At 41.5% G+C, this 63,280-nt stretch overlaps 9 protein-coding genes across 10 annotated transcripts in view; 1 reads left to right on the top strand and 8 right to left on the bottom strand.

Annotated features, from left to right (window-relative positions):
* The window catches only part of LOC137872598 (elongation factor 1-alpha-like), a 6,437-nt gene extending 2,122 nt beyond the window's left edge, over nucleotides 1–4,315 (bottom strand). The window contains exons 1-6 of the mRNA XM_068710903.1: nucleotides 4,211–4,315; nucleotides 3,635–3,784; nucleotides 2,631–2,810; nucleotides 747–1,043; nucleotides 509–659; nucleotides 97–353 (exon numbers count right to left, since the gene is read on the bottom strand). Coding sequence (XP_068567004.1) covers nucleotides 97–353; nucleotides 509–659; nucleotides 747–1,043; nucleotides 2,631–2,810; nucleotides 3,635–3,778 — 1,029 coding nt within the window. The 5' untranslated portion in view covers nucleotides 3,779–3,784; nucleotides 4,211–4,315. The remainder of the gene's footprint in view (nucleotides 1–96; nucleotides 354–508; nucleotides 660–746; nucleotides 1,044–2,630; nucleotides 2,811–3,634; nucleotides 3,785–4,210) is intronic.
* A 476-nt stretch (nucleotides 4,316–4,791) lies between these two features.
* LOC137872599 (elongation factor 1-alpha) lies at nucleotides 4,792–12,215 on the bottom strand. Its single transcript, XM_068710904.1, has 8 exons — nucleotides 12,110–12,215; nucleotides 11,134–11,286; nucleotides 9,911–10,090; nucleotides 9,516–9,812; nucleotides 9,196–9,346; nucleotides 7,649–7,905; nucleotides 6,449–6,683; nucleotides 4,792–5,006 (listed from the first exon to the last, which is right to left on the bottom strand). The coding sequence occupies exons 2-8, from the start codon at nucleotides 11,275–11,277 to the stop codon at nucleotides 4,882–4,884; spliced, it is 1,389 nt and encodes a 462-aa protein (XP_068567005.1). The 5' UTR covers nucleotides 11,278–11,286; nucleotides 12,110–12,215; the 3' UTR covers nucleotides 4,792–4,881.
* Nucleotides 12,216–12,407: 192 nt separating this feature from the next.
* Nucleotides 12,408–16,078, bottom strand: LOC137872600 (elongation factor 1-alpha). Its single transcript, XM_068710905.1, has 8 exons — nucleotides 15,971–16,078; nucleotides 14,954–15,108; nucleotides 14,252–14,431; nucleotides 13,862–14,158; nucleotides 13,624–13,774; nucleotides 13,271–13,527; nucleotides 12,951–13,185; nucleotides 12,408–12,846 (listed from the first exon to the last, which is right to left on the bottom strand). The coding sequence occupies exons 2-8, from the start codon at nucleotides 15,095–15,097 to the stop codon at nucleotides 12,725–12,727; spliced, it is 1,386 nt and encodes a 461-aa protein (XP_068567006.1). The 5' UTR covers nucleotides 15,098–15,108; nucleotides 15,971–16,078; the 3' UTR covers nucleotides 12,408–12,724.
* Nucleotides 16,079–22,412: 6,334 nt separating this feature from the next.
* On the bottom strand, nucleotides 22,413–35,073 carry si:ch1073-513e17.1 (sialin). 2 transcript variants are annotated; one of them, XM_068710907.1, is made up of 12 exons: nucleotides 34,969–35,073; nucleotides 32,685–32,792; nucleotides 32,317–32,469; nucleotides 30,292–30,509; nucleotides 29,733–29,966; nucleotides 29,081–29,255; nucleotides 27,811–27,929; nucleotides 26,742–26,903; nucleotides 26,335–26,467; nucleotides 24,921–25,068; nucleotides 24,644–24,734; nucleotides 22,413–23,842 (listed from the first exon to the last, which is right to left on the bottom strand). In XM_068710907.1, the coding sequence occupies exons 3-12, from the start codon at nucleotides 32,399–32,401 to the stop codon at nucleotides 23,675–23,677; spliced, it is 1,533 nt and encodes a 510-aa protein (XP_068567008.1). In that variant the 5' UTR covers nucleotides 32,402–32,469; nucleotides 32,685–32,792; nucleotides 34,969–35,073; the 3' UTR covers nucleotides 22,413–23,674. The 2 variants fall into 2 exon arrangements, with proteins under 2 accessions (XP_068567008.1, XP_068567007.1); XM_068710906.1 differs by having other exon boundaries at nucleotides 32,317–32,472.
* Nucleotides 35,074–35,236: 163 nt separating this feature from the next.
* Nucleotides 35,237–37,016, top strand: mycbp (MYC binding protein). Its single transcript, XM_068710909.1, has 5 exons — nucleotides 35,237–35,541; nucleotides 35,791–35,863; nucleotides 36,016–36,064; nucleotides 36,578–36,707; nucleotides 36,813–37,016. The coding sequence occupies exons 1-5, from the start codon at nucleotides 35,527–35,529 to the stop codon at nucleotides 36,855–36,857; spliced, it is 312 nt and encodes a 103-aa protein (XP_068567010.1). The 5' UTR covers nucleotides 35,237–35,526; the 3' UTR covers nucleotides 36,858–37,016.
* Nucleotides 37,017–37,719: 703 nt separating this feature from the next.
* Nucleotides 37,720–39,584, bottom strand: LOC137872603 (gap junction alpha-9 protein-like). The gene has a single exon (XM_068710908.1). It carries the CDS (start codon nucleotides 39,267–39,269, stop codon nucleotides 37,761–37,763), a length of 1,509 nt encoding a protein of 502 aa, XP_068567009.1. The 5' UTR covers nucleotides 39,270–39,584; the 3' UTR covers nucleotides 37,720–37,760.
* Nucleotides 39,585–42,984: 3,400 nt separating this feature from the next.
* LOC137872605 (serine/arginine-rich splicing factor 10-like) lies at nucleotides 42,985–48,212 on the bottom strand. Its single transcript, XM_068710910.1, has 6 exons — nucleotides 48,054–48,212; nucleotides 46,733–46,839; nucleotides 45,724–45,825; nucleotides 45,040–45,211; nucleotides 44,893–44,943; nucleotides 42,985–44,331 (listed from the first exon to the last, which is right to left on the bottom strand). The coding sequence occupies exons 1-6, from the start codon at nucleotides 48,188–48,190 to the stop codon at nucleotides 44,115–44,117; spliced, it is 786 nt and encodes a 261-aa protein (XP_068567011.1). The 5' UTR covers nucleotides 48,191–48,212; the 3' UTR covers nucleotides 42,985–44,114.
* Nucleotides 48,213–48,747: 535 nt separating this feature from the next.
* On the bottom strand, nucleotides 48,748–49,901 carry LOC137872358 (fatty acid-binding protein, liver-like). The gene is made up of 4 exons (XM_068710556.1): nucleotides 49,711–49,901; nucleotides 49,429–49,601; nucleotides 48,990–49,079; nucleotides 48,748–48,842 (listed from the first exon to the last, which is right to left on the bottom strand). The coding sequence occupies exons 1-4, from the start codon at nucleotides 49,775–49,777 to the stop codon at nucleotides 48,792–48,794; spliced, it is 381 nt and encodes a 126-aa protein (XP_068566657.1). The 5' UTR covers nucleotides 49,778–49,901; the 3' UTR covers nucleotides 48,748–48,791.
* Nucleotides 49,902–50,049: 148 nt separating this feature from the next.
* LOC137872606 (Na(+)/H(+) exchanger beta-like) lies at nucleotides 50,050–60,530 on the bottom strand. The gene is made up of 12 exons (XM_068710912.1): nucleotides 60,156–60,530; nucleotides 56,733–57,193; nucleotides 56,220–56,470; nucleotides 55,160–55,377; nucleotides 54,763–54,959; nucleotides 53,891–53,980; nucleotides 53,668–53,738; nucleotides 53,252–53,425; nucleotides 52,835–52,949; nucleotides 52,620–52,718; nucleotides 52,213–52,285; nucleotides 50,050–51,285 (listed from the first exon to the last, which is right to left on the bottom strand). Exons 1-12 carry the CDS (start codon nucleotides 60,439–60,441, stop codon nucleotides 51,080–51,082), a joined length of 2,241 nt encoding a protein of 746 aa, XP_068567013.1. The 5' UTR covers nucleotides 60,442–60,530; the 3' UTR covers nucleotides 50,050–51,079.
* Nucleotides 60,531–63,280: the final 2,750 nt, after the last annotated feature.

Below are 63,280 nucleotides of genomic sequence, written 5' to 3' on the forward strand. Positions count from 1 at the left end.
TGCCAATCTAAAAATGCAAGCCTGGATGCTCGTCCATCATCCACTTATTCCTTTATTAATCTTTATGTACTTTTTTTTCTTTTTTTTCAGACTCACCTGGGCGGTGAAGTCTATGGCCGCCATGGGTGGGTCGTTCTTGCTGTCGCCGGCCACGTTCCCGCGGCGGATCTCCTTGACGGACACGTTCTTGATGTTGAAGCCGACGTTGTCGCCGGGCATGGCTTCGGTCAGAGACTCGTGGTGCATCTCCACGGACTTCACCTCAGTGGTCAGGTTGGGGGGAGCAAAGGTGACGAGAATGCCGGGCTTTATAATGCCAGTCTCAACGCGGCCGACGGGGACAGTTCCGATACCTGAGAGAGCAGGAGGCAACAAGTTTCTATTATAGAGTGTGTGAGCTGTGATTGTCGGCTTGTGGGAGCTGTGAAGTACAGGCTGCGGAAGCGGTTAACATCCCAGCCTGTACGGGGAATAAGGCTGTGGTAAATCTGTGACACTTCTTAATTACCTCCGATTTTGTAGACATCCTGCAGGGGCAGACGCAGGGGCTTGTCGGTGGGACGAGCTGGGGGCAGGATGGCATCCAGAGCCTCCAGCAGTGTGGTTCCACTGGCATTGCCATCCTTGCGCTCGACCTTCCATCCCTTGAACCAGCCCATCTAGAAACAGATTCAAAATAAGAATGAAGTCCAGGTCTAATCCATCAAGTCAACAACTTGAGCACCACAAAGGTTTAAGTCCCTTACCTTTTCACTGGTCTCCAGCATGTTGTCTCCGTGCCACCCAGAGATGGGGACAAAGGCGACAGCGGCGGGGTTGTAGCCGATCTTCTTGATGTAGGTGCTCACTTCCTTGGTGATTTCCTCGAAACGGGACAGGCTGTAAGGGGGCTCGGTGGAGTCCATCTTGTTGATTCCAACGATGAGCTGCTTCACGCCAAGGGTGAAGGCCAGCAGGGCGTGCTCGCGGGTCTGCCCGTTCTTGGAGATACCGGCCTCGAACTCACCAACACCGGCAGCAACAATCAGCACGGCGCAGTCAGCCTGAAACAGGGAAGACGTTTTTTCTAGATTTCTACAGAAAAATGTCCCAAGACATCGTAATGAGAGCAGTGTACATTCTGTCTGTACATTCATGTAAAATATGAGTGTGTGTTGACTACCGGAACACACATGCACAGAAATAATTTAAAAGTTTGAAATATGCACTGTTTCTGGAAACTCGGCACAGGACTTGCGGAGCAAAGTGAATGAGCTGACAGAATAAAAGTGAGGCTTCACGCTAACGGCATACTTTGTAAGCATGTTAGCTGGTAGCGTTAGCTTGTAGCTACATAAATATAATTATGTGTTAGTTAATGTTGGAGACTGTCTTTATGGGCTGTCGCTGTAGCCCGACGTTATAAAATTGAGCTTTTAGGACATTTCACATGTAAAATACACGACGGACAGCGAGTGGGGCTGTACACAGCTTGAATGTAGGGAAGTAAGTAAAACAAAGTGATGTACAAATAAGAAGACTGTCTAAACATTGTTGTTTGGCTTACAGCAATATACAAACAATATAAAGTATTATACTCTGTAATATCCAAGTGAGCATCTTTCCGTTGAAAAGATTTTTAAAAACGACTATGGTCACCAGTGATAAGACGTTCAAAACTGGTCCAAAACTGAATCATTTTTTGTAATACTTGTTTTATTTACAGACGTCCACCTTGAAAATATGGCAGACCTTCTGAAACCGGCTCCTGTGTGGCTTTGACAACGACATTTAAAGAAGGAAAGGGAGATTGTGGTTGTATATAAAGAATTGTTTATGTTATATTTATATTGTTGCTTAATAAATACAGATTTATTGTTGCCTGTGTCACATGGTCGTCTTTGTCCTGTAAGTGGAAACTGTTGATGTGTTAATATGTAGTATTTAGTTGCTACATTTTGAACTGTGAGCATTTCGACTTGAAAATTGGTTCAAAAGTGGACGTTCTTTCACCGACTATTTGAAGACTTTGATTAAACGTTCACGTTTAGATCAGTAGTTTATTTCCTATACATCTGCCATCCTCACACATGCTCGATCATAATATCCTTGCTATCATTGTTCGGGGCTGTCAATCATGATATCAGCTGTTCCGATCAGCTGGTCTTTTCTATCAAATAGCACAATGACACAATTACATTGCTTATAATCTCTACCTTCAGTACGTTAATGCTGCTGTTATGCAACCATCCACCTCCGCCAGTCTTCAGATTCATCAGCTTCATCAACTCATCATTCTATCAGCCACCACCACCACCACCACCACCAGTGTCTGGACTCTGTCAAGATTTTATCATCACATATCATCTGTTAATAATAAACAATGACCTTTCCTTCATCTGACTTATCTCTCCTGATTGAAATAAATAGATGTTGGAGTTGATTTCACATGCCGTAGCCAGTGGAGTGTCTGAGACTTTTATTTCAACTTGACTTTAAAAAAAATGTGATGGAGTGATTTCTTCTACAACCCCATAACACTGGCTGCCCCTTAGAACTCAAGCTCAAAACTTAACTGCAACTTGTTGTGTAATATACAAATCTGAAAGTGAGAAGACAAGTAAAGAGCAGGTTGAAAGGTGCGCCTGTACCTGAGAGGTGCCGGTGATCATGTTCTTGATGAAGTCTCTGTGTCCGGGGGCATCAATGATGGTCACGTAATATTTGGCGGTCTCAAACTTCCACAGAGCGATGTCGATGGTGATACCACGCTCACGCTCGGCCTTCAGTTTGTCCAGCACCCAGGCGTACTTGAAGGAGCCCTTGCCCATCTGTTGTGATTAAAACAACGCACATAGAGCGGGAAAACAGGGAGGGTGAAAGACTGTGATTAAAGTTTTTTAAATAAAAACAGTTACGTCTTGCAGATCCCCTTTTTAGATTTTTATTTTTTATGAATACAATCAGTTTAAAGCGGGTAATTAATTTACTATTTTTTACAGTGTGCTTAAGCATTCTGTTTTCATGTTAGATTGCCTTTTGTGTCTTCTAAATGTATTTATTTTAGTACTTACTATAATTGTAACTTTCCAGGTTTCATGCTATTTATGGTCAGGTGCACAACAAATACAGAGAAGCAGATGTTGGTAATGAAAATCCTCCAAAAAGGAAAAAAGTAAGAAAATCACACAAATATAAGCAAAATAAGAATCAATCAAAGACATACAATAGTTAATAAAGTTAAGATAAAGGGCTTTTTTTTCGTCTTTATGTGTGACTAGAATAACTTCCTTGTGATTCTCCAATCATTACTAATAATAACAACTAAAAATTGCTTATGCTTCTGTCTTTAAAGCAATTATTTCCTAATGTATTGAGGCAAAATTGTTCATGCTATAGGCTAGTAGCCCTTGTCACATGACACTTTTATATTTACGTTAAAACTGCAACTTCTCTAAACAGAAGTACTTTCTGAACGACTGCCTTGTCAAAGTCAGTACAAGTATTTCAACAGTAGGAGGCAGTCGCAGCCAAGCCAAATCAGGGAACAGTCACATCCGCCACACCTGTGATGAGTCATCGATGTGACTTGTCTCATTGTGTTTTATAAAGTGTGAATATTTCTCAAAAACCTCAATGAATTAATTAAACCAACCTCAGCGGCTTCCTTCTCGAACTTCTCGATGGTTCTCTTGTCGATTCCTCCGCACTTGTAGATCAAGTGGCCGGTAGAGGTGGACTTGCCGGAGTCGACATGGCCAATGACCACGATGTTGATGTGGATCTTTTCCTTTCCCATTTTGTCCTGTGTTAAGCATTTAAAGAGTGAATGGTAGTATAAAAGTATCAAACATAGTATCCGTTGGAGTGGCCCCTGTCAGTGTGGCATGATAGGCCTCGTGTTCGAGGTGGCCTATTTTTTTGGGGGGGGGCTATTTCCATACTTCTGGGTGGTTAAATCTATAACTAAACACCAAGTTTAACAAACTAATTATATGTTTTGTATACAATCTTAATCTGAAAAGTAATTAGTAGCTGGAAACCATCAGAAACTACCAGATATGATTAGAAAGTAAAGCAGTCACTGATGTTCACCCTCTGGAGACCAAACCATTATATCAGCATTCAAAACTCCACCCCTAGTCTTATTTCATTTATCTAAAGGCTTTTGGTGATATTTGCTGAGTTTTGAGTTCTTAGTGTCTAAAGCTATTACAGCGTTTGAACTCACCTGGTTGTTGCCTGTCTCCTGCTTTATCTATCCACACCTTCCCTCGCTGCTATCTCTGTAAAAAAAGGACTCTGTAAAAAGTGATCAGCAAATTATACTTTCCTCCAACTTGCTCCTCCTCTTGTATCAGGAATAATTATACTTCTGCTCATGCCATGTGCATGCACACACACTTTCTCGGGCAACAAGTTTTGCCAGTCTGTTCTTGTTCGTTATACCTTACATAACACACCTCATGACACCTGCCTCACCGTCTGTAACTGGAGTCTCTCTCTAATATTTATAAGAAATGACAAAAGGCCTAAAATGTATAAAAAATGTGTGTTTTGACTTCATGTTTGAAGCTCCCGGAGAAGTGCTCCTGCAGTTTTTGTGATGACTTCATTCTTGTAATGTAATAAAGCACAAAAGAAACATCTTCATTTGGCAATGTTTAAGATTTTTATTGTTTTGGTTTCAACTTAATTATGATCATAGCTTCCCCTAAGAGGAACAGGCCTTCCTTTCCTGCGGAAACTTTTCCGATGAGTTTTGATCAGCATAAGCCAGTCCTTGAGTAGAGAGCTCTGCCTCAGAGGAGACGGCGCAGGGTGGCGGGGGAGGAGGAGGAGGGACGTGGCGGGCCGCTGCTGCTGGGACGTGGCTCTTTGTTGGACGTCCTGCATGAGAATTCATTTCTTCTTCTCGGCCTTCTGTGCGGACTTGGTGACCTTGCCGCCGGAGGCGAGCTTCTTGTCGACGGACTTGATGACGCCGACGGCCACGGTCTGCCTCATGTCACGCACAGCGAAGCGGCCTAGGAGGAGGAGATGGACGAGAAGAGAGAGAAAGGGAGGAGTCAATGAGAGGCTGACAAGAGTCTTCTCTGTGCTTAAGGTGTAGCTGGTGGGAGTGGTGAATACACAGTGCACATTATACTAAAGACCAATACTTTCATCTGAGTGATGAAGCACCAAAATACCTGCAGAAAAGCAAGTTTACAGTAAGAATAGCAAAATATTTCAAATCTTTGGTCATGTTAATGATGAATAATTGATTCATCATTCAAAGCCTAAAGAATGTTTAAATGAATGATTTTCCTCTGTGATGAAGATGAGCTATTTTCACTGCATAACCCAAGTTGATATTAGTCATGAATTAAATAAACACCAGGAATTAATAAGAGTGCTTTAGCTCCAGACCCATCTGCCTTTTTTAATCATAACCGTCTAAACATAATTCTCTGTAACTGACTGTCAGTTTGATCTTTTACATACATTATACGGCTCCATTAGGCCACTTGGGAACAACTTCGTAAAACATGCTTTGGTGAAAATATTAGCAAATAACTGCCTGAGTACACATCCAGCAGACCAGAAACAACAGTATAATTCATTTGGAGTCGTGTTTCTGGCCGACTGATGAATATAAGATCAAATTTGACTCTCTTTGTAGATCTGTTTTTGGTCCCCACCGACCCCTGGAGGAATTATCTGGCTCTCTAGCTGCCAATCTCGAACGCATCGGATAATCGGTCTGACCGCGGCTAAGCCACTTGGGGTAAGAAGCTATATCTCTTCAATTCAGGGCGAAGATTGCTTCATAAGTAGCCAGTTTGCAAGAAAATTTTAAACCTATTACAACATAAATCACTGTCAGACGACAGCTGGTGGGTTCCCAGAATGCATTTTGGCCAATGCGTTCATTCTCTTTTGCTCTCCACACGGACTGTTTAACTGCAAACAGAAACCAGAACGCTTCCGATGCAAATATCTTGTCTCGTTGACTCCAGATTATTTTTATTGATACCATCTAGCTAATCCAGCTAATCGCCCCACTTTGATCACCAGCTGGAGTCTAACGGCGTCTGTCTGCTGATTGGTGCGAGGCAGGAAGCATAGAGTGGTCTTAACAGAGCGTTATTACTGATAACAGCTGCCGAGAGTTGATTTGGGGGCCGTACAACCGAAACAATTAGCTGAAAGACGCTAAAACACAGAGTATGAGGAGACAGAAAGTTGGGTGATAAACTTTCTGTTGGTTATTTAATATATTATTCATATAAAAAATACGGATTATTGCAGCTTTTAGCGACACTTTGACTTTGATATATACTTTTGTATACCAAAATAAAGTGCAACCATCATTAATGTAAACAGTGACACCTGTGCTGGTGCTGCCATGACATGTCAAAATATCTGCAGTAAAAAAGGTCTATAGCTAATTATAAAACCAACAAGAAAACAGTGTTTCACTCACCCAGTGGGGGATACTGGGAGAAGCTCTCCACACACATGGGTTTTCCAGGCACCATGGTGATGATGGCGGCGTCTCCGGACTTGAGCGCCTTGGGGTTGTCCTCAAGCTTCTTGCCGGAACGCCGGTCGATCTTCTCCTTGAGCTCGCTGAACTTGCAGGCGATGTGAGCGGTGTGGCAATCCAGCACGGGGGCGTAACCCTGGGAGATCTGACCGGGGTGGTTCAGGATGATGACCTGCAGACAGACAGACGTGGGGGGAGGTCAAAAGAGCAACATCTAAGGATGTGGACTGGTTGGTGCTGGATACCACTATACTTTAGAGGAGTAGATGGAGGTAGACTGATGGCTGTGTGGTCTAACAGGGACACCAAATACTACATTCTGATGTGTAATAGCAGCCTAAATTAAAGTAAACGTACCCTTAAAAATGTGATCAGGACACAAAAAAAGGAATAGTAATATTTCGGGTTCAGTCGACTGAGGTTTATTAGCTAAACACCTTTTCAGTCACAATAAAATAGCATTCAGAGAGCGTTTCTCTTCCTTAATTTAAAGGGACATTCCATAAAAAAATAAACTTAAACGCCTCTTAATCCTTAAGGAAACTTACGACGGCAAAGCCCAACATCCACAGCCTGTTCACCCTGCTGCCATCCGGCAAGCATTACAAAAGTAACAGCTTCTTTCCTCATGGTGCGAGACTCCTTAATTCATCCTCCACCGTCCAAATGTGATCTTTTTTTGTGTTTTGTTATGTAGCAAAATGGGGCTACAATCTGCAATTTGTTGTGCAACCCTTTTGTACGACGACAATAAAAGAACCTTGTAAAGAACCTCAATAAATTTGGGGGACTCACAAGAGACAGATTAAAAGAAGGAAGGATCAGAATTGAAACAGCAGTGGCTGAAATATCTGAACTTTTAATTCTGTATGGGTCCAAAAACACTGGAGTCGGCATTACCCATAATGCAACGTGACAGTGACTTTCACATAGAAATAGAATGAGAGTAGAACAGACATCAAACTGTTTGCTGTGGTCATTTGACTAGTTTGCTGTTACTATGGTGACAACACACTACAGTGGGGGCTGTCCTTTGCTTTCTGTAGCTACTCCATGCTAAATCACTGGGGGATAAAAAAATGAGTTTTTTATTACATATATTCAAGCAATCCTTTTTCCCCTCTTACTGAGACTCACCTGGGCGGTGAAGTTGTCGGCCGCCATGGGTGGGTCGTTCTTGCTGTCGCCGGCCACGTTCCCGCGGCGGATCTCCTTGACGGACACGTTCTTGATGTTGAAGCCGACGTTGTCGCCGGGCATGGCTTCGGTCAGAGTCTCGTGGTGCATCTCCACGGACTTCACCTCGGTGGTCAGGTTGGGGGGAGCAAAGGTGACGACCATGCCGGGCTTCAGGACGCCAGTCTCAACGCGGCCGACGGGGACAGTTCCGATACCTGAGAGAGCAGGAATATAGTGCGCTTTTCAGTTACCTTCAAAATAAAAAAAACTTGTAAATTAGCAGACGTTTTGATGAAAAACATCTTATAAATGTTCCTATGCAGCCATCTTTTGATCACTTTTTATTTCTCTCACAGTGTTTGAAACGTTAGAGACATGGTCTTGCTACGAAGAGTAACATAATGGCATGAATACATGTCAGGTGAAACTTGGGCGCAGTTCAACTGTACACTTACACAATCCGGTATATCAAGTTCCCCCATCTATGATAAAGCTGTCTGAACAAGTTGGCAAGCCGTCTGCATCCACTCCCAAAACGTGTTGCTGTTCGCACTGCGAAATGCTGCCTTCGCTGTTGCAACTGTTTCAAGATTTCAGGTAAGTGACTTGACTCTTATTTTGTTCGGCTGTGTTTCGGTCCGGGTTTAGCTTTATTTTGTTAGTTAGTGTAGACATTGTTGCCGGCAGCCAACAACACTTTTTGTCAACACTTAAATTAAACCCTTTTCAGACACGGAATACTGTTAAAGTAATGGCTTTTTGCCATTTTGGTGAAAACAGTCACGGAGCCTCGCCTGATATTTGGTAACTCTGGTGGGAGTGGCGGCACTGCCGGAGAACTGCTGAGAGCCGTAAAAGACATGAGGGAGAGAGGAGTGCTTTTTGTTCAGTCACAGGCTGCATCAGCAATGTTTTAAAGAGCTCTTTTTACCCTGGAAGGCTTGATTCATGATCACCGTGGTCAAAAGAGAGACACTCGTTCTGCATCTTACAGTAAGACTACTGGATACATTTCTCATCAATTTCATTAATTACACAGAGAATTCTGCTGCATAGTTTATAACGTCCGACAACACCGTAAATCGGGATTTAAGTCCTGTTTGCTCGAATGCTCTGTATAAAGTGTTCGACTGGATATTCATAGTGCTGGTTGGTTTATTTTGGTGACTGTACGATTCTTTCTTCTTGCACCGTGAGGAGAAAAAAAACGCTATTTGCATAGACGTGAAGCTATGCACTGCTGGTTCTCAGTGTTAAACTGATGTTCTTTTCTTTTTGTGTGGGAGATTATACGTACGGCATTTTATTCGGGCTTAGATTAAGATTACAACTGTGACTTCTGTGTTTAAAAAGTGACTTTGGTGTTCAGACTGAAATGTTGAATCACATTTATGCAACGGGTAGGTAGACTCTAAAAAAAGTTTGTAGAAAGTTGTGCCCGTTTCCACACTATGTGGCATCATTTCCCTTGAGGGGATGCGCTACGAGGTGCAGGCGCTCTTTACCGCCAATCTTGTAGACGTCCTGCAGGGGCAGGCGCAGGGCCTTGTCTGTGGGGCGGGAGGGGGGCAGGATGGAGTCCAGAGCCTCCAGCAGGGTGACGCCGGTGGCGCCGCCCTCCTTGCGCTCGACCTTCCAACCCTTGAACCAGCTCATCTGAAAATAATGGAGAGTGCAGACACAAGCGATGAGGGAAAGAGAAAGAACGATGGTTAGTTTAAGAGGATCACTTGACTGCATATTACGCTGACGTGACATAGATCTGAGTCAATGTCACAATTTGATGTGAGGTAGACTTGAGCTTTGCGTGTAATAAGTCCCTTACCTTTTCACTGGCCTCCAGCATGTTGTCTCCGTGCCACCCAGAGATGGGGACAAAGCCGACGGTGGCGGGGTTGTAGCCGATCTTCTTGATGTAGGTGCTCACTTCCTTGGTGATTTCCTCGAAGCGCTTCTGGCTGTAAGGGGGCTCGGTGGAGTCCATCTTGTTGACTCCAACAATGAGCTGCTTCACGCCAAGGGTGTAGGCCAGCAGGGCGTGCTCGCGGGTCTGCCCGTTCTTGGAGATACCGGCCTCGAACTCACCAACACCGGCAGCAACAATCAGCACGGCGCAGTCGGCCTGAAACAGGGGAGACGTTTTTTCTAGAACATGTACATTTATACATAAAATATAAAGCGATGAGTCGGTGAACAGCAGGTTGAAAGGTGCGCCTGTACCTGAGAGGTACCGGTGATCATGTTCTTGATGAAGTCTCTGTGTCCGGGGGCGTCGATGATGGTCACGTAATATTTGGCGGTCTCAAACTTCCACAGAGCGATGTCGATGGTGATACCACGCTCACGCTCGGCCTTCAGTTTGTCCAGCACCCAGGCGTACTTGAAGGAGCCCTTGCCCATCTGTTGTGGAAATAAAATAGGTGTATAAATAAAAGTGTGAATCAGTCAGAAAAGTTCAATTTAAGAGTCATGCCTCTAGATGATGTAAAAACAGCAAACTTTATATTGCTCTATCATCCAAACACAGTTTCTGTCAATCCTTTAAGCAGACTCTTGGTACCGATACCATTTCAATATTCGTATTTTCGTAATTTTTGGGGAACATAAACATCTTTTAGACCCCTTTTTCATTTAACAAAATATGCCAAATGTCAAATAAAGGTCTCTGCCTTAAAATATCATGTAAAGTTAGGAATGTTTCCTGATTTGGATCAAATCGATATAATCAAAGAATTTGACCAAGCATTAAATGTCAATTTTGACACATTTCATTCAATATACACCAAAAATATTGAAGTTTGTTTCCCTGGTCCCAGTTTCCATTCAGATCCCATACTTTAGAAGCACATAGTTTTATGCTATTATCATTTGTTTGAAGCTGCAAATCAATTCACTCAACTACATTGTATATTGATATATTTAATTATGTAGTTACTTAAAAGTATCAGGCTTTTTCCCCCTTTCAGTTTAAAGCATATTTTTAACAATCCAGTTTTTAAATATAAAATTGGTGTGTGTGACCTGTTTAAGTTCAGTGTGTCTAAACATTGTCTAATAGTATATAGATTTCTACTTTACCATTTACTGAATTAAGTTCCCATTAGGAAATACTGGTTATAGTAATGTGGAAATAATTATTCCATTGAGTAATTGAGGCTGATATAAAATGTTGTACTATTAACCTACGACACATATTAGATTTGAACAGGTACATTTGAAGTACAAGTTAAAGCATGGACAGTACATGTCTTTAAACAGTAGGTGGCAGTTTTAAACAAGTGATAGTGAGCAGCTTCATCCACCACACCCACATATTTAAAGATGACATACAGTCTGACTTCATAGTCCCATACATACGTGTAGTTAGGTGGCATTTTTAATACATTCGTAGCAGGCTGGTGTCTCCAAAAAAACTAACCAACCACAAATATACAACTGCTCACCTCAGCGGCTTCCTTTTCGAACTTCTCGATGGTTCTCTTGTCGATTCCTCCGCACTTGTAGATCAGGTGGCCGGTGGTGGTGGACTTGCCGGAGTCGACATGGCCAATGACCACGATGTTGATGTGGATCTTCTCCTTTCCCATTTTGAATTACTGGATGTAAACATGGGAGCAGTAATGTTAACTTTATAGAGACATTGTAGGTTTAATGTAGTCTCCAAGTTTGGGTGAGTCCACCTGGCGGTCATTTTGAGTCAGTGTCGGAGGGGTTTATAATGTCGTAATTTATCTCGTATTTAATAACTGCGGCATACGCACTTTACTCTTAGCTAGTCGGCCCGTTAGTAATACAACCGTGTATTGAACATAAAACCAGCTCTTGTGTAACTACATATTTAATGTCGCGTTACCGACTTCACACAATCTTTTCTGAAACTGTCAGTCGGTGCTCGTGCCCGCCACTGGAAAGGCGACACTGGTGAGTCACGCGCCATGTGCTCGATGCCGGCTACTCTGCTGCCTCCATGTTGCGCCGGGACTGCAGAGCCGCCATGTTACCGACTGATGCAAGCGCGCGGCCAGACAACATGCAGCCACAGCACTGGGTGCGCGTTCACGACGGTACATAGAAAGGAGTACCATGACTGGCAGAAACTAAAGCTCAAGGTTCCCAATTAGCGTTTTTTAACAATCAGTGCATTAAAGCCCCGTTAGGACAAAGCCGAATAGACCACCACATGCTATACAACGTTTGGATAAGAAATGTTTGAGGTGAGCTGGCATGTTTACCTTTTTTATGTTCAATAATTAAAATTCTCAAAGCAGTCCTGCAGGATGCGATTTAGTCTCGATTCAGTTCTTTCCCCACGCTCAGGATGACAGCCTGATTCTTATATTCCCTGCCCTGAATATTACCCCAGCGCCTCTATTCAGGCATGCATTTTTGGATCGTAATAAAATATGACATTTTACCAACCTGAGCCCAGCAGAAAAAGTCGTCCCCTGATTTAGAGCGGATGGGAAAAAAAGGACTGAATGTGATCAGTCCAGAGTTTTTATACCGAACCAGAGGAGAGGGGGGGCTTTGCATGCTCTTGGTGCTGTCAGACTAGAATAAGGGGGTGCCATTGGCTGGGGCGGCATAATTCCTATCGAGACGATTGGACGACAAGTGCATCACCGGACACAGATAGCATGGTCAAAAACAGCTGCAGCACAGAAAGCCTGGCTTGCCTGTGACTACCATTTCCAACAGTGAAGGACAGACAAGCCAATTTCAATTTTTTCAAAGACATTTATTTTATTAGTTACCAGCAGCTTTCTTTCCAATTAAATGTGGCTTTTTAACAACATTTCCAACTTAAACATAACTGAGAAGAGGCACCGTCATGTGATTCAGGTAAGTGACAATGCCATGTAGTTCTTTTTTCCTGCGGAAACTTTTGCGATGGGTTTTAATCAGCATAAGCCAGTCCTTGAGTAGAGAGCTGTGCCATAAAGAAGATGATCCAGGGTAAGGGCAGGACAGAGAGGAATGAGTGGCCCGCTGCTGCCGGCACACATCTTGTTGCTGGATGTCCTGCACGACCATTCATTTCTTCTTCTGGGCCTTCTCTGCAGCCTTGGTTGTCTTTCCGGATACGTCCTTGGGAACGACAGACTTGATGACACCGACGGCCACTGTCTGCCTCATGTCACGCACGGCGAAACGACCTGGAATAGAAGAGGGGTGAGCGGTTAGTTAATGTGTTTTTGCACTCATTTTGCCACAGTAATTTCTAAAAATTGTGTACATAGTAAGTTTTTCCAGTATGTACCGAGGGGAGGGTAGTTGGAGAAGGGCTCAACAACCATGGGCTTCTGTGGGATCAGTTTGACGATGGCAGCATCTCCAGACTTGACAAACTTGGGCGCATCCTCGAGCTTCTTGCCGGAACGACGGTCAATCTTCTCGATGAGCTCGCTGAACTTGCAGGCGATGTGAGCCGTGTGGCAATCCAACACGGGGGCGTAACCTGCGTTGATCTGGCCGGGGTGGTTCAGGATGATGACCTGTGGACACATTTTGAATTAGAACTACCAAATTGCAACTCGACCAAAAACTAAAGCAATTCTATTAAAGTTCACAATTCCCGACCTGGGCGTTGAAGTTGTCAGCTCCTCTGGGTGGGTCGTTCTTGCTGTCGCCAGCCACGTATCCACGACGGATTTCCTTGACGGACACGTTCTTGATGTTGAAGCCGACGTTGTCGCCGGGCATGGCTTCAGTCAGAGACTCGTGGTGCATCTCCACAGACTTCACCTCAGTGGTCAGGTTGCAGGGAGCAAAGGTGACGACCATGGCGGGCTTCAGGAGACCAGTCTCAACACGGCCGACAGGGACAGTTCCAATACCTGAGAAATATCAATTTGTTTGAGTACTCGATATGCCCCAACGGGTTTCAAATTGTAATTTATACCATTGTCTTTTTGTAATATTCAAGTTTTTACCTCCGATTTTGTAGACATCCTGCAGGGGCAGACGCAGGGGCTTGTCGGTGGGACGAGCTGGGGGCAGGATGGCATCCAGAGCCTCCAGCAGTGTGGTTCCACTGGCATTGCCATCCTTGCGCTCGACCTTCCATCCCTTGAACCAGCCCATCTAGAAACAGATTCAAAATAAGAATTAAGTCCAGGTCTAATCCATCAAGTCAACAACTTGAGCACCACAAAGGTTTAAGTCCCTTACCTTTTCACTGGCCTCCAGCATGTTGTCTCCGTGCCACCCAGAGATGGGGACAAAGGCGACAGCGGCGGGGTTGTAGCCGATCTTCTTGATGTAGGTGCTCACTTCCTTGGTGATTTCCTCGAAACGGGACTGGCTGTAAGGGGGCTCGGTGGAGTCCATCTTGTTGACTCCAACGATGAGCTGCTTCACGCCAAGGGTGAAGGCCAGCAGGGCGTGCTCGCGGGTCTGCCCGTTCTTGGAGATACCGGCCTCGAACTCACCAACACCGGCAGCAACAATCAGCACGGCGCAGTCAGCCTAATATCAAAAATCCAGAATTAAGTAATGCAAAACAAGATACAAACATAATTCAAACTTTGAGCGTGCTAGTGTATCAACATGATAACTAACCTGAGAGGTACCGGTGATCATGTTCTTGATGAAGTCTCTGTGTCCGGGGGCGTCGATGATGGTCACGTAATATTTGGCGGTCTCAAACTTCCACAGAGCGATGTCGATGGTGATACCACGCTCACGCTCGGCCTTCAGTTTGTCCAGCACCCAGGCGTACTTGAAGGAGCCCTTGCCCATCTGCAGAGGGAAGAGTTGAGGAAATACTAAGATTGTTTGATATTAAACCAAATTTATACCGTAGAGAGATTACTACATGATAGTTCATCATGTATTCTGTATAGGTTTAGGAAATATGAATTACAAAGTTCATAATATATTTGAAATACCCAACACACCCACCAAGTCAACTTCCTGGCTATTACATCATTTTAATTACTTTGTACATTGATTATATAAAACAAAACAAACAGTCATTTAATCTTTGCATTTGGTGACATTTCATCTGCAGGCTATAGCTTAGTAGTATAACAAATATGTATTCTTTGTACAACAGCCTGGGGCCTCTACGGAATGAAGTGCACAGTCACCATCAATGCTGCTTGCGTTAAGCCCCACCCCTGCGTGCGCGCACACGGGTTGATCGCTACATTCGCGTGCTGGGCAGTAGCGCTCAGAGTGGGCACGCTGACGCCGCCATCTTGCCTTTGGACCCTAGCCTGTAACGGTTATAAAGATAGTGAAAAATATACAACTGCTCACCTCAGCTGCTTCCTTCTCGAACTTCTCGATGGTTCTCTTGTCGATTCCTCCGCACTTGTAGATCAAGTGGCCGGTAGAGGTGGACTTGCCGGAGTCGACATGGCCAATGACCACGATGTTGATGTGGATCTTTTCCTTTCCCATTGTTGTAGTTTCTGTCACAAAAGAAAAAGAAAAGACCATAAGCTCTGTTTTTAAGCGCATCGCCGTTTATTGGCGTATCGTTAATTAGCATCCAGCCACGAATAACGGTAATGTGACGATAATTAAACCATGACATCTCAGGCACAGCTCAATACGAACACCGTTCTGACAGTAGCTCATGGAAATTGATCAAAGACAAAGCTCACATTATCACACATATCAGTAGAAACCGCTTCCCGTGTTAATTAAAACAGTTAATTGATCGGTAACGGTACGGGATTTTAGCCGCTAACAGGCGGCGGCTGCTAGGCCTCACTCGGCCACAAGCCAGCCCAGACACGTGTTACTCCAAAGGCCACGTCGTGTTAAGTTGCAAAGACTTCCAAATACCCAGCAGCTATTTCGTCCAGCCTCCCAGCACCGGTCACTTGAGAATATGTGCAGTTGTTTCATGGAGGCGGAATAAGAAGAAACGCTATCCCAGCATCCTCGACTCTGCTTTCCAGTCCCTTCTTTGTTCCCCTCCACATTCTCTCCTCCCTCCTAACCCGCTTGTTAAAAAAAAAAAATCCGTAGAAGGTAATACTCACTAACGTTAGCATACCATAGAAACGGGGATAGCCTTTAGGTTAGCTAAGGATAATAGCTCGCATTTAACGCCAAATGTATCGTTAACTCCTTCGGAAAAAAACCTACAGGTTTGTGTTGAAGTTACATAACCGAAAAGGCAAAGTTTAGGATCCAACACTCAAACGCTCGACGAAAAAAAAAACTCGAAGCCGAATCGTATTAACGATACACATCAAAAACAGTTACCGCTAAAGGTCCGAGTTGTGCTCTCTGACTCTCGTATAACTCAAAAGTTGAGCTTACCGGTGTTTTGGGGTTTTCACGGCCGACGCTGCTGCCCCTAGCCAGGTAACAGAAAGAGGAAGACAAGGGTTGGACTGTAGGTTTTATACGGAATGGGAGGCGGCCTGACTTCCTGTCGCCCTCCCCGGCGGAGACCCCGCAAATCACACACATTCCTGCAAAAAACGTCAGCACGCAACCGGATGAACCGCCTGAAACATGTATGATGTCTCACACGGGCGCTGTGCATTTTATCTTATCACTGAAACCAACGACAACAGAGACGGTATACTTGTTATAACGATGACAGCAATAGTTCAGAAACAGATAGTAAAAGCACACAATTGATCGTGTTGCTAAGCATTTGGGTTATTTGACACCCTTCATCGATGGGAACTAAGATTTAAAAAACAAAACATCCACTGAATAATATTACCATTAAGTGTTGGACACAAAGTTTTAAAAATGTAATAGGAATACTGATATTTTTCAATCATAACCAGATACAGCTTCACCCACTTATTATTACACAAATGATTACAATGACAAATAATGGATTTCTATCATTGATATTTGAAATAAAATGCAAATAAAAAACATTTTCAGACCATAACAACACAGAGCCCTCCCCCTGAATTCCCTCCCACCCACCCACTGGTTATACTGGGCCGCCTCTTCAGCCTGAAAAGATTATCCAAATCCGAAATTTGCATTCAAACAGACCCCAGACCCCGAAAAGATGAACTCATGCTGTCTTCAAAACACCTTAATTCGCCGGTCCTTTACATTTACAACAGACACACACACACAAGTGTTTGATTGAATTAAACGCTGATGTTCTCGGGGGGAAGTGTATCTTCAGGGTCAGCTGGTGTACTTAACAACCACCACAAGAACTGATGCCTTGATATCCTTATAACTGCTCTCCTTTGTTCACTTTGCAGTGATTTTCATCAAGTTATTCTCCTTTGAACCACTTGCCATCTTTAAAGTAGTTAAAGTGTTTGCTTAATTTGAAATAGTTGACTTATCTGGGAGAAGTGTACTCAATTACAAGTTATTAACCGAAGAAAAATGGCCTGCTTTGTCACTTGGATGCTACTGGGGGGGTCAGGAGGTCAGATTCTGCCTCTTCCTCCATCACTGTGGCTGGCATATTTCCCAGTACAGAGGCAGCTGGTATCCCCTGGCACACACACTCGCTCGGCCTTCCCTCCAGTTCAGGTAACAGCCACTCCGGCTTGACGGCTGCTGCTTTCACTCAGCGGAAAGCAGAGCGACCACAAGGGGAGGCTGAGAGGTGGAGGAGAAGAGGCAAACAGTGCGTTGACTGAGAGGCAGAATAAGAGTTGAGACTAATAGAGTCATAAAAGAGTGAGTGTTAAATGACCAGAAGTGGGGTTTCCTCTGAGAAGGAACGTTCAAGTTCTTAAAAAGCACAAAATGGGCAGATGTCTTGTAAAAAGTAATTATCTATTATAAAATGATTGGAAATAAATCCCTGTTAAATGTCAAACAAACGTTTTAATTCACATTATATAATCCATCTGACCACACCTACAGTTCTCAATGTAAAGCACAAAGCACAATGTGCTCAGCAACTGCCCTCCCCAACCAGAGGCTTACAAAATGTGGTCTGAGTCTGTTTAAATCATCATATGAAGTAAAAAAAAGTGCAAGTTTTCAATCATGACTTAAAAAGCATGGCAGCTTTCCTGGTGTTTGATTTCATTTTGGAACACCCATTTTCTCCAGTGCTGGAGCTGTTGACTATATCCCAGACAGTCTAGCTGATGGAAACACCCTGTTTAAAGAATATACGTGAAGGATAAATACAGTCTGACCTCTATAATTGATGAGATCAATTGGTTTGATACAAACACTGCAAAGAGACAGAGGGGAAGACTGAGTCAGCGAGAAGTTTTCGGGAGATACTTGACAGAAATCTTGAGGCGAACTCAGTGTTCAAAAGTACTTGACTTGTTTTACTATCATGTAGCGGTGGAAGAGGTACTCAGATTCTGTATTTCACTCATGAACATGTGGGCCAGTTTTCAAGGCAATCCATCCCAAATGTGAGCCTCATGGTGGCGCTAGACGAAAAGTCAGGTGATCCCCAAAGTTTTCCTCTGGACACCATGAGTGTAACTCAAAACATGGTTGTTGAGATATTTCAGTCTGGACCAAGTGACCGACACTGCCGTCCCTAGAGCTACACCGCTAGCAATGCTAAAAACACACCGCTCGACTCATGAGGCCTGTAATGATCTGATCAACTGAACTGAGTGGAGTACAACAGCTGTGTGCAACAGGGTGTGTGTGAGAGAGAGAGAGGGAGAATGTGACTCAACAGGCTGAGTGGCAGCACGTCAGTGATGAGTCATCTGGTGTGAGGGGTGGTTATAGCAACGAGAGATGTGAACATTTTAGCATGACTGAAAAAAAACCCTGTTGTTTGTTAGTACAGATGGATGGGTGGATGGGTAGATAAATACCAGGTGCTACATTTCTTTTATGTGAAAACTGTACATGGCAATAAATCTGATTCTCTTCCAAACACTAAATATGTTCAAATTTTCTCCCTTTCAGCCTCATCAGCACCGACAAGGGGCCACTAAGTTGGAGCGATAAGGCCTGACTCGCAGTTCATCCCAAAAGGTGTGGTTGATTTTGGGGGGCCCAAGTTTGTCTTCATCAAACTGGGGAGAAGGCCTTTCTTCATGGACCCCGCTTTCTGCACAGCGGCGTCGTCGGGTTCAAGCTGAAAAGGGAGAAACAAACTGCTGCCACAGCAGGAGCTGCAGGATGATTTACAGGAGAACAAAAAGAGACAAACCCTTGTGTTAGGGGCTCACAAACCAAAAAGTTTGGCAACCACTGCTATAAATAACACGTAATCAAAATACTATTTGCTTTTTTTTGTGTGAAAAACGGGATACGTTAAACTCTTAAGCATCTAAAAATGCATCAAATTGAAGAGGACAATTCACTCTTTAGTGAAACTACTCAGGTGAACATGTGACACAACTTCATTTGAAGGGGTCATAAGTTAAAATGGTTGGGAAGCACTAGTCTAAGGTACAGTACACAAAAGTAACATACTATTGCCCATATAGTGTTGATAGACTGACAACAATTCACCTTGTACAGTAATATATAATAATATATAGACATATACTATCCATATAAACACATTATGAATTCCAGTTTAAACCACATTTTGCTGTGGGCAGCAGCATCAGCTGGTACTTCAGAGTCGTCTTTATCTGCCAGTTTTTAGAGACGTGACTTGGTGTCCGTGTGGGCGCAGAAAAGAAGTCTCTCTGCCTGATTCAATGCCAACATAAAAAAAGAAAAATCTGGCATTCATGTGGAGGCAAGAGTTTCAGGTAACTCAATCTAAATATCAATGTCACATAATGCAAATAGAATCTGAGGCAGGGCGAGACAGTTAATGCAAATAAAGTGTATTTGCAACACAAGAGTTTTCACATCTCCTGCCGCCTGCTGGACCCCCCCCCCCCCCCCTCACGCTTCACACTTGCAAACAAAGTATTCCCTTCTGGTGTCCAGGCTATCGTCTCCATTTGTTTCACACCCTGAGTGTTTATCACATGCATATGACAGCCTCAAGGGTAGGTAGGATAAAACGTCTGGCTTTCACTTAAAGTGGCTGCAGCAAATTTCATTCAACCTCCTCTGGCTCAGATCGCGTCCTCAAGCCAAGAGGGGCAATCTGAGGCATGCCAAGCGTTTTTACCCATATGCTGGGTCTGTTAAGCCTGTTAAAATATTGTATGTGATACTGGACTATACAAATAAACTTGATTAAATATATATTTTTTCTTCTTCATGAACATTTAAGCCTTGAAACTACATTGAATGTTTAAAATGTTGTGCATTTAGTTTATGGTGCTCCGATTATCTATATTTTAAAACAAATGTGCATCCTACTGCTTACATAAGTGGCCAGATTTATCGTACAGTATGCTAAAAGTGTGACTTATGATCGTCATCATTTTTTTCAAGACTAACTGGCATCAAATCAGATCTTTTTCACTTTTTTTTGGTCCAGGTATGTAATAAAGGAAAAGCACAGTAGAAAATTGAGGGTAAAAAACTAAATGTCAGTAGAAATGTCCACAGAGAACTGACAAAAATCAGCTAACATACATTTAAATAACAGAGAAAATGTGATCAAAATATCCCTGAAGGCACACTGAGGCTACAGGAGGTATTGTTCATAATCAGTTTCGTAGGACATGATTCATAGCTCAGTGATCAATAGTCCTGGCTCAGCAATAAAACAGAGAAGTTTCCTGCTAGGGTTTTATTTCCAGCAAGTCTTGCTTCATATACTCTTGACTTTAGAGTTCTGGAAATGACTTATAGATTGAGTGAAACTGATAAATAAATAATGAAATGTACCACTGTGAGACAACAGTCCTAATAAGTGCTAGGGATACGGTCTGTCATCCATATTTAACTGGACCAAACTAATTAATTAAAAAAATGTAAAAAAGAAAGTAATAATTAAGTGGTAAATTAACTATGTTTGCAGAATGACGACTCCACATAATAATTTATTTTAGCATTACATAATGTGAAGTGAATACTGGCCTTTCCAGGACAGTGAAACTACTGCAGTCATCAAAAGTTTATTAGCACAATGCTAATGTGACCTAGCTTGCAGTAACTGTTACCATAGGTCAGAATCAAGGTTTTTAAACGCCAAGAAAGGCAAATATTCACAACATAAACTTCTAAGATACGGAAAAAAGTTTACCGTGAAGTCAAACATTTATCATGCTAATAAAACCGCTAAAGTTAGCTTGCCGTTGTTAAATTCGGGGGTTTAACCGTAAATACCCTAATAAAACCGTGAATAAAAAAGGTAGAATTAAGGCAGCTACATAATAAATTAAACGGAGATTTTAGAGGAAGTGGGCGTGTGAAGGTTTAGTGGAGTAACAATATTCAATGGGTAGAGAAGTAAAATCGAAAGAGGGAATGTCAATCATAGTGAATACGGTATGATAAAAGAAGGGGGGGCAGACAATTGTAGTTACACAAAACCCGGTTTCGTCATAAGAACATCCGGGTCATTCGTCAAAAAATCTGATGCAAGCGCCAACGCCATCGTTGGTAACCATGAGCTACACCCACGGATGTTTAAAGAGACAGTACACCCCATCAGCAAACTGTGACACAATCTATTTCAGCTCTAGTTGAGGTGGTTAAGTATTTAGATGAAGTAAAAGTACTGACAATACCACAGTGTACAATCACTACAAGTACATGTCCTGCACTGAAAATATTTGTAAAAGTGTGTATGTATAATCAAGAAAATATACTTAAAGTATTAAAAGTAAAAACTCAATGAAGTAAAATAATTATTTTCTCCAGTAATCGACTGATTGTTTGGTCTTTACGGTATTGAAAATAGGGATAAATAGCGTCACAATTACTAGAAGTGACACCTTCACAATGCTTGTTTGTCCTTAAAATTATTTTAAAAGATACATAACAATGATGAAAATACTTCAAAAGTAAAATAATCTCTCACATTTGAGAAGTTGTAACCATGATTTTTTTTGTATGAAAAAAAAATGTCAAAAATGTCAAATTTCTCATATTCTTTTTATGCACAAAATCTGGTGTAAAGTAACTATTTACTTAAATACTCCACTTAAGTACAATTCTGAGTTGCTTTAATTGAGTGTTTTAATTTTGTGCTATACTTCTACTCATTTTCATTGCACTACATGTATTTGATACATGGAGTTACTTTGAAAAACAAAATTGAGCATATAAAATACAGTGTATTGTTATACAGTAAATTAAACCACCCAACAATAGGAAAAAAAGCTACAACATTAAAATGCATCATATTGTTACGGATTTACAAATAATCTAATAGCATAATAAATAATAATGTAACAACGAGCGAGCCCATTTTGGCTGCATGCTGAGTACTTTACTTGTATTTTTTATGTCCACTTTCTTGGTAATACTTTTACTTAAGTAACCTTCTGAATGAAGGGGTATTTTTTAATTGTGGTATTGCTACTTTTACCACTTTAGTGTAGGATGTTAATACTTCTTGCACCACTGGTAGTATACACTGGTAGTAAAAAGTAACAACTATAACAGCTGCTTTGATTAAGAACTGTCATTCAAAATGTTTCATTTACATTTTGACAGCCCAGAGACCACTGCTAGTATTTACTTTCTTGTGCCATCTAGTGGCTGAAGAGAAACATTGCGTATCGTTGAGCAGCCTAAAATCTTTGGAGGATTTGGACTCAGGACTTTAGCTGTGCTGATCTCCTTCTCACTTTTGTTAATTTTTAGTCATGATGGGATACAGGAAGAATGATATCACCTCATGATTGGTTCAGTAAGAACAGGAACATCTACCATTTCAATATTATGTTGAAACACAGAGAGAGAGAGACTCCACTCAGATACCACAGATTTTAGTTCTGCTCAGTAAAAGAGATTCTTCACACAATAAAATATAAATCAAAACCCATTTCCCATATTTCGTACAAACTCACACATTTCCAAAGCACAGAAAAGGAAAACACATTATTGCATCCGTTTAAAAACATCATATCTTTACAATCGCAGTTCAGACGGCATGAGATGACGAAAAATGGTTGAGTCCTGTTTTCTACAAAAACAACAATTATTGTAGTTGAAGAAATGGTGAGAGATTAAAAATACTGCACTTCTTAGAGAAGTATCTCAAAAAGTAAGTCATAGTTTATGGCACTTTTATAAAAAAATATTGCATTCTTGGCAGTAGAAGGTGCTTTGGTTTTCTGGAGGAGACAAACGATAAAAACATCTATCACGATAAAAACATCTATCTTCAAAAAAACATCTCCTAGAAAGATTATTTTGCAAACATATTATTATCAAATATAAGGCTGTTTGTTGTATTTTGGTATGATAAAAGTGCTTCTTTGGGTCCTACTGGACAGCCTAGAAGTGATCAGGAAACAGACACAGCTGTAAACAAAGCAGCTAAAGGGGTTAATAAAACTGAAAAGTCATATGTTATGTTATGGTTGGTCCTTAAAACATATGCTCCCATCTCATTCACAGTGCAATAACAAGTTAAAAAAACTACACAAATTGATTTGTTTTGATCCAACCTGAGGTGTTGTATTATATACATATACATATATTGTATTGTATGTAAAAGGCAAGTATTACTGGTTATGATGAAAATCTTTGTTGAACACAAAATTTTGATTCTGTGACAACAGTGAACAAATTCCTGATTGATAAACACAGTGAATATCCAGCAGTGGTTGTTTTTTTACTATTGTAAAAATATGACTACATTTCAAAGTGTAAAATTGCTCTATAATCCATCATCTCTTTGCTGGAATAATTGTAAAAATCAGTTCAAATGTTCACCTGAGTATAAACTTTTAAAGATATTACTGATTTAAAAACTGCAGAATCCCAAACATTTAAACTTGATCAAACTATCCTTGTCCACTGATATAAATGTTATGCTATTGTTGGCTGATAGTAATGTTTGTGCATCCCTCACACTCTTCATGTTTGATAAGTGTGAATGCCGCATATATTTTTTTAGGATTTATACCATTTAAAGAGGTAGTAATCAAATATATCCAACTGTCTATTCAAGCTGTACTACATCGGTCACTTCTGTTTGGTGGATGTCTTTGTCTGAATATTCACTCTTTACGTGGAGTTGGACCTGCTCCTGTCTTTCTCAGCTTCCGCTCCGTCGTCCTCGGTGACGGCCCACGGCTGGATCTTCCCGGTGCCGAATATTGTGAAGACGAGAGCACCGGCGACGTTGATCCCGGCAGCTACCCAGAACACCTTTCTCCAGCCTGCCAGGGTGCGCTGACGACCGGAGGAGAAGAGGGTAGTGTGTTACTTCAGTGACCCATCATGTGCGGTGCATGTTGTGTACTGTGTGTGTGTAATGTGACATTAAAGAGCCAGGAGAAAGAGAACAACAGATCAAGGTTTCTGGAAGTAAATGTCCTGCATTGAAAATGTTACCTCAGTTTATAAGTATAATCAGGAAAATGTACTTAAAACATTAAAAGTACTGAATGCAGACATTTTTTTTTATTACTCATGCATTCATGTAAAAGCAGGAGTTGATTGAGATGATTGAGCTGAAGCTCATTTTTGACTATTTATATGTCGGGTTGCAACTCATGATTATTTTCATTATGGATTAATCTGCTGATTATTTCCTCTATTAATCAATTGATTGTTTGGTTTGTAAAGAATCAGAAAATAGTGATAAATGCCGTCACAATTATTAGCTTTGTCCAACTAACAGCCTCATGGAATACGCTTTGCACTTTTTTTGTGGTATCCTTATAATTCTGTTGATGAGTGTAATGTAATGTCCTCTCCTCCTCCTCATAATAAACTCAACTTTAAATTTTAGAGTCTTGCGATTGTTTAAACGTTGTTTCACGGGTTTCAGTTTAATTTCAAGTAGAAGAAAACATTCTTGTTTTCTTTTTTTTTTACATAAACTATATCTACATTTTAACGATCAGCCATTCAATGCTTTGGCCAAAGAACGTCCATTAAAGGCCTCAAGCTTCAAATACGTGTTGTTACCCAATCATGCACTTTTACAGAGTTACATTTCTGTTACACAAGCACTTTGAGGAGACTTACATCCTCAGTAAAGTATCCTGTAGCGATGGGTGCCATGACTCCAGGGATGGTCCCGAATGTGTTGGTGATTCCTAGAAGGAGTCCTGCATACCTGCAGGAGAGAGAGAAAAACATTTTCTTCAGTATTGCTTTCAACTGTATTTAGCTGAAAGCCCTTCTACATCATCATATATCTATTCATACATCTGAGTCTTGATTAGATCAGTTGATCAACAGAACATGAAATCTAAAAATAATTATAATAATAATAAAAAATAAATAAAATGCTAACACCCACCGTGGAGCGATGTCTATTTGGTTCATGTAGACCCCGGAGGCCGTGAACCCTCCTATGGTTGTGGAGAGTGTGAGGAAGGTGACGGTGAGGATGTGGCTGCAGCCGGCGTAACTCACAGCCACGAGGAAAGCTGCACAAGACAACAGACCTGCAGAGAGGAGGTGGATGTTAAAAGAAGAAAATAATACCAGCACACGTTGAGAAAACATCACTGGTGTTACTGTTTTTTTATAATATTTATGCTGTAACAATGAATAAAAACATAAACCACTCTGTTCGCTGAGTGTATATCTGGGTATTTATGTCATCTTTTCAATACTGAATCTAAACCAGATGAGGGCAGCATTACTCCACTCAAAGACATGGAAACCACCACACTGCTGCCTGTGTGGAGGACAAGTGAAAATGTAATTCCCTTTGGTGAATGTAGTAATGTGTCATGTTATTGCTGACTATTTTGTGGTGGAAAACTTATGTAAAAGCAGGCACCAACCCCTGGGTCTGTGAAGTGGACACAATGCTAAAGAACCTTAAACTTGCTTTCTAATGTCCATCAGGGGGCGACTCCTCTGGTTGTATAGAAGTCTATGAGAAAATGACTCTTGATTTTAATAAATCTCTTGATTTATTCCCTCAGTAAACATTGTAAACTTGAGTTTATGGTCTCAATCTCTAGTTTCAAGTCTTCTTCAATACAGCATGATGTTCATTTAGTAAATTATGATCCATTTAGAGTAACATAGACCATAAAGCAGGGTATGCTTTAGGGCGGGGCTACCTTGTGATTGACAGGTCACTATCATAATGTTGTCCGGTCTGGGAGTTGTCCGTGTTTTTTCATCTTAGAACTTTAACCCTTTCATGTTGTGTTTTCACTTCATGCAAGTTAATTGTAACATTTTGGTCCCCTACAAATGTCTTGTTTAACGTTCGGCTCAGCTCAACCCTCATGTGTCTCTTCTGGTTGCGAAAGAAAACAAGATGTCGACTTCAAGGCTTCAAAACGTCAATCCACAAACTGATGGGTGACGACGTCCACTTCTTATATACAGTCTATGGGTACAAGTGGCAATACCATCATGAATGAATACTCCTACAGCAAACACACTACATTTAAACATTAACTTGAGTAAAAGTACCTTCATATTTGGAGTAAATCAGATTATAATTTGTAATATTTACTGAAAATGTAATAATTTCTCTTCAATCAACATGCTCCTTTATTACCAAAGACCGTCCTGCTGAATGAGTCTTTTAGCTTGCCGAACTACTAAAAACATTTTGTGAGAAATAATTGATCTTTGGCGAGTACATCTAGAAGAATTAAACTCTCAGTTCCAAAGAATGAGCTCATCAATATTAGATGATAAGGGTGCATACATGCAGAGAATCTAAGTGGGAGAGTTTCTTCTACCTATGAGTGTGAAGAGCTTGCGTACGACGGTGATGCTGAACACCTTCCTCTCGATGAGGCGGTCAGCTGCGACACCCGACAGCGTCGAGAACAACCAGGCACCGAGGTACGGCAGAGCGGAGAGGAACCCATTCTGGACGGAGACAGAGAGATTTGGTCAGAGTTGCTGTCCTATTCTGCAAAGGATTTGATGATCGCATGTTGCTTGTCCTTGTACAATTTTAAGAGATCCATACGTACACACATCTTATATCGATAGCTTGTTAGCCAGTTGTGGGTCCGATTCATTTAATCACACAGTACAGCAGTAGTCGTTGCAGACACACCTGGCGGAGATCTGAGCGCACCTCTCTAGTTTGTTATTATTTTTGCTACGAAACTGAGGAACAAAAAAATTTAAACCTCACTGATTTGATGTCAAAGTGCATGATGTCGTTCATGTAGGTGGGCAGGGAGGTGAGCAGGGTGTAGTAGGACCAGTTTGAGCACATCTGGGTGATGATGATGGCCCACAGAGGGACCGACATCAGCATGGGCAGCACGGGCACGGACCAGCCATGACCTGTTCCCTGCAGATTAATGACAAAATCTTGATAAAACACTATACACAGTCGGCAATTGAAGGGGGGGGGGGGGGCATTGATATAGCATGATAAATCCATGGCGCTGTCTGTGGTGCTGAAGTAGCAGACATCTTTTCTGTCTCTCAGTTCTGTCCTTCTGTCAGTTTCGTCTTGGATCTATAATATTCTCTAAAATATATAGCTAGGGGGGACCAAAAGAGTAGTTCATGGTGGTTTCACTAGTGTTGAGTGAATGAAATGAACCGTGTCCGCTGTTTGTCCACTGACTACACATATATGAAGAAAAATGCCAAAAGAAATCCATATTTATCAATGACATTTCCATACAATAAAAAAGATAGAATGTTAGGATGAATGTAAACTTACATGCTTATTGCATGCATGCATTGACAGGCAAGCTTTCATTAAGTTCAAGAAAGAAAAGACGGCTCTGTCACATATTCTCGTTTGAAGGCGTATTGCCTTGTTGACATCTAAACAACAGCTGGACAGGACAGCTGAGGGCGAAGAGAAAGTAAGAGAAAGAGAGAACAGTAAGGGAAACAGAAAGTTTGAGAGGGAACTCAAGTTCAACAATACATTGCAAGCAGTAAAACCCCCAAAACACAGCAGAGGTGTGAGGGTCAACTCACTCTAAATTCATCCAACACTCCCCTCTTCACAGACAGCTGGACAAGCTTTGTTATGAGTCAAGTGTGGTTTTGTGCATAAAACAGGTTTTATGTCTTATCAATAATGAGGAGCTGCAATAAAGCAGTGCAGTTCTCATTCTTCCAGCTGATCTTTTTGACATTATTTCTAATCAATACTAATTAAATTTTTTTGACCAGAAAAAGTAGATCAAGATTGAGAAACCTGAGCTGCATGTCACAGGTAAATAAAAAATGTTCACCTGAGGTCCTATGGAGTTTATGATGTAATCTCTCTCCTCTTTGCTGATTCGACGATGCGTGCGAGGGTCATCTGATACAAAAGCAAACCAAAAGACCGCCCACAGACAACCAGCAGCCCCTGAGAGAGAGAGAGAGAGAGAGAGAGACACAGAGAGACAGAGAGAGAGAGAGAGAGAGAGAGAGAGAGACACACAGAGAGAGAGAGAGAGAGAGAGAGAGAGAGAGAGAGACAGAGACAGAGAGAGAGAGAGAGAGCGAGAGAGAGAGAGAGAGACAGAGAGAGACAGAGAGAGAGAGAGAGAGACACAGAGAGAGAGAGAACGTTTTGGACATGGTGGTGAAAAATGAAAGGAGAGATGCTAATCGTGTCTGCCTGATGTCACAACTAAATCAAACTGCTCCATATGTATCGTGCAAAGAGGATTATTTATTATTTTGAAAATCCAATCAGAGGCGATATTAGTAATATTATCACTGTCATGACACAACGAGATATAATGTTATAGTATCAGGTAGCAAAGTGAGATAAACAAATCAAATTGTTTTTGTTGAGCAATGCTAAATCATTACCTTTGTGTCAAGTACTGAATTTAAGTAAAACATTGAGATACTTTACTTGAGTATTTCCATCTGCTACTTTATACTTCTACTGCGCTACAATTCAGAGGCAAACATTGTTCTTTACACTCAACTACATGTATTTGATAACTTTTGGTTCCTTACATACAGATAAATAATGTGTGTATTATAAAATGTTAAGATAAGACTTTACTAGCTTTTTTAGATTTCAATATATTAGTACTTTTACTTAAGTAAGATTTTGAATGCAGGACTATTACTTATAACAGAGTATTTCTACACTGTGGTATTACTACTTTTACTTAAATAGGAGATCCGAGTCCTTCTTCCACCACTGTTTTTGTGTAGTCTTAGTATTCTACAAATTACTGAAACCGATTTATGTGTGTTAAATAAAGCAGCAACTATCATTTAATCACATCTAATGTTTTGCATATTAATCATTTATATCAGATCGTGATTTTACCTTTTGCATGTTTAAATGTGTTATTATTGTGCAGCGTCTACCACCCTGGCATCTTTTTCTGTGAGAGAATAAGGCCGTGGTTACACTTTTGTCATCCGACCATGTCGAGTCTGAATGCTCCGAGGTCGGACCTGGCTCACAGTAGGATCCGCTCAGCCGGACTACATGCCGAGGTGGCCTGGCTGACTGAGGTATGTGATTGTATTTGGGTTTCCCTCCCTCACCACAGAGGTAGAAGACAGCGGGCCAGCCTAAGGTTTGGCAGATGTATCCGGTGAGCGGCAGAGCCACAAAGGCCCCAAAGTTGCCCCCAGATCCAGACAGGGTCATCAGGCGAGAGCGCTCTAGAGGAGGAGCCCACCGAGCCCACATGGCCATCATGGCGGGGAACGTCACACCCTGGAGAAACGTAGAGACACAGGCAGTGAGACAGGACGAGAGTGAGACAGAGAGGCTGGTTTTTTTGTCGATATAGAATGTGGATGAGTAGCAAGCCGAGGTTTCAAATGTTTCCTCTGCAGAAATACTTCTGGGATGTAAAACAGAGCGGAAGTGATTAATCAGCAACTATTTTGATAATCGATTCATCACTTTATAGACCAAAAGATTAATCAAATAACCAAGACAATAACCAGCAGATGAATCTTTACCAGAAACATTTCTGAACATTTAATGAATACTGTGTAGAAGTACTAAAAAAGATTGTCAAACTGATCTGGAGTAGCCTCAATCATAGTCAATTTCACAGATTTATCAGCAAATAAATGTCCATTACTCTATTATTGCTGTTAAATTCCTCTGTGTCAGAGACAGAAACACACAACATCGCAAATCATATTCCCCCACAGCCTCCTGCACAACTCAACACACTCTTACCTCCCCGAAGCCCTCCAACGCTCGTAGTGCAAACAGCCAGTATAAGCCCATCTTGGCGGCCAGAGGGGTGAGCATCGTGAGGGCAGCGGTGCCCAGCACGCCCAAACCCAGGAAGATACTCCCCCCGTAGTGACCGGACAGGTAGCCACCGGGGATCTGTGTGCACAGGTAGCCGAAGAAGAAGGCCCCCAGCAGCCAGCCCTGAGTCTCCGAGTCCCACGGGTACTGGGGGATCTGGGACAAGAGGTGTCAAAGCGGATAGAATTGAGATCCACTTTCATATATGGAAAAATTTGGATATTAATCTGAAATCAGGCAAAGTGCACAGAATTTTATCTTGAAGTTCCTGCATTATTTCCCTCTGTGGTGTCTCTTATCTATCTTCTTTTAATGCTATTCAGTCCCATAAACAGAGTTTATTTTATTGTTTATTTAAAGAAACAAACTGACTGACATGTTATCTTGAAGTGGGTTACATATCAAAAGTGTTTTGTCCCAAACTACACACATGTAACATGTTTATCAGTTTATTGGTAAAAATGTATAAACTGTCTGTTACCCCCACTGGTTGCAGGAAAGCATCACTGGTGTTTTCCGACCCTGCTGGCAGCGGACAGGCACTGACTACGGAGTTGTTCTGGGCTGGTCCGGTGTCAGTGGTATTCACCATGGCTACCATGGCAACACTGAGGTTGACACGGAGACCATAGACCACAGAGAACCCAAAGAACATGAGGAAGGCCAGGTTGAGGCGAGCCGAGCAGCACTGGGGAGGGACTGTCCACATAGAACACAAGGGTTTTTACATGTAGTCTGGACTGTGGGTCGTTGTTAATACCATTTCAAATATTTCAGATAAAGTTGAGAATGAAGGTTCTACTTTAAAAACACATTCAGTTATCTGAAAAACACACTGTGAAAAAAAAAAAACCTGACTTTTTCAGAAACGCGCTTTTCTAAGATTTTAAAATAACTGCAACCTCACCAATAAATACCACTAAATATTACACTGCTCCTTTAAGGATAAATAAAAATGATCTTTGATTACCCTTTAATGTTAAACTGATATCCACTCTCACTCTACTCTACTTTAATTTCAATCCAAAGCAAATTTCCCCGCTGAGGCACTAATAAAGGATTATATTGTGTTATCATTGTCGTTTATACAGAAACCTGTACTAGTCATTCATTTCAAACATGAAGTCAAGTTTTATCTCGGACCACTTGAATGAAAATAATACAAGAGTTATTTGCATTAGATTGTGTTCATTTGTAAATTTGATATCCTGTTTTTTTGTTGCAAACTTACAGTCAAGAAATCCATCTCCTGTTATTCATTTCTAAAGCTTTAGCGTAGAAGCTTCCAACCAAGCTTCCTCCAAATAACTACAGTATACGATCCACTAACTGTGTAACTTTAGACGTCTAAACTAACATTGGCAGAACTGGTTTCAGGTACTATGCACCTTTTAAATGGAGTGAACGGCAACCGGACCTCAAACTAGAGTCTGGCAATCCTCTGGGAGATTTTAAACCTTTATTATCTGATTTTTTTTATTTTTTATTCTTGGAATTGTTTTTTTTCCAGTTTATTGTGTAGTTGTTTTCCTTCTATTTTGCTGATTGTGTTTTTGTGAATGTTTCTTGTTCAGGTTTTGGAAAGGATACCTTAATCTCAATAAGACTTCCTGATTAAATGAAGTGTAAATAAAAAATAAAATGATTAAAAAAAATCACAATTGGCAGTCAACACAGCTTAAGGGTCAACTTCACTGCCTATTTGTCTTTATTTCAGTAGCATCATCCGTTTTACTGCATTACGTCATTTGATGGTCAGCTCCCTCGTTAACAGCTTACATAACAGGTGAGGTAATCTCTAAACAGAGGTGCTGTGAATATGACTCCAGAGCTGCAAAATAATAAAGTGAAGAGCATATTGTTGTGCAGCAGCCATTACTGCAAACACAGTTTTTTCCATGTTGCGAACAGAAGCAGAGCTAGCTTCAGCGCACTACACTATTTTGTTTATGTTTTGAAATGACATGCAACAAAACACAGACATACATCAAAATGTGGAGAAAGCGCGAAGATACAAGCAGAGAAATGCATGTTGTACACGTTCAGAAAATTATTTTAAAAGATTAATTTGCTGCGTTTTTGAACTTCTCAGATCATATTTTTTATCATTGTATAAAAAAATATTTAATGGCATGTTGGAATTGAGAGTGCCTTTGTTTGCACTAGAGCTTATGTTAAATAAAAATATAAACACAGCTGCAACGATTAATCGATTGACAATTAATCTACAGCTATTTTAATTATTATTTCATTTCATTTTTTTCTTCATATTTACATGGTAAATTTAATATTTTTAGGTTTTGGACTGCTGATTGGACCTGACAAGATATTTCATGACATCACCTTGAGATCTGGGAAATGGATAAAATAATGAATATGGACTATGGAAATAACCGTTGCAGTCTTAAAAACAAATACTATTGAAAGAACTTGGAACTTGTCTTGAGAGTTTTGACGTGTTTGCAAACCCGAATACATTGTTTCTTGCTCCAAAGATAGCACACACCTGCATCGTTCTCGATGAGGGGTTCACTGTCCTCGCTCTCGTCCAAAGGGGCCGAGTTGATGGAGCAGCCACTTGGTAGCGCCATGGCACTCGGCTGACCCGGGAAATATTAAGCCGTAAAATGATGTCACTGAGCCATGGTGTCCCCGAAACCTGCTGGACGGACAAAGGTTACTGATCAGAGGACATGGAAAAACACAAACAAAGACCAACATGGAGGATGCTAGATCAACACATGACACATGTATATATAGGAAGACGGCACGACACATCAGCAGATTTTGACAGGAAGCTTGATAACACTGATACACACAAACACACAGTGACGCTTCCTGATTTCACGAGATGTTGGAAAAGTTTCACCAAACCTGCAATCTGACTGAAGCTGAGAATGGATCCACTTCAGAGCGAGGTGGAGAGATGATGAAGATGAAGATGAAGCTTAGTGGGAGTTTGTCTCTTTACTGAGCTGGAAACTGTGAACAATGAATAAAAAAGGTCACACAATAACAACAGACTGACTGTGCTGTTCTTCTTCTATCCTCAGAATATATACTGTGTTTGATACATGTCTGTTCACAACTGTTGGTTAAAATATGAAAATGTGCAAATGTACACCATCTTCAATTCTGGGATATTATAACGGATATTTTCACTATTTCCAGACATTTTATAGACGAAACGATTATTCAATAATGGAAATAATCGATAGTTTCAGCTCTAATAGAATGGAAATAATTAGTCAGAGTAATAACTCTTTATGTTAAGTGCTATTATACTATATAGAGTGGATTTGTCTACAGAGGTAAACGTTTTTAGCAGAGGATATAACTGCTGAGTCACTGTTCAGAGTTTTACTTCTCACACCTGCCTGACGACTCATGATGTTGCTGGCAGCAGAGAACCTTTTGTACAAAAAAATGCAGGAACTGAGAACAATATACTTGTCTGTAGCATTCCAATATGTTTTCAGGGGTTGGGCCGGGTTCCAAAGGTAAAAAAAAAAGAGAGGCAAATATGTACTTTTCAACCAAAGTCTGAGGTCATCACATCAATAAACAGTTACATGATCCTTTGATTATCACTACAGCTCATCTGTCTAATCAATCTTAATGAGTTTCACATTTCAGGTCAATACATATTGTCTGAGGAACATCAACTACCCAAAACTTTGATCCTGACTTTACCTAATTATGCAGCCTACAGCTTTGGAACCTCTACAAAACGTGTTTACCAGCACATACAAGGAAAAAAGGAGCGAGTGAGTGACTGTACTTTAAGGACATTTATGTGGATTAATCTAATGATTATTTTCTAAATCAAGCAATTAATCCTTTGGTCTATACCATTTTGGAAAATAGTGAGAACTAAAATATAGTTACAGATACATGACTAGCAACTTAATCGATTTATCAAAAAAAAATGCTTCTAAAAATGATTTCCTTCTCAAGTTGTTTTCTCATTTCATTGACTTTGTTTTCACATTTTCCTCTTTATGTTTTCCTTTAATTTCAAGTAATTTCAGTGCTTTTCTGGACTTTCTGGTATTGTTACATTTTCTGTATATTTTAAAGTACTTTAAAATTCTCAGTTTTAAAGATTTGACACAAATAAAGGTTATTATTATTATGACACATAGCATTTATTTTGGCACATTTTAAAATGTCTTGACTGATTCTTTACAGATATCAATAAGATGACCGACACATTGAGCTTCCCTTATATATAACATCCCTTATATATTGCAATACGTAGCAAGTTTTTCTGTCCGACAAAGCATGTTTTTTTTGCCATTACCATGTGACTCATGTCTGCAAGTGAGTGTATGTGTGAGCCTCGCATGAGATCCTCAGAAAAACGTCTGAAACAATGAATGCATTATGTAACTAAAATGTCCTTTTTCTTCCTCCTTGTCCGGGTGAACTTGGGATGTAAAGGTCAATTACTGTGGAAATCTTTTAAGTTTTCAAGTGGCATTTTTAAGTTCCATTGTCAACACTGACATATCTAAATAAATAAGGGCTTAAACCTACATCCTCTAACAATTACAATATATCTTGGTCAATTAACTGGTAAATGATTTCTATTATTAAGATAAACTAAAAGTTACCAGAGCCCAAAGTAATGTTATTAGATTGGTTATGTTCAAGCTAACAGCATAACAAATGACATGAAACAGAGAAAACTGGTTTGATAATTAGGTCTCACTACACTAAAGAACACCACCACATTGTCAAATGTGGGTAAATACTGTAAAATGTAATGTACTGTGAATTTAAAAATAATGTATTATTCATTTAAAAAACAAGTGGTCTATAAATGAGAGAAAAACACCAGGAAATATCAAGAGCAACCTGTAATGTCTATAAGGCACAACATTATCATTATAACATGTTAAGCTAGTTTAACTTAAGGACATCCTCAATTATTAGTGAATGTCTCAGTGTCTGTTATGTGCCGTGTGTATATATAACGTTAACATTAACCTTGAACAGCTCAGTGATAGCATAAGACCACACATGACATGACAATATCCTGAACCTGTTAGGTTACAGTAACGTTATGTAGCTCAGCTTGTTCCTTAACTAGCTATAACTGCTGTATTCATGTTTAACGACAACTTGTACGGATATTTCGGCAATTACACCTTACCTTGTGAAGACGTTTTAAACCAGAGACACTTAGTTAAGAAGGCATGAACGTAAAAGTGAATGAGACATGTAACAAAACATCTAAATATGTCTTTATCTCAACCGGTGAGATGAGTTGTGTTGTGCTGAACAGTCACATGAGCGAAGCTCTGCGGAAACGTAGATCTACAAAAGAGTGGACTGGCTTTAGACGGTCCGGTTAAGACAGCTCATGTTCTATAGATCGACTCTAGGGATGTGACGTTGAGCACGTGACCAATGGCTGGCCCGCCTTCCTCTCTTGCTCGAGCTTCAACGGTTTGCTTGTTGTAAAATATATATATAAAACAAATAATTTCTTATTTCCACAGCTATTTCGTCCTTTAAGTGGGCTGTTTGACAAATTAAAGCTAGCCCACAAGAAAGTAATTTCCGGCAGCAGTTTAAATGTGTTGTTATGGCAACGAATCCACCTCCTGTATGTTGAAGCAAACATACAATCCAGCCGACGTCATTGAATCACCAACCACAAGTCAGCAGTTTTAAGGCACCTGTAAATTATACAGGTTTCGTCGCATCCATGGCCCATTACAGAGTGAGTATTTGGTGAAATACTTTCTGCAGCTAGCTGTTATTGTTACTCGCTAAATGTTATAGTTGCTGGTGTAAAGTGCCAGCTAGCTAGCATAATACCAATGTGCCCCCTGCTTGTTGGGATGAAGCTAACGTGAAAGGCAGGCGTGTAGTTATTTAACCACAATTACTTCGCCCGTGGATGAAACAACGAAGCAGTGTTTTGCTAACTTATGTGTAGCGTTAAGTCAAAATATTTGTCTTGTTTCAGGCCTCAGAATCGAAGCGAGAACAATTTAGAAGATATCTCGAAAAATCGGGAGTCCTTGACACTATAACCAGCGGTATGTACACAAGACATTGGGAGACCCTTATTTAATTAGCATGTAACGCTAATTGTGCACCCAATACAAGGTGTTTAACCCACGCATGCGCCTACTTTCCACCGATATCCCTGCTGCGCTGCTTTATGACTATTTCGTTTGTCTTCTTGCAGTTTTAGTGGCACTTTATGAAGAGACTGACAAACCCGACAACGCACTGGAGTATCCTTTTCTCACGTGGGAAGCATTATATAACGTTTAGAGTTGATAAACGAGTGTTTCTGTGCTGATTAGTTTGGTTAACTATTGTGGTACATTTGGTAATATATATATATATATATATATATATATATATATATATATATATATATATACACACACACACACCCAGCTTATTAATCACGGTTGGAGAACCAGTAGGCCTTGTTTCTGCTTTGAGTTGAACTTCTTTAGGGTTTCCCCGGGAACTAGCTGAGAAGATTTGTGGTCCCTGTTGTAATAGTACTACAGCTGACATGGCAACAGCCATTACAAGCCCCCTTTTCCACATGCACTTTAACCTGTAAATGCAATAGATTTCCAGACAAAGAAGCAATATAATTCCTGGAAAAAGTTTTCAGTGTTTTACAGATTTATCACACAGTCAGTGACTATAAAGCACAGTATTTCCCCTTGCATGTAGGTATGTAAAAAGCTTTAAAAGCCTGTAAACGTTGACCTTAACCCCCGGCCCAGTTTCATAAAGCTTCAGCTCGATGCGGCTGGTCCAGAGTCAGCAGACGCTGAGGCTCTTCGCATGGAGCTGGCAGACCTGCAACAGAAATGCAACATTCTCATGGGGGAGAACAAAGAGCTGAAAAACAGGGTGAGATGCTAGTAAAAGTCCAAATTTACAGATAAGCAGATAACCGTGTTTGAGTGTGCTGCTGCTACTGTAACCTCTAACCTCTGCATTAATATCATTTTCCAGCTGATGCAGTACGAACCATCGCCTGAGGAGGGGCCAGCAGAGTAGAAAGGAGGGGTTTTCTCACTGCTTACTGGGGTAAAAACATAAACAAATATTATTCAATTTTAAGGGATGTACACTGAATACAAAATCTCAATTTTTTTGTTACATATCAAGAAGGAACTTTTGCTTTGTCATAAATAAAAATACATTTTCAGCATTTGGCATCAGTCCTTCTCTTGATGTCCTACATTTACAATTGTTCCTCTGTTTTCAACCAAAGGATTCTGTTTACATACGCAGCCATTCATCTGAAATAAATACATAAAAAAAAGTATAATATTTTAATTGACATCATCTGTATTAGGCCTACTGAGTTATGAACTGTCATACAAAAGCAATAATTCAGAGGTCACTGCTCATGTGCCCAAAGGGAAGTCTGATAAATGACAGCACATTAAACACCATTTTTTTTATTCATGTCACTGTAACAACGCAACGATATTTAGCACTTCTTTCCCACCGTGACCCATCAGCGTCACTGATTTAAAAGTATCAGGTTGCGTAACCGCACGTTATGACCTGAAACAACATTATAGATTTGCGGTTCAGTTTTCCATTCCCCTCTAATCATTCAGACAGAGCTATCGCGTACAGTCGAATCATTAAATGTCCATCTGAGTCTCTGTAACAGACCAGTGAATGTACTAAAGCTGAGCAGTCCATTGTAGTCTGCTCACCTGGTAAAATCTGAAAAGTGGATGTTGGATTGCAGATTTATTGGAAAAAAAGGTTGCTCTTTGGAGTCGAGAGCATAATCTCCACAGCAACGAGTAACAAAGGCCTTTTGTGCTTGTTTCAATGTCTATAAAATAACTCTAAATGTGTGAAAAGTGCCCACACAAAAGTTGCACCCACACCTGGCTTATCGAGAGTTTCTGTTGCCATGTTGACGAGCGTACAGTCTGTTTATATCTGCAGATCAGTTGGGGCCCTTCTGCTGCTGCTGCTGCTCACCGCAGACACTCTGCGGTTCGGAGAGGAAGCGATGGGGCTGTTGCTCTCCCGGCTGTGTCGAGACACTGAGCTCAGCTCCCCTGCGGAGTCTGGGCTCTGAGACCTGCTCGGCCTCTTAATGTCTGATTTGGAGAGTATCCTCGCTCGGGGTCCCACGCAGCTGCTGCGCAGCTTCACGCTGTTGTTCCCGTGGTAGGAGTCTCCGCTGTCCGAGCCGTTCCCCTCCACCAGCGTTGAGCAGTTCCACGGTGGACTGACCCTCCGCGACTTCCTCGCAACGCCTGACATCGTTGCGCACGATGAGGCGTCCGCCACGGGGAGGGTGGGGTACTCGGGGCTGGCGCACTCCATACGCTCACGACGGGGCGAAGACTGCTCCTCCGGCTCCTCCTGTTTGTCCGCAGGAGGGGAACGCGTCTCGCTGCTCGTGTTGTTGGAGTTGCTGTTCTGCTCCGTGGGGCTCGGAACTCCCTCCTTGCCATCCTTGTGGCCATCCGGCTTTGCGCCAGGGTCCCCTTTTATCGGGACGAAGGCAGAGGAGGCGTTAAGGAGAGGGTAGGTGGGCCCATTGCCCTGCTTCTCCAACAGCAACGTGTATCCACACGGCGCCGTGGGGATCGTGGTCTTGCGACCCACGGACGTGCCTACGCAAACCTGATGCACGACCGAGTTCTTCTTCGACTTGTCAACGTAATACTCGTCGAGATCGGCCTTCAGGTGCGGGTAGAAGTCCAGGATGCCCCTCTTGAGCTTCTTGAATCCCAGGTGCATGATCTCCAGGAGGCTGAGAAAGAGCGAGAGGCAGGCGATCCCTTGCATGAACACCATGAACACGGTCTTCTCGGTGGGCCTGGAGACGAAGCAGTCGACCACGTTTGGGCACGGCTCCCGCTCGCACTTGTAGAGAGGGTGCAGCCGGTGTCCGTAGAGGAAGTACTGACACACCATGAAGCTGACCTCCACCACTGAGCGCGTGACAATGTGGACCAGATAAGTGCACAGCAGAGAGCCCCTGAGCGGAGCCTTGTTGAGCTTCCCCTGCTCCAGCTGCTTCATCTCCTTCTCGATCCTCCGCCGCACCTCCACCATCTCCGCGTCTACCGCCTCCAGCTCCCGACGGAGAGCCACCTTCTTGCAGTGGCGCTCCTTCTCCAGAGCCCGCAGCTGGTAGATGGCGTGGCCCATGTACACCAGGGAGGGCGAGGACACGAAGATGACCTGGAGCACCCAGTACCGGATGAGGGAGATGGGGAAGGCCTGGTCGTAGCAGACGTTTCGGCAGCCCGGCTGGTCGGTGTTGCAGATGAAGTCGGACTGCTCGTCGTTCCACACGTCTTCCGCCGCGACGCCCAGCACCAGCATCCGGAATATGAACAGGATAGTCAGCCAGATCTTGCCGACCATGGTGGAGTGGATATGCACCTCCTCCAAGATCCCTCCAAGGAAGTTCCAGTCTCCCATGTTTTACATTGGCAGAGCTGTAACGGATGAGGAAATAAAAATCAAAGTTATGATTGTTGATGAAACCTGATTAAAGATGATAATGGTGTCAATATTTGGGAGTTTTAAAAATCTGATAATGATACAGATGGCATTAAAATGGAAAAAAGTATTTTCCACTCTTGCTACTTTAAGTACTTTTCTGATAGTACTTATGTACTTTTAAGATCAAAGTTCGAATGCAGGACTTGTAAGAGTATTTCCACACTCTGGTACTGCTAAGGTTAAAGATACTAGATATTAAAAATACTTCTTCCACCATTGCTGAGAACAAGGTTTTCAATCGTGCAACCAGTTTACAACAGAACCTCAACCCATCAGACATTCATTTAAATGCTTAAGTACTAATCTTAAATTGTTGAATTCGGCATTTTGATTTGTTCTTATGTTCGGTGAAGTACACAATAACATTCAGCAGCATTTCAATAAAACAATATAAGATATATTGGTAACATTGGGCATCATAAGGCACAACCAATCATCTCAAAGAATCAAATACAAATCAATAATTACAATGATGTTATTAATAAGAAAGTTACTAAACACTGCTTCTTCCTACAACAAAAGACACCATAAAATGCACCGTATGACGCTGATATAATTAGCTCAGTGTAATAATGTAACAGGATGACTTTAACAAAAATGGTCAAATATTTATTTTAGAGTAAGTCGACTTACCTTTCATCTTGGATATGAAATGTAACAATAAAGGCCTTTTGGCAACAACGCTGCTGATGTTGCTGAACACAATCCTACAAGCACATCGTTTATCTTCTTTATCCTCTTCTAAAAGATCAAACTTTCAACACCTGGAGAGACTTCTCTCTCCACTGTTGGTGAATACTGGACACTAACAAATGATCCCTGCTGGCTCTGGTTGTTCACAACTTATAGCCTGTGAAACACAGAAACGATCAATACCGCTGCTCTGTTGCCATTTACCTCGCAGCGGTATGAATGGACCGACTGCCAGTTCCTGCCCAGTCATTAGGGGTGAAATGTGTCGCAATTTAAACCAGTTTGCCGCCTCTTTGCGGTTGAACCCGAAAGGACCCTGAACTGGTTTGATCCTCCGCATCACACGGGACAGAAGTGGTGCACTGGGTTTGATAAGAATCTTGTGAAGTGGATTATAATCCATGCAAGAAGATGCAATATCCTGATTTAAATCTCCACTCTTACATTGAAAGATCATTTTAAAATGCTAGATACTACTCATTTACTCATTTATATGCTGCACGACAGCCTTGTTAAACTAATGAGCAGTGTGATACGAGCTCGCTGCTCTGCGTTGGTTGTTGCGGCTGGAGCTGAACCAATTAGATGATTAATCGGTCAAAAATATTATAATTTAGAAAATCAATAAATCGTACTGAAAAAAATGCAGTGTGTAGGATTTGGCGGCTTCTAGAGGTGAGGTTGCATATTGCAACCAACTGAAATTTGCTCCCAGTTGCCACGCATGTAGGAGAACTACGGAGGCCGCCGCCGAAACGTGAACGACACATTCTGAGCCAATGTTCGGTTTGTCCGCTCCGGCCTCCTGTAGAAACATTTTTTGCCAGTTCTGTGTAGATATAAGCGGCTCATTTTCAGGTCATGAAAACACGATTCTTATTTTCATGTGATTCTATTCCTCAGCTCAGCTACATCCTTTGTTGGAGTTTGTTGCAAACCCTCAAAATATTGAATATTGTTTATTAAACTGAAACTTGATACACACAGATGTACTTCAGTTCCTCACTGAAGAAAACATCTTTTTGCCAAGTTAACCATATTAACGGTTACAGCATCTTCTATCTTAGTAGTACAGTAGTAGTACAGTATTACCTCCGAGTATTCATCTTCCAGCAGCTTTACTTAACCAGAAGCGTTCAGAGCAGTGATTCTCAACTGGTGGGTCGTGACCCAAAAGTGGGTCGCGATCCGTTTTCAGTGGGCCTTTGACTGAAGAAAAAATAATAAAATCCTGTGCTTTTATTTTTCATTTTATGCAGCGGAGTTATTCACACTCCTTAACAGTATTTGGCGTTAATGACTTGTAATTCTAATAGACACCCATTTCACAGTATAACTACCCAGTAGAACACCCACAAAGTTTGTTTTCATGCTAATTGAGCGAAACGCAAGTACGACACCGACTACATGATATGGATTTTCTTACCTTGAGGACAAAAGAGGGCAAAAACCTCAGTGTGTTTTGTGCAGCGAGGTTCTGGCACAAGAAAGCATGAAGCCGTCAAAACTGAAGCGACATTTGGAAACAAAACACCCCTCTCTCAAAGATAAACCTGTTGAGGACTTTTGACGACGACTTCAAGACCTGAGGACATCACAAAAATGTCTTACTGACCTGCAGCCATGGACATGGACGTGTTGGATCAATCCGCAGCGGATGAACTGAAAACTACCTCTGTCAAATGACACTATAAGTAGGCCAATTGAACACGTCGGATGACATCAGACAGACCACAGCTCGAATGAATCCAAGTGGTCATTTTGCATTACAAATGGAGGAACCTACAGACATGAACAAAGCAGTTTTACTTGTTTACGTGAAACATGTGTGGGATAGTGTGTGACAGGAACAATTTCTCTGCACAAGAGAGCTCCCTACTACTACGACTGCAGAGGACATCTTCAGCTCAGGTTCAAACTGCACCATCTTTTCATTAAATACATTTGGGAAGTTGAAAATTTGGGTCGCTGCCTGTAATTAAGGGGTGATGGTGGGTCCCACAGCCAGACTAGTTGAGAACCACTGGTTTAGAGGGACCAGCTCCATGAGCCACTACACGTCCGATCAGGACATTAGCAGATGGTCTCGCTAACTGGTCTGTTATTACAATAATACGGTATTATTCACATGAAATCCCACAAAATACACTTATCTTCATCGACTAATCGTTTTGGAAAATAGTTAAATATTCCCACTACAATTTCCTTCTTCAAATTGTTTGCTTTGTCCAAACATGAACAAATGACTAATTAATCAATTACCAAAATTATTGCACATGTATTTTCTGTCAGTTGACTAATTGATTGTTTCAGGTCAATCAATGCATATAAGAGGACTACGAGCTTTATCAGTTGTCGCTGCACGCGGAGCCATCATGTACAAAAACAAAGCGGTTTTAGCACCACAGACGTAATGCTGCAATCCAGTGTTACGTAGTCAGTTGGAAAAAACTGCACCCGCCGCCCCCTCTGACACTGATCAGCCTTCACTGTGGGCCGTCTGCAGCCCAGCTGTGCTCATATGTACTGTGGAGTAAATGCGGTACTATCCTGGTTCAGTTGGTTCTGTACTCGTAACCAACTCTGAACTATATTCCAGCTATTCCTGATGAAGTAACTCTCATTAAGCCTCCATGCTGCCATTGTACTTGTTTAATCAATGTTTTCTTTTCTTTTTTGTAAAGCAGCGATCAATGGGGCACGTCCGATTTCATCCATGGTTGCTTCTTCACCGTGAATCTAATTTAAGTTGTTCCTCCCAGCTACTGATCCATTAAAAGGAAATCAATGTTCCTGGCTGGACTGGTCCGTTTTCCATGCAGATGACTGCAGACTGATTTAACTCTCCTTAAACTCCCGAAATAAAGTAACGCTTCTTCATCTTCAGTGGGCCGAGTTGCATTTACAAGCAGAGTTCACAAAGTGAAGTCGCACACCGTTTCCTTATACTGAATGTTATCCATTTATTACTCAAAATAAGAGTTTTCTTCCTACTAAAGATAGAAGATTAGGAGAATAAAACATGCAGTGACGAGATTCATTCTGAAAAACCAGCAACACAGTCGTGCAAACACCAACAAGAGCATTTTGTCTCTCACAACTGAAACTTGGAGAAAGGTTCCAAAAAATAAAAAACCTTTTGAAAAAAAAAAGAAAAGAGAAAAAGAAGTGTTATCATACAGAAAACACCACAAAAATAAAACGGATTAATGTACATTTTTAACAGTTTGTGGTTAAAGTCGCATGTCGACAACATCTTACACTTTTGGACCACAGCAGTGTTCCTGTGTGTTTTAGCCTCAGTACTCATATACTTGACACTACTGCTGATCTTTTCCCAACACAGACCACATCCTTTACATTTTGTTTTAGGTTCTTCTTCCAGGCAGCCATTGACTCATTTTCTTAGTCTGAAAATCTTTGTTTTGTAGTGACTTAGAGCTGGAATGTCAAGTCTACTTTTTTTCCAATCATGTATAGTTGCTGGGTAAAGCAGTGTACTTCAAAATACAGTCTGCTACTTTGTCAATATAGGCCTTCAATGTGACAGATTATCTGAAGCGGGTTTTCGAACATGGTAAAATAACACCGGTGGCTGAAAGAAGGGAAGAAAAACATGAAAGATCTCTGGAGAACGGTCAGCGGTAGATTAAAAAGTATGATTTGACATCAAACACACAGAAACGCTGGTTTGGTTCGCTAACGGACTGGATTCATTTTAAAATACTGAATGTTCTTTTTTTGCAAAAATGGGTGCATAGGGTTTAGAAAACAAAATCCTCAGTAACCGTGTATAAAAAAAGACAATTATTCCTGACCGACTACCACTGAACACAGAAACCGCTGACTGTTTCATATTTCTAAATCGGGAAATCTCACCAATACTATTTTATAAAACCAAGCAAAGCACCAGCATCATTCTTCTTAAAATGGAGCCGCGAAAACAAGCTTTCTATAAATGCTTCAGTGGATGTTACATTCATGTCAAAACAAACATTTCTCGACAGATGCACCAGCTCTGGTTAATCTGACACGACGACGGATAGAAAGGGGGGAGCGGGTGCTTTTCTAGCGGCCTCCCGACTTGCGTCCGGCCCAGGATCGGGACCGAGAGCGGGACCGAGAGCGTGACCTGGAAGCGGACCTGGAGCGGGATGGGGTGTGTGTCCGTCGCACTTCTTCCTCGGGGTAGTGGGAAGTCGACGCCGGGTTGACGGCTTCTCGCGGAGATGCGGATTTGGAGCGTGATCTCCCTCTGGACTCTCGCCGAGGCCTCTGCCTGTATCTGAAAACACAATGAGACCACTTAGACACCGACCGTCTAAACTCCTGGGCGCTCAACATAAATGTCCCGTGTGTCAAATGCTTAAGACTATTCAGTTTGTACCTGACACACAGTTATCTAAACAATTTCACTCCAACAAGTCTGCAAAAGTGTATTTGTAAAGCAATACACATGACCAAGACAGGCAGGCTTCTCTCAGCCAGCGTATTAAATGAATTATGGCAGCGCTGCGTATTTATGCTATGCTACAAAAGCTAGCTGCGTGACGAGGCGCTGAGCGTCTATTCGGCTAAGCGCTGCACGTTTGGCATTTCTTTTATGAGTTGAAAATGTTCAACTTTGGTTAAAACACTGCTCTCGTCACCGTCACTTTTTACCCAGCCGTCCAATCACAGTAGAGGAGGGGCGGGACATATAGCCTCATTCAAAGATGCGATCAAATGTGTTGTATTATGAGTATGTTGTGGTCTTATTGAGAATATTATGCTATTGTTTACATTGTCCTCCTGGCTGCCCCTAACAGATGCAAACCCCGTCTCCACAGTCAAAGAGAAGCTCTACCTGTCATCCTCTCGGCTCCTGCTTCTCCCTCCATACACCCGTCCACGGGACCTGAAGGCAGACATGAAAAGTTTATTTTCCCTTTCTCGAACTAATATTCATGCACAACAATTGTGAGGAATACGTCTGCTGAAAGAAAAAACTCACTCGCGAGGACTCTCGGACCGCCTGCGGTGGCGATCGTGAGAAGGGCTGCGCGATCTGTATCGCTCGTAGCTGCGGCTGCGCGAACGTCTGCGCCTGCCATCTCGATCGTGGTCGTCGTGTCGAGAGGATCTGCCCGGAGAGGATCGCTCCTTCGTCTTCATCTGATTCGGTGCTGAAAAAAGAAGAAAGAAGAAAAAGTGATGAGGGTTAGAGCCCTGAGCAGAAAACAGAATGCACAAAACATTCCCACAAATAAGTTGTTTTATTTACCTTTATCATATTATTGTGTCTAACAAAATTGGATTAAAAGTTTCTGACACCTCTGTAGACGTGAACCAGTTAACACTTCCATGACCAGTTTAGCTGGTGCCTGCAGTCATATATGCTTTAGAAGATAAGTACACACTGCATGGCTTACAATAGATCCCCTCAGGTGTGCCAGTATGAATACCCAAATGGAAGGGGAAACACCTGCAAAATATTTTTAATCTAAAATGTAACAGTTGTAATCTTTTATCTTGCTACCACAGCACGTTGCTGTTAAATTTCACATCACTGTTTATTTAACTCACTTCAGCTATAAACACCCTCCATTCCACAGCTTCGTCTGACCTAAACACTCGATGTCAGACCAGACAGTAATTGGTTGCAAAATTAAATATAAAAAAAAGTTTCAACACTTACTCTTTCTGTCACCCTGGGCAAACTGGATTTCAATCTGCCGGCCACAGACCCACTTCCTGTCCAGGCTGTGAAGGGCATCTTCTGCATCACGCACATCCTCAAATATGCTGGGTGGTTAAGGGTTTTTGTTTGCTCGCATTTTTGGTTAGGCCACACAAATTCAAAAGGAGGTTTTGGTATTTATGGTAAGAGGGATTCATCAAACATTTCCTCTAATTTGTGTGGCCTGATTGAAAGGACAAAACAGTATATAATGAGCATAAATTACGTATTACTTGATATGGTATAGCAAATTAAAAAAGCAACAAACAAATACACCTGTTCATTTTTTGTAGAGATAAAAGATGAAGCAAGTTTTTCAAACACATCAAATAATTGTCTGAGGGATCAGGATGACAAATGTATGAACAAATCACAAAACATTTAATATTCGATTTAATTACTTTGATTAAAATTAAATATGTCATTGATGTCACAGGGAAAGCTGATTTTGGTGTCATGTCAGATTTGTGGATTTGTCTTGTGAGGATACAAAATAATTCAGACTCGTTACCTTTGCCCATGCTTGACTTTGAACTTCATCTTGATCTTTACACTCTTTAATCGACTCCCACAGGGACTCGGGTTTCCTGCTCGCCTTTTCCTCTTAAACCTCTTTTCTTTTCCCAATTCTTTGCCGCCATATCCAAGCTTTGTCTCCGTTCCCTTTTCCTCTTCATGCTTTACTTTCTCTTTTCAACCTTTTCCCTCCCTCTGATCCTGAAGGTCTGTGTGACTTGTCTTTACTTCTACTCTACACGGGTCTTTGTTACTCTTTGTGGCCGATTCCACAACTGGATTCTTTTACATTTTCTGAAGCAATAACAGAGAAATACGTTTGTTAGATATTCAATCAAATTAAGTGCAAGAAAAACACATCACAAAAGCACATCTTCTCTGCTGAAAAGAAATTGAAAATGCTTTGTTAGCAGGAGCACACATGCACAGTAAACACTCATTGGGAAAGGATATTGAATGTATGCAAATCCTCTTGATCGACGTGTATAGAAGTCAAGTGGGATGTAGACATCCACTATCGGCCCATAGCGGCCAAACTCACGCCGCAAATCCTCAGGCCTGAACACCGTAAATACAAGTATGACTCAACTGACCAATCACGGGCAACTCTACCTACATCATCAACCAGTAGCAACAGCTGGGAGAGCAGCTGATGAGAGGGCTAAAAAAGGGACAGTTCACCACAAAACACAGTAAGACTTATTATTTTGGCGACAGTTCTGTCAAGTTTTGGGGTGAACTGACTCTCTAAGATACGTACACTATTTTGTTCAACATGCAATTCAATGTAAAACCTAATAACTTGGCATAAGCAGATGCAGCAGTGTTGGTCAATTTGTTACCACAATGAAGAGAAAATCTTGATGAAGATTAGCGCCGACATAATTTTTTAAAACAGTCTTACACACCGCTTAAAATGGACATACGTGTCATTTTTATCATGTTATCCTATTTTCCAATTCCAATTTTTTGTTATTCCAGTTTTTTATATTTACTTATAATACCTTTTGGGTAAAAACAAACGCTCTTCTTCATTCCAGGTTGCTTTTACAAGCACATTGTAGTAAAAAATGACTCCATCACTGACGTAAGATAACTCTTATGTTATTGTTCATACATTTGTATGAGACTAAGTAACGTTGAGCAGATCATTTATTTTACATTAGAGTAGTTTCAAATGCTTTGTGATAACTCTTTGATGCATGTCCATGTTTAGTTGGTATTTAAATTACATCTAGTCATTACAACGCATTTAACTATAACGTTATAATACGACGCTTACCGTTATAACGACAGATTATAGCACGTCAGAATTAATTAGCTAATTCAAATAATGGCTAACTGTAAACTGACGTTAGTCCAACCATCGTAAATTATAAGTTTAACTCTTTTTACCTGCAAATTATAAAAAAAAAAAAAATCTACTGAAATATTGAATTAGCTGGCTAATGTTGCTACGTTAGCAACGTTTCTAAACATGAAAATGAGCGACAGAAACAATGCAAACAAAGAAACGTTACCAACCAATTAAACCTCAACAAAGACGCATTGATATTACAGATAGGGTTTTATTTGTAACTGAAGGAGCTGGAGCTGCAGAATATTTCAAACGTAAAGCGCCTTTGCACGCTGGTTTAACGTAACTTGAGGCTTCTCGGAGGAAGCTAACCATAGCTGCTAAGCTAATTCAGCTAACGTGAGCTAACGTTAATGTGCGATGCTTGCGTTAGTGGAGGATCAGTGGTTCTCATCGGGTCGGAGTGTGGACTCACCTGGACTCATCGGAGATGTTTCTGACGAACAAAGACGTGTTTGGGGGCCTCATGTATTTGGCCATAAAGTTACACTCACTCAATAAAGGAAATGTTTTTTGGAAAAGGAGAATCTGCAGTGAAAATATGTTGCGCATGCGCACTTAGAAACCCTTCTGGTTCTTCCTCTCCAACAAAAATCGGGTAATAAATACCCACAGCGCTCTCTGCCGTTTGAGCTCATCACCTGCAGCTTTGGCAGCGACTGAGTTTAATACAAACCAGTGATGGTGTTCAGATCCTTGACATAAGTAAAGGTAGTAATACCACTGTGAAATACTCCACTTCAAGTAAAAGTCCTGCAATAACACTGAAATGCAGGCCTACTTAAGAGTACCCTATCAAAAGTCATTTTATTCTTTCATAATATTCCCTGTCAGTGTTTCCAATATATTATTTAATATTACTGCTGCATGAATGTGTATGTTGAATTTTACTGTTGTAAATGTTTGAGGTTGTGCTATTTTTTATCTACTTTATATATACTGTTGGGTATTGTAATCTCTGTTTGTAGCATCCCGATGGGTCCTGTGAGAGCCAATTAACACATTGTCTTCAGGTTTTGTTATTTATTCATAAAAGTATTTGAATAAAAGTTTTTTTTAAGATTTACGTTTATTTTCCATCATGTCATTTCCACATGGCTCCCTGCTCGATGCTGAGAAGTTCTAAGAGGCCCCATCAGCTGCCAGGTGAGGATCAGACGCGTTTGCTTCTGCTGATGAAAGTGACAGGGCCAGCAGTGATAGTCTGGAACAGCGAGGAGGCAGAGACAGAGAGAAAACACAGCTGTTTCACATGAATACAAAAAAAGAACTCACTGATTGTATAGGTTTCTTTCTAGTACTGAATCCCTCGACGTTACAGCAGTTTTAAAAAATAATTATATTCACTGACCTCAACCATGTCGCCCCCTTGGATCTCACGGACGGAGGTGAACTTTTCAGTCTCAGCAATCATCTTCCCGTTCTCCTCTCTGACAGTGCACTGACCAAAAACATTGCAGGGGACAGAAGTTTACTTTTTTAAATGACGAAACCCCCTTTAGCCAAGAAAATAAATAAAAAGTGCAAGTTAAACCATCCAAACATTGTTCTAGAGGATCCCATTAAAGGTCCCATATTGTTTTGTTAGCATTAAAGCCTGTAAACGTGTTCTAGTAGAGAAACCAAACAAGTAAGAACTTGAAAAGGACTAACAGGACTGAAGCCTACATAGATCCCTGAATAGAGACACTTTTCAGGGTCAAAGTTTGGCACCATCAGCTCACGTACAACTATCACGTCTACACTTCTGTGCTAATAATCTACAAGAAGAGTTTAAAGGCTTCAATTACCTTAAACTTCCTGCCATCCACAGTAGTCATCTCGGACTCCTTCCCCAGGCTGAATGAGTGGACTTTGGTGCAGATGGGGGTCTTCATCGTGTAGGTAAAGTCTTTGCCGTTCTGCTCGATCACCAGCACCGGTTTGACTTCCTTTCGCATTTTGATAACCATTTCAGGTGCACCTTGAATGCATAATTATAAAAAAAAAAAAAAAAAAAAAAAGAGAGAAGAAAAGAAAAGATGCATGCATACATAAACGAATAAATACATTAAACATATAAATAGTCTTACCTACTACTTTTAAGAACCCTTCGAGGTTTTCCTCAGAATAAACTTTCCATGTCCCGCTGAAGTCCATGTCTGCTGGTCACGTCGCTTGCCCGAGGATGTTTGTCGTTCTTGTTGTCATAATCCCGTCGCACTAAACTGCTGGTTGGCATGCCGGGGACTTCAAACTCCCTGTTATTTGGACTGGGATTCCCAGTGAGAGCCAGGCTGGGCTGAACAACAGATGCAAAGTAACGTGTGGATGAAATATGACACCAGATAACCAGGAGGATGGATGTGAAGATGATGTGAAGATGATTTAATGGATCTTTGTTCTTCCAAAAATCCCACAAAATCTCTGAATTTAAGCAATGACATATTCTTTATTTTACACAGGAATTAAAGCTCTCCTTCATTTGACAATGTTTAGGACTTTTCTTCTTTTTTTTTTCAAAATATAAAAATACTTCAACTGGATACACACAGAAAGCAATACGTTTTAAGGCAAAGATGTGCAGGCAGCAGAAGCTCAGGCAGTCCAGTGTAGATATGAAAAGGCGATTCACCTCTTTAACCTCGAAGCATGCTCAGTTACCAGGAACACAGATATGCAGAGTCTCACAAATACTGCTGGAATGTTACAGAAGCTCACAAAACAGTCCCGGTATGAATAGAGACAAGTGGAGCACATTCTGGACAGAAACAGCTATTTTCTTTCTGCAGAGGCCATCTGTTAATACTGAGCCGTGTCGCAGTCCCTGAGAAAACACCCATCAGTCATGCAGCAATGTTAAACGCTTGTTCATAGACCTCGGTCCAACAATATTTGTTACAGTTTCTTCTTGACTTTTAATATTCTTGGAACCCCAGATTTCTGCTTTCTACTTCACCAGGATGGCCTGATCGATAACAATATAAATATCTGCAAGTTTTAATATAATTTATAATAAATGTGAGAATATTTTTAATAGTAAGGCAGCATCTGCCTCTAACATCAAACACATCTTTGGTAGTTCTGTGCCTCAACGCCTTGTTGCTAAAGATACATCTGCGATAGTAATATCACATCATGTAGATTCTTTGTACTGTGCTTTGAGGGAGTAAACTCCACCCATCTGGTGCCTCAAGCTTGTTAAAACAAGTGATCTTCTATTTGATGGAAGTCTGCTTGATAAGACACACAAAAATGCTGACACTCTGCTCACTTCCGACTGTAATAGAATCCTGAAATGGCAAATGGCCAGTGGTGCATGCTTTGGTAATATGTTACATGATAAAAATCCTTATGAACTTATGGAAATATCAAGCTTTGCTACATCAGGGATCTCCATACAACAGATGACATGAGGAGATCCATCCTCCGATTTCAGAGAACTGTAAATGATGTGCTTCATCATGAGAGATCCTCTTCCTTGTTTGGACCGGGGTCACTGAGGCAGCGTGATAGTTTCAGTTGGTCCTGCTCCTCCTGATCCTGGTCCGGCACTTTGGCTCCGAGCTTGCCGCTCTGATTGGGCCTCGGGGGGGATTCGCTCAACAGGTTGACGGCATCGGGGGGGCTGGGACGCTCGCTGTCATCATAAGTGTAAACCCGGTGCTCTGGTGGATACAGACGCAGTGCGGCGACACATTAGTGATTAAATGTCGCCTACGAGCAGCTGCAAATTCATGAAAACGTGCTTTTTTTGCAGCAGTTTGGGCTTCAGAGAGGGTTGTTTTTTTGGGGATATTTGGATGCGTTTGTGTCTCATCGCTTTTACAACATTAAGTACTATACTAAAGAACAGTTTTTGAGGTACTTCTACTTTACATGAGTATTTACATTTTATGCTACCTGAAAGTCATTAAAGCTGCACTAAACAGGATTCAGCGCATTAATACAGCAGCAAACAGCTATTGTCTTTGTAAATATACAGTGGAGTAACGTCTAGCTGAGCAGAGAAGGAAATTGCTCTTCCTCTGCATGTGTTTTGTAATCGTAATATAACACATATGCTTTTACAATGTACCTGCATAATGACTACTTTTGCTTTTGGTATTTTAAGTATATTTTGATGCTGATACTTTTGTTCTTTTACTAGAGTAAGGACAGAGTATGTAAATATTGTGGTAATGCTATTTTTATAAAAGTTAAAGGATACTTCTGAATCCTTCTTCCAGATTTAATAACCCTTACATTTTTTATTTATCAAATACATTTCAAGATATGCACTGAGTAGGACGTTTTACAGTTGAAAAATTTACTTTTCAGCGCTCTCCGGTGAACAAACAATGTAATGGCGACACTGTTTTGTTGTCAACTGAGGTGCATTTGTAGCAAATATAAGTATAATCTTGGTTTAGCTGTTATGTCATCACATACAATCAGCTGTAAACTATTACTTTAACTGTTACTTGTTCTCTTTTTGATTTCATATCCAACATTCTGTTACCCAGAAACACGTTGAATGAAAGAACATTGATGACTTCACTGTGACTCTAAAGCTGTGTGAACACCTTTCATCATGTGATAAGATAAAGTCGGACCTGGTTCAAAGCAGACTTTTCTCACTAGCGGTGTTTCCTGGCGGTTTGCAGGAACTGTGAGGTAGTGACTCATCTGTGAATGAGACACAAGCATTTGTCAGTCAACTAAATACCAACCAATATTCAGAATCTCAAAATTGAAAGACATGTTGAATTAGACTGAAAGGCCATTTAGTTTCACTTCATTCATAATTGAGTCGTAGGACAAACCAGCAAACAGACATTTGGGTGTCATTCAGTGAATTAATAGCACAGTGAATGAGATTACAACGTCATTACAAGCAACCATAAATCAGGTTCAAAGAATCAACTAGTATTAGAAAAAGTACTAAATCTATAAATAAGGTCACATACAGCAGCTAACTCTAGAAACAGACACTCTGACACTCACAAACTGTTAAACTCACCCTCCTCTCCATCTCCACACGCTGCTTCCTGAAGCGGACTTCACTCACGTTGTCCTCAAACGGGTCGATGAACAGGTCGTGTCTGCTGTAGGAGCGAAGCTGAGGAGAAAAGAAACAAACATGAAGGACAGCGCCAGAAATACGGACTTTGTGACAACATCAAAACCTGCATGAAAGATGGACCTCAAGTCACATCCACCAGCATCACTTCCTACCCTCTGTCTGGTGTTCTGCAGGTTTCCTCGCAGAATCTTTCTTATCTCTTGCTCTCGACTCTTGGAGATGCTCGGGATGGCCCGTCCTCTGGCCGACTCTCTCGGCTGAATGTTTCTGTGGAGACACACGTCACATTTTATCACCGCTTACAACAACACACTTTGGGGGCTTAACAGAAGTGCCCCGAAGTGAGAAGCTATGCTGTTGGTTTATAACCTTATTGTCGGTTTGTGATGCCGTATTTGAATACTTTTCAGAGGTAAGCCTATGAATACAGTCACAACAATGTCTCTCTCTAGAATAAATGTCCTGGCTGTTCAGGTCCGTCAACACTTTCCTTTGATAGAACCACTTCTAGTATTCAAACTCAGGACTAAGCGGAGAAACCCAACCGGTCCTCTCACGACGACACTTACTGCATGGAGACGGAGGACATGAGCGTGGGCAGCTTGGCGGCGCTCCCGCTCTCCACCAGCATTATGGCCTGCTTCATCTCCATCTTGTTGTAGAAGGAGATGAGCTGAGGCTCGGTGGAGCGCTCGCCCGCGATCAGCCACCTCTTCACGTAGGTCTTGTTGAAGCGGCTCAGCCTGAGAACAGCAGAGAAAGCACCGCTTCAATCATCGTCAACATCAACAACACAGTGATTTGAATTTGGCAAAACAACTTCTGCCGCTCTGAAGCTCCGAACCTTTGCAGCAGTGTGAGAGAATTTGTGCAGTGTCATATTTACACAAAAAATTTTTCTTTCTATTATCTATCTATTATTTATTTGCGCCGTTTTCTTATGAAAGACCGTAACAGGGAGGAGACAGAAGAAAGAAAGTCATACTTGTCTTTCCAGTGATGATGTCCATAATGACCACAGACGTCTTCGATTCCCGTGAGGAGGTGATCCAGGAACTGCAGACAAAATGAATTGTTATATGCTGTTGATGTGCTGCATGGAGTATCTTAATGATGAACAATACACAAAAATGGGATTTGAAAACACAAATTGAATGTTCCCTCTGTTGAAAGTCGTAAACACTACAGTGATTGATGATCGATCCCACCTGAGTGTGAATCTCCTCATTAATTGACCCTTTGCTGTCCTTCTTCCTCTTCACGGCCAGAAGCTCCACCAGAGGCCTGATCGTCATTCCCTGGAGACACAAACAGGAAGTCAGGTCATGTTTGTGTTCTATATAATTCAATGTGTCCTCATGTTATGTATCCTAATACTGCCTGTCCTTACTTACATCAACAAAATTTTTCCTAAAGTTTTGGTAAAAGACGCGACTCATCTGCTCCTCTCTTCAGCAAATACAAACTTCTATACATTTTTTATGTGGACATATGCCAGACTTGTGTATTCATGTGCTAATATGTAAATCTAAACCATGACAAGTCTTTTTTTAAGGACTTTTATCTTTAGTATTGTTTAACGTCACAGTGAAATACAGAGGACCATCTCTTTGGTGGCAAAGTTTTATAACTAGCTGGTAAACTTAAACTTCAATGTAATTTTTTTATTTTCATCAATTATCTGCTTTACCTTTAAACTTTGATGAATTATTATCATTTTTGATGACTATTGATATCTTATAGGGTGAGGTATCTTCATAAGCCATTTTGGGCTTTTGAAACATTTTTACTGTGTTATATATGTGTATATGTGAAAATAAACAAATAAACATAAATAAATAAAAAACTAATAATTATTTTCTCAAATAACTTTGTTTTCATGATTTACACTTAAAAAAAGGAAGTTGCAATTCTAGTTAGTTGCCAAGAGATCAATAAAGGTTACTGGTTACTTATAATGGAGGGAAAAAAAAATTAATTATTACAAAAAAAGAAAGAACAAACCAAAATACTGGTTGCTTGGTTCAACATTTTCTAAAAGTAACTTTATGCCGAATACTGAAATGCAAAAGTTTGTCACCTGCACAATGACGGTGAAGAAGATGACGGTGATGATGGCGGTGAGGAACATGCTCTTCATCTCGTTGTCGGTCAGCAGGAACCCCAGTGAGAAGGCGATGGCACCTCGCAGGCCACCGTAGGCCATGATGAACTGGTCCTTTTTGGTCAGCTTCACGATGCGGAATTTATTAATGATGTATGTGAGGCCAATGACTCCTGGAAAGCACACAGAAAACAACATAATGCAGTTTATAAACAAGATTACAGTAACACCTTGAATCTTTAATAACAATCCTGTTTTTTCACTGTCTTTCAAGTAAAAAGTGTTGCCCTCAGTAGTGAAGAAACATCGTTGTTTTAGTGCTCCGGTTAACCCAGACACAAGTCCCTGTCTGACCGTGTTCTGCTGTGCTCACCCAGCACCCTCGACACCAGACAGAGGACCACGGTGACAATGACGAAGGTCCAGTTCCAGGCGTGAGGACCTGCCACCGTGGAAACACCGAGGAAGATGAAGATGAGCGTCTCGCTCACGCTGCTCCACATCTTCATGAAGTATTTGATGGTGGTGTACGACTTGTGGGAGACGTTGGCCTCCACGTACGGCCGCATTGTCACGCCACATGCTATCAACCTGTTAGGGACAGGAAGGAACACGGAGAGCGTCACGAGCGACAAGGAGTGAGGTGAGCCAGGTTGTTTCTGTTACGAAGCACGATGTAAAGAGTGATCACTTCTCCACCTGAAGGAGCTGATAAAGCAAAATACTGAGAAATATATGCTTGTCACCCTTTGTATTGCTGAGAGCTAGATGAGACTATGGATACCACTCCTGTGTTTGTGTCACTATAAAAAAAAACTATAAAACCCATCATATCATTGTATAACCAGACAATAAAAACATTATGTTCAGCTTTGAAAGCTTCATGCGCTAATATGAAGCTTTATTTTAAACATCTACACGGTCATTCTCCTTCCCTGCTTAATTAATTCATTACCAGCACACCAGCAGAGTCAACACACTGTCGCATTGCATTACACACAAACCTCACTGGGACAATCAGTCTTCTCTGTTAACGGGGCAAAATGATGGAACCGTCTACCAACTAAATAAAAAATGCAGCACGCATTACATGTTCGAGGTGTTAAATCATGGCTAGAAGATAACCAGCATTGTTCTCACACCCCCATAGACAGCTGTATTTTGTTTCCTGTGGATGTATTTGTGTATGTCTATTATTTTATTTTTCTATTTTAACTGTTTTTGTTTTTCTAAAGCCTCCCGTGAACACATGCTGTAAATTAGAAATTAGAAAAGAGTCAGGCCACCTGTTTTCCCCTGACTCCAGTCTTCATGCTAAGCTAAGCTAACTGGCTGCAGTTTTAAAATGTAACACTCAGATACAATCTCACTCTATGAATAAGTGTACTGAAGAAGAATAACTATCATAAAGGAGGGAATTATCACAAACTCACGACATGATGCCTGACAGGTGGAAGACCTCAGCGGAGAGGTAAGCCATGTAGCTGTAGAGGAAAACAAACAGGGGCTCGATGACTCGGGTGTGCGAGGTGAAGCGGGAGGTAAAGGCACCCAGGAGGCCGTAGATGGCTCCCACCAGGATGCCTCCCAGTGACACCACGAAGAAACAGATGACGCCAAGGAAGGCGTCGGCCACGGTCACGGTTCCTGCGTGAGAAAACTCCTCGAACAGGTGATATAGAACCTGAGCAGAGAGAGAAACACATTCACTGAGTGTTCTGTGTTTTATTCAAGGTAAGAAGTCTTTACAGCTCTCAACCTTGTACTTGTTATCCTCGTGAAGCAGATCATGTTCTCTTCTTCTTTCATTCCTTCTTTCCTACCATCCTTACTATCTCACTTCCTCGCTTCTTCCATTCCTTCCTTTTTTCTTTACTTACACCTTTCCTCCCTCCCTCCCTCCCTCCCTCCCTTTCTTCAGCCCCTCCGGACCTCCCTTCACTCACCACGGTGACGGCGTCATTGAGCAGCGACTCCCCGAACACCAGGATGTACAGCAGCTCGTTGATGTGGATCTCCTCGAACACGGCCAGGACGGCCACGGGGTCCACGGCCGAGACAATGGTGCCGAACAGCAGGCAGGACAGCAGGTCCACGCTGGCCAGCTGCGTGCCTTCGATCTGACACACGCCGTAGATCATCCCTCCGATGAAGAAGGCGTTCCACAGGGTCCCCACCACAGCGAACACCAGGATGGTGCCCATGTTCTCCGTGAAGGCCCGGATGGGCAGGAAGTAGCCGGCATCAAGGATAATGGGAGGCAGCAGGTAGAGGAAGAAGAGCTTGGTGTCGAGGACGGGGGCTTCCTCTCGGATGGCTTTGATGATGCCGCCGACCAGCAGACCAACGCCGATCAGCAGGCAGCTCTCTGGGACGACGTTCGACACTCGAGGGATAATGTGAAAACCTGCAGACAGAGAAAGATTTGAACTTTTTACTCATGAAAACTAAAAGAGAAAGACAAATTGTTGACTTTTACTCAAAAAAAGCTAAAGCTATTCATCCCATTTCTTAAAATGCTCTTAAATTTAAGAGATCTCAGGAGGTCTCTTAAGCTGGATAAGAGTTGCCTGTCAGGATGAGGTTATTCTGTGATGTTACTACTCTACTACACTATTGTAGCTTTCATCTCTTATTTGCGACTGCTGCTTTCTTGTAAGCTATTATCTCCAATCGTAGAATAAAACGGTTTACAACCACTCCATCCACCTTCAGTGTCTGCACTTGCCAATGTGGTTATTAAACTCCTTTTATTATACGTTTCTCTGAGTGTCTTTCTTGTTCTAGGTCAGGGTCTTTTTGTGTTTCAATTTCACAAATTGTTGCTTTTTCTCTGTTTTGTATCATTGCAAAAATGAATACCAAAACAAGCAGTGTGAACACGTAACCTTGGCTCTGACAAATTGTAATCCTTAATAAAGAGTCAAATAAATGCACAAGAACATGTTTCATAACTGAAGCAGTGGTATAGGTCAATACATATGGTACAACAGGATGTAACACTCTCTGCAAACATACATTACTAGAGTCTACATTTAGTGATACATCACTGCGTGCATGAGAGCAGCCGCTTGAGACGACCGTTAAAAACAAGATCCACTCAGTCAGTTGTACATCACTGCAACGTCCTCATGAAATATAAAACACGTTGCAGCTGCAGGCGAACAAACAGGCCGCTGATACGGCTGAATGGAAATATCTGTGTGGGATGAATGTTATGTATTTATTGTGCATTTCACTGGGAACTCTTCACTATTGGCCTTTAATGGACGTTACTGAAATGAGCAATCGTGGGCGGCAACTAGCAATCATTTTAATTGTTGAGTCATCTGTTTTCGATTACATTACATTACATTACATTACAGTCATTTAGCAGACGCTTTTATCCAAAGCGACTTACAATAAGTGCATTCAACATTGGTAATCAAAAGAACTGATTCATCCTGCAGCCTATAAAATGTCAGAAAATAGTGAAGAATGACGATCACAAGTCCCCAGAGCCCAAGTTAACGTCATATATATATATATATATATATATATTATTTACAATGATTATTAAACAGCGAGGAGCTGAAAATCCTCACACTTCGGAACATGAAACCAGTGTTGTTTAAGGGTTAAATAAAGGGCTGATACAGTGGATTGATGCTGAACAGGGCTTTGTGACTGCTCCTTTAGTTTCATATTTGGCTGTTTGTCTCTCAGCTGAATGAGGCCTTGACATTCAGCCTCCCGGTCATGTGACCTCGGGGTCGAGGCTGCTGTCGCGAACATTTTTTCTGCGTCGTTTTCTACGGTCAGTGTTCCCGTGTGCGGCCGTCCTCGCCCCCTCCTCTCCGACTCTGCACACTGGGCTGCTTGTTATCGAGCAGTGCATTAGGACAGGAAGTCGGACCGTCCCTCGTGGACAACAGCTGGAGGGAGCAGATAAGACGCCACAGGGCTTCTCTCAGCCAACGACAAAACGCAGGAGAGATCAGCCAATCAGAATCACCTCTACCCGGTGTTTACACACCTAGCATGGTGGCATGGTGGCATAATAACTTAATAAAAGTCAAAATGCATCATTATTTGTGCCTATAATATGTGATATTTTGTGAATTTCTTAAACGCTTAAAGAGTCTGGTTGGCCGCTGTTCAAAAATGTCATGGGTGGAATCACTGTAAAAATAGAACATAAAACACAACAACACTATGTATGAATACTCCAAGTAATAAAAAACTATGCACAATAATAATAATATATGATGAAGTAATTGAGTACAAAGGAGTGTTGTGTACAAGCTAAAGTTCAGAGGCGAGCGATGGCTTATTATAAATCTGCACAGAGATACATTTAATCCCTCCAATTAGCCTGAACAACTGCTATGAAACACCTCTTGCCAGGGCTGAATTCAAACTCTAATCCTTAACATTTGCTTCTTCTACAGACAGACAGACACGTGCTCACACCATCAGGCTCATCCTAAAATAAGTTTGTGTGGCACGGAAACATCACTGAAGCAGTTTGTGGAGAAACTCAGCACTCTGTTGCGGCCTGCAGAAGGTCTATCCAGTCAGTGATGACCCTAGGCTTACTAAGGCCAATAAAGACACTGCAACCAGACTTCTAACAATCGATTTATTTTTGTCAATAAAGTGTGTTGTATGTATGTATGTATGTATGTATGTATGTATGTATGTATATATAGTTTAATGGACTGGATGCATTGCAGACTCTCAACATGTTTTATAAGTATTCTTTGTATTTGGTGGGTGAATCTGCCAAAATGAAAAGGGCAAAATTGAAGTATTGTCAGTTTTTTTTAAAATGGAGTTTGGTACAACCTTCACCAACACAATGAAGAACTGCAGTCATCTGTGGGAATAACGAGCGTCTGAGTTTTGTTTGGTAACTAATATGATACAGTCAAACTTACAGTTTTAGCTGCCAAGAACACCACATGTGAACATACTCACACCAAACTCCATACAACATTCTACTAATTTAACAAAAATATGTATATTACTAAGCTGTGAAATGTCTCTTCATACCTTTAACAAATCCTTAGGACATCATGTCCATGCCTTAGTGTATTGTAACTGAGCAGCTGGTTGTTTCTATATTCAGTTTAACATCCTGAGTCATTTGTATCACTGCTGTTCTTCTGTTCTCATTAGTGTCTGATGTTTTATTGCATCTTCTCTCTTGACCTGCATGTCATTTTGTTACACAAATAAACCATATTACAAACCATGTTTGGAGCCTGGCTAACAAGCCCCCTTCATCTGATGATGATCCAGCCCCTCACTATTCCCAGAGGTGGGAGTATTTGATCACTGTGGCAGCAGGAAATCCTTCTCTAATGTGTGTCACATGTGTCACTCACCAAGTTTCATGAGCAGGGCCAGAAGGATCCACAGCGCGATCTCAAAGGGCTTCCTGACGTGGTCGTAGTTGAGGGAGAGGACGGGGAAAGCCTTTTTGTGGGCAGTGGAGTTAGTTTGATGATGGGAGTCCTCTGGTGCTTCTCCGGCTGCATTTCTCCGCGTCTCGTTGTTTCCAACATCACGACTCGCGGAGGCGACGGAGACGAAAACGAGCAAGAAAACGCAAATTAGCCCCGTTAGAGGCGGACCAGTGGAGCTCCTCCGGACGGGACGGAGTTCAGCCATTTTCGGATGGTTTGACGGCTGAACTGCTGCTGCTGCTGCTGCTCAGCTCTAGATCCGATGAAGATGAAGATAAGGATAGTACGGGAAGCGAGCGTGGTGCGCAACGGAGAAACGCGCACTTTTACGCACAAACACCCCGGGCATCTTAAAATGACGCATAGATGTAGAAGAACAAAGTATGGTTCATTTTGCAAACAAACGCTGCTGTCATCGGTGGGATAATTTTTGTAAAAAAAAATAAATGACGCTTCTTACTTGCCCGCTGAGATGATTTAAAGGCTTCTAAGTTGTTGCCCTAATTGTTTTAGACTCGTTATTCTCTCTTTAAACGAAACTCTCACAACTTCATCAAGTATCATCACTTCATCAGGCAGAAATCTCTCACGCTTATTTCTCTCTAACTTTACAGGGCGGCTCATCTGAAGCCAAGCCGGAGAGAGAGCGACATCTACTGGAGCGGCGGACCACTGCGACCACCAGGCCGTAACGGCGGGACACACTGTGTGTCTGTGGTGGAAGTACATTTACTCAAGTACTGTGCTTGAATACAAGTACAACGTACTTGTACGCTAGTATTTCTGTTTCATATAACTTGTATTTCTGCTTCACTACATTTCAGAGGACATAATTGTACTTTTTACTCTATTTTAAGGCTAAATACGTTTCTTTTGAGATTAAAATTTGACATAAAGTGACTTGTTTATCATGATGTATTGTCATAGTTTAAACTACCCTCGGCCAGTTACAACATTAAAGTACCACTTATATGTTATAGCATCCATTATAATTATGCAATGATTATATCGTGCTAAACGCGATAGCTTAATGCTAAACGCATATCTATTGCCTCACAACGGCTCTCAACATGGTGATAGGTGGGCTAGCGGCTAGCTGAATGAGCTAAAGGCGCTAACAGTGCAAACAACGGCAACAGAGCCAACAGTGTTTACCTGGGGGGCGGGGCAGCAGGTCAGGCGCTAGACCTCCAGTACTACTCTATGGGTTAGGACTAGACGACATTATCAGCTGCAACCACTGTATGAGAACAGTGCAGAGTAGGAGCTAGCCAGTGGGAAAGCTCACGTGCACTCAAAGACACGCGCAACCGCCAGGCTGCTTAAACAAAATCACAGAGAAACACGAACTTAAAGGGACAGTTCACCCCCAAAATCAAAAATACACATTTCTCCTTTTACCCTGTCGTGCTGTTTATTAATCTAGACCGTTTCGGTGTGAGTGGAGGAGTGTTTGAGATATCGGACGTAGAGAGGTCTGCCTTCTCTCTCCAATAAAACGGGACAAGTTGGCACTTGGTTGTGCTGCTCAAAAACGCGAAAATACTCAAAGTCAATGTTTCCTTCCACAAATCCTGACCTGGTTAACATAATCCACAGACATTATATCGGAGATAAGACATCTTTACGGCCGATATCTCCAACACTTTAGCAACTCACACCAAAACAATCTAGATTAATAAATAGCACTGAGTAGGAGGAGAAATATGTTTTTTGATAGTTCTACAGTCCCTGACAAAAGTCTTGTCACTTATCCATTTTGTAGAAACAACAGCTTATAACCTGACTTAATTAATCCATTGGTTTTAGAAATCGCTCATATGAAAGCTAAAACCCTTCCAAATTATGTTTAATATGCTAAAATAAATTTGCTTCACTGAAAAAAGATTGATCATTTAATGAACACAGAAAGGTCAGATTTTGGCAAGACAAAAGTTTTGTCGCCTACAGAGAGTAATGTGAAAATTTAACAAATAATTTACTTCAAATACAAAAATATGTTGCATAACATCAGTGAATTAAGTAGTGGTGCTGTGAGATCCATATTTAATATCTTGTATGACTTCCATGAGCTTGAAGGACTGCATCCATGCGGTTCGACAATGATTCATACAATTTATTGATGAAGTCATCAGGAATAGCAAAGAAAGCAGTCTTACATGCCTCCCAGAGTTCATCAAGATTCTTTGGTTTCGTCTTCCATGCTTCCTCTTTCATTCTACCTCAGACATGCTCAATGATGTTCATGTCTGGTGACTGGGCTGGCCAGTCCTGGAGCACCTTGATCTTCTTCGCCTTGAGGAACTTTGATGTAGAGATGGAAGTATGCGATGGAGCACCATCCTGCTGCAAAATTTGACCCCTTTTATGGTTGGGAATGTAAGAGGTAGCTAATACTTCTTGATATTTTAGGCTATTGATATTGCCTTCCACCCTGCAAATCTCTGGCACACCCCCATACTGGATGTAACCCCAGACCATGATTTTTCCGCCACCAAATTTAACTGTTTTCTGGGTGAATCTCGGATCCATGCGGGCTCCAGTAGGTCTCCTGCAATATTTGCTGCGGCTGTGATGTAATTCAACCGAAGATTCATCTGAGAAATCCACCTTCTGCCACTTTCCCAGCGTCCATCCTTTTAGCAGGCTGTGGGCCTTGGCAAATGCCACACGTTTTTTTAATTGCCTTTTGTTTAGTGCTGGTTTCAGGGCACTGATTCGACCATGGAGGCCATTTCGGGACAGAATTCTACAAACTGTCCTGGTTGACACGGGGACTTGAGGTGACCAGGCCTGGTGGAGCTCTGCTGCAGTGGACAAGGGGCTGGCCTTGGATTTTCGAGCCAACAAACGGTCCTCCCGAGCAGTTGTCTTACGGGGTCTGCCGGACCTGGGCTTGTCAAAAACATCTCCAGTCTCTTCAAATCTTTTTCTTATTCTTTGTACTTGACGCTGAGACACATTGAAGGTGTCAGCCACCTCAGCAGTGGATCTGGTCTTCAGCCTCTTGATAATCAACGCTTTGGTCTCAGGGTGAATCTTAG

This window comes from Cebidichthys violaceus, unplaced genomic scaffold (genome assembly GCF_023349555.1).
Source record: "Cebidichthys violaceus isolate CVI_PGR_0920_01 unplaced genomic scaffold, fCebVio1.0.p SCAF_16, whole genome shotgun sequence".
Classification (NCBI taxonomy): Eukaryota; Metazoa; Chordata; class Actinopteri; order Perciformes; family Stichaeidae; genus Cebidichthys; species Cebidichthys violaceus.

Bases quoted from the DNA above. Each gene is read 5' to 3' on its own strand.
- LOC137872605 (XM_068710910.1), bottom strand. From the start codon at position 48,190: ATGCGCAACATATTTTCACTGCAGATTCTCCTTTTCCAAAAAACATTT. The intron at 45,826-46,732 runs ATCCTTTCCCAA...CACCCAGCATAT, and splicing joins AGGATTTGCATACATTCAAT to TTGAGGATGTGCGTGATGCA. The intron at 45,212-45,723 runs GTAAGTGTTGAA...TTCTTTTTTCAG, and splicing joins TGCCCAGGGTGACAGAAAGA to CACCGAATCAGATGAAGACG.
- LOC137872358 (XM_068710556.1), bottom strand. From the start codon at position 49,777: ATGGACTTCAGCGGGACATGGAAAGTTTATTCTGAGGAAAACCTCGAA. The intron at 49,602-49,710 runs GTAAGACTATTT...TATGCATTCAAG, and splicing joins AGGGTTCTTAAAAGTAGTAG to GTGCACCTGAAATGGTTATC. The intron at 48,843-48,989 runs GTCAGTGAATAT...TCGCTGTTCCAG, and splicing joins AAGGGGGCGACATGGTTGAG to ACTATCACTGCTGGCCCTGT.
- LOC137872600 (XM_068710905.1), bottom strand. From the start codon at position 15,097: ATGGGAAAGGAAAAGATCCACATCAACATCGTGGTCATTGGCCATGTC. The intron at 14,432-14,953 runs GTGAGCAGTTGT...TTCCCTCTGCAG, and splicing joins TCGAGAAGGAAGCAGCTGAG to ATGGGCAAGGGCTCCTTCAA. The intron at 13,186-13,270 runs GTCGGGAATTGT...ATGTGTCCACAG, and splicing joins CTGACAACTTCAACGCCCAG to GTCATCATCCTGAACCACCC.
- LOC137872606 (XM_068710912.1), bottom strand. From the start codon at position 60,441: ATGGCTGAACTCCGTCCCGTCCGGAGGAGCTCCACTGGTCCGCCTCTA. The intron at 52,286-52,619 runs GTGAGTTTAACA...TCTCATTCACAG, and splicing joins GTGTGGAGATGGAGAGGAGG to ATGAGTCACTACCTCACAGT. The intron at 51,286-52,212 runs GTCCGACTTTAT...TGTATCCACCAG, and splicing joins AAAAGTCTGCTTTGAACCAG to AGCACCGGGTTTACACTTAT.
- LOC137872599 (XM_068710904.1), bottom strand. From the start codon at position 11,277: ATGGGAAAGGAGAAGATCCACATCAACATCGTGGTCATTGGCCATGTC. The intron at 9,813-9,910 runs GTACAGGCGCAC...CCCCTGTTTCAG, and splicing joins TGATCACCGGTACCTCTCAG to GCCGACTGCGCCGTGCTGAT. The intron at 7,906-9,195 runs GTAAAGAGCGCC...CTGCTCTCTCAG, and splicing joins GGACGTCTACAAGATTGGCG to GTATCGGAACTGTCCCCGTC.
- LOC137872603 (XM_068710908.1), bottom strand. From the start codon at position 39,269: ATGGGAGACTGGAACTTCCTTGGAGGGATCTTGGAGGAGGTGCATATC.
- mycbp (XM_068710909.1), top strand. The intron at 35,864-36,015 runs GTATGTACACAA...GTCTTCTTGCAG, and splicing joins CCTTGACACTATAACCAGCG to TTTTAGTGGCACTTTATGAA. The intron at 36,065-36,577 runs GTATCCTTTTCT...CCCCCGGCCCAG, and splicing joins AAACCCGACAACGCACTGGA to TTTCATAAAGCTTCAGCTCG.
- si:ch1073-513e17.1 (XM_068710907.1), bottom strand. From the start codon at position 32,401: ATGGCGCTACCAAGTGGCTGCTCCATCAACTCGGCCCCTTTGGACGAG. The intron at 29,967-30,291 runs GTAACAGACAGT...CTCTTGTCCCAG, and splicing joins CTTTCCTGCAACCAGTGGGG to ATCCCCCAGTACCCGTGGGA. The intron at 25,069-26,334 runs GTAGAAGAAACT...TCCTCTCTGCAG, and splicing joins CAAGCTCTTCACACTCATAG to GTCTGTTGTCTTGTGCAGCT.